The 71,394-nt window shown below is 39.4% G+C and overlaps 5 protein-coding genes and 2 long non-coding RNA genes across 8 annotated transcripts in view; 5 read left to right on the top strand and 2 right to left on the bottom strand.

The window, feature by feature from the left end:
- The first annotated feature begins 1,394 nt into the window (after positions 1–1,394).
- On the top strand, positions 1,395–5,548 carry LOC118565113. Its single transcript, XR_004932198.1, has 3 exons — positions 1,395–1,416; positions 2,930–3,004; positions 5,475–5,548. It is a non-coding gene; the product is annotated as an uncharacterized LOC118565113 (long non-coding RNA).
- A 2,804-nt stretch (positions 5,549–8,352) lies between these two features.
- Positions 8,353–19,225, top strand: LOC118564762 (GTPase IMAP family member 2-like). The gene is made up of 7 exons (XM_036143680.1): positions 8,353–8,400; positions 8,687–9,286; positions 10,181–10,231; positions 12,388–12,486; positions 14,752–14,865; positions 18,225–18,344; positions 19,209–19,225. Coding segments are annotated over exons 1-7 (1,002 nt in total). The 5' UTR covers positions 8,353–8,399.
- Positions 19,226–20,948: 1,723 nt separating this feature from the next.
- On the top strand, positions 20,949–25,421 carry LOC118565104 (GTPase IMAP family member 4-like). The gene is made up of 2 exons (XM_036144780.1): positions 20,949–21,001; positions 23,490–25,421. The coding sequence occupies exons 1-2, from the start codon at positions 20,986–20,988 to the stop codon at positions 24,842–24,844; spliced, it is 1,371 nt and encodes a 456-aa protein (XP_036000673.1). The 5' UTR covers positions 20,949–20,985; the 3' UTR covers positions 24,845–25,421.
- A 3,670-nt stretch (positions 25,422–29,091) lies between these two features.
- On the bottom strand, positions 29,092–30,032 carry LOC118565108. Its single transcript, XR_004932189.1, has 3 exons — positions 29,990–30,032; positions 29,547–29,821; positions 29,092–29,238 (listed from the first exon to the last, which is right to left on the bottom strand). It is a non-coding gene; the product is annotated as an uncharacterized LOC118565108 (long non-coding RNA).
- A 3,887-nt stretch (positions 30,033–33,919) lies between these two features.
- LOC118564761 (phospholipase A and acyltransferase 3-like) lies at positions 33,920–35,976 on the top strand. Its single transcript, XM_036143678.1, has 4 exons — positions 33,920–33,958; positions 34,573–34,684; positions 34,760–35,019; positions 35,810–35,976. The coding sequence occupies exons 1-4, from the start codon at positions 33,920–33,922 to the stop codon at positions 35,906–35,908; spliced, it is 510 nt and encodes a 169-aa protein (XP_035999571.1). The 3' UTR covers positions 35,909–35,976.
- Positions 35,977–40,880: 4,904 nt separating this feature from the next.
- Positions 40,881–51,684, top strand: LOC110367451 (stress response protein NST1). 2 transcript variants are annotated; one of them, XM_036144781.1, is made up of 5 exons: positions 40,881–40,921; positions 43,571–43,713; positions 43,892–43,949; positions 46,022–46,081; positions 49,957–51,684. In XM_036144781.1, exons 3-5 carry the CDS (start codon positions 43,931–43,933, stop codon positions 51,210–51,212), a joined length of 1,335 nt encoding a protein of 444 aa, XP_036000674.1. In that variant the 5' UTR covers positions 40,881–40,921; positions 43,571–43,713; positions 43,892–43,930; the 3' UTR covers positions 51,213–51,684. The 2 variants fall into 2 exon arrangements, with proteins under 2 accessions (XP_036000674.1, XP_036000675.1); XM_036144782.1 differs by lacking the exon at positions 40,881–40,921 and having other exon boundaries at positions 40,928–43,713.
- A 7,134-nt stretch (positions 51,685–58,818) lies between these two features.
- Positions 58,819–71,394, bottom strand: part of LOC105921431 (actin, cytoplasmic 3-like) — a 12,855-nt gene continuing 279 nt past the window's right edge. Inside the window, exons 2-8 of the mRNA XM_036144794.1 lie at positions 71,312–71,394; positions 70,862–70,972; positions 70,671–70,755; positions 70,428–70,589; positions 70,150–70,341; positions 69,789–69,970; positions 58,819–58,977 (exon numbers count right to left, since the gene is read on the bottom strand). The exon at positions 71,312–71,394 is cut by the window's right edge and continues 46 nt beyond it. Coding sequence (XP_036000687.1) covers positions 58,834–58,977; positions 69,789–69,970; positions 70,150–70,341; positions 70,428–70,589; positions 70,671–70,755; positions 70,862–70,972; positions 71,312–71,394 — 959 coding nt within the window. The 3' untranslated portion in view covers positions 58,819–58,833. The remainder of the gene's footprint in view (positions 58,978–69,788; positions 69,971–70,149; positions 70,342–70,427; positions 70,590–70,670; positions 70,756–70,861; positions 70,973–71,311) is intronic.

Here is a 71,394-nt window from a genome sequence, read left to right as displayed (position 1 = left end):
TTAATAATCAAACTCCATCATATATCAGAGCTCTGATTACCCCGTATGTTCCTAACAGAGCACTTCACTCTCAGACTGCAGGTCTGCTGCTGGTTCCTAGAGTCTCTAAAAGTAGAATGGGAGGCAGATCCTTTAGCTATCAGGCTCCTCTCCTGTGGAACCAACTCCCAGTTTTGGTCCGTGAGGCAGACACCCTATCTATTTTTAAGACTAATGTTAAAACTTTCCTTTTTGACAAAGCTTATAGTTAGAGTGGCTCATACCCTGAGCTATCTCTATAGTTGTGCTGTGATAGGCCTAGGCTGCTGGAGGACATCAGGGTCTAATTTTCTCACTCTACTGATTTCTACTGTTCTTCAGTCTACTGTTCTCCAGTTTTGCATTGTATTACATTGAAATGACTGTCGTCATTTCAGCTTTTAACTTTTTGCTCTCTCTCTTTTTCTTCATAGTAGGTACACCTGGTCTGGCGTTCTGTTAACTGTGACATCATCCAGAGAAGACGGCTCACCCGCTATTACCATCTAATGTAGAACAGATTACTAGATCAATGTGTGCTTCTGTGCTTGTTTGTCTGTCTTGTTGTGTCTCTGTTCTGTCTTCTGTAACCCCAGTCGGTCGAGGCAGATGACCGTTCATACTGAGCCCGGTTCTGCCGGAGGTTTTTCCTTCCCGTTAATGGGTGGTTTTTCTTCCCACTGTCGCTTCATGCTTGCTCAGTATGAGGGATTGCAGCAAAGCCATGTACAATGCAGACGACTCTCCCTGTGGCTCTACGGTTCCCCAGGAGTGACTGCTGCTTGTCGGGACTTTGATGCAATCAACTGGTTTCCTTATATAGGACATTTTTGACCAATCTGTATAATCTGACCCAATCTGTATAATATGATTGAACTTGACTTTGTAAAGTGCCTTGAGATGACATGTTTCATGATTTGGCGCTATATAAATAAAATTGAATTTCTAAACTTATGATGTTAAAATTGCACAATTCAGCACAATTTTCATATTGTGCTGAATGATCAATCCTCTGATCATCAGGTTTGAGGAAGACAAACAAACCTTTTAAAAAACTGACATCCTGCCAGCTTCTGGAAGTGTACTGATGCAACCTTAATTTAGTATTAGGATGAGCAGCTCCTTTGCTCCTTCTGTGTTAAATTGTGGTTGCACTTTTTTCTGCTTTTTATTGATAATCTTTCAGCAGTGGGATAAAACAGAACACTGGATGTTTTCTCCAGAAAATACAACAAATATTGAAAAAAAATTGTCTTGGAGGCGTCCTTTCAGTTAAACATTGACTCGACTCATTGTCCTTCCCGCCCTGTTGACAGATGGAGGACGATTTAATTGCACTGAGGAGAGACTCATTCACTAACAGGCAGAAAAAAACACACCAACTAACTCACATGTAAGGTAGGGAAACTTAACTATAATTTTGTAAAATATTAAGAAAATACAATGAAAAATCCTAACGTCTAGTTGTATTAACATTTTTGTGTTAAATTGTGTTCCTACATTTATCGGCAGTTTGCTCTAATTTAAAAACGGTTGTTTTTGCATTTTAATTTTGGCTCTTTTAATGTTTGAATAAATTACTGTTGCTCTTAATTTACTTTAACTGATGAAATGAAAGCTTTAAAAAAATAAATCTTTCTTTCAGTCTCTGAACTCTAAGGTTGAAAGTTTGGATGATTGCAGCAACAGTCAGATCAATAAAAAATATTGTAAAGATGAAAGATAACTTTGTGTTGAACTTTTAGTGGCTTAATTTCTGATTATAATTTATCTTTAAATATTTTAAACACATCCTGAACTTAGATCATTTAAACTGAGGAGAAAAGAAGTAGAGATTTTTTTTATATTCAGGTATTGTTTAATTCTCTGTGGTTTAGATGATAGAGTTTATTGCCAGTTAGGAGCCTCAATGCTCCAGCTAACCGATATAATATAGTCTTTAAAGATTTGTAGAATATGGTTCCTGATGACACATTAACTTGGTAATCTTGAACGTTCGCTGTTATACTTCCTCAAAAGAGCAATAGATCATTGGCTTATTGACTGCTGTTTTATTTCTATTTATATTGTGTTTTAAAATAATTCAGCTGCCAGTGGATCCTTTTTTAAAGCTCTTTCAGTAGAATTGGAAGTTTGCTTGTTTGATTTCTATGCTCAAAGTTCTCCAAGCGTTACTTCTGCATGTTGAATTTGACCCTTAATTCAATGATAGAAACCAGCAACAAAAACAGAAACCAAAAAGTTTAAATCCTGAGGAAGAGTGATGGTGGAGCCAGCTGAGTGTAATCAGAGCTATGCAGGGGGGTTGAGCTAGAGTCTGGAGCTGAGAAACTGGGGGGAGGAAACTAATCAACACAGAGGGAACTGAGATAAACATAAAAGAGATTAAAAATGTTACATAAAAAATATAACATTTAAACTGTTTTGATTGAACAGATAATAGAAATAACAGATAATAGAAATGAGAAACTCAACACAGAGGATCAATATCTATCTATCTATCTATCTATCTATCTATCTATCTATCTATCTATCTATCTATCTATCTATCTATCTATCTATCTATCTATCTATCTATCTATCTATCTATATATATATATATATATATATATATATATATATATATATATATATATAACAGACCCAGTTTTTAAAGTACCAGAAACAACTCAGCAGCTCCTATAAAAAGATCCAACCTACAGGTGCCAGTAAAGCAGACTTTAGACCTGCTGCTTTACTGCTGTTTCCTCATTAGATAAACACATGTTCGTGCAGAACGTAGAGTTAGATTTACTCTCACATTTCAGCAGCAGGAGAATTTGTTTAAAAAATCTTTAACCTGAGATTTTAATTTATAAATACAGTCTTACCTTTAATACATTTTCTAAACTTAACTGGGTTTGATTTTTAGATTCTGGACCTTTCAGCATAAACTTTCAGCAGAGAGATAACACAGAAAACTTCAAGCCTTCTCCCGAAACACAAAGTAAGGTTTTATTAATGTTGCCAAATATGATAAGCAGCTTTATTCACCAAGTTTGTGAACACAAACAAGGAATTTAACTTTGGTATCATTTTGCTCTGAATGTATTTAAATTTAACATTTAAATTTGACAGGAAATAAAGGAATATATTTAATTATTTATCTCAAATTAAATAAAAAAAAAATAATTTTTGTATTATTTGTGTAATATTAAAGCTTTGTAGGAAAGGTAAGATCCTCCACTATTATTTGAGTAGTAAATTGACAGGGATTAATGTCAATAATGTCTTCTAGATGATTTTATTCAGGTGTGTAGTTCAGGTGAACCATAAGCACAGTGAAAGGCAAACCGAAGCATGCAGATAAACACGAGGTGAATAAAATTATCAACAAAAATAGAAATAAGAGACTGAAGAGTAGGACAATATTACAGCATAAGAGGTATATGTCTGCTTACGTATTAAAAAACAGCATAGAAACTACAAGAATGTAAAAAGAGAAAACCGCATTATGTACTGAACAAAAGCCCCTAACTTTCTAAGATGTCCGGGAGGTAGCACTGGTTCTGAACGGCTACTCCTGGTAAATAAATGGTAAATGGACGGAACTTATATAGTGCCTTTCCAGTCACACTGACCACTCAAAGCGCTGTACACTATAGCCACATTCACCCAATCGCAATCATTAACACGCACACATTTATACACCGATACGCAGCTCGGTAGGCAACTTGGGGTTAAGTGCCTTGCCCAAGGGCACATCGACATGTGACAAGGGGAAGCTGGAATCGATCCCACAAACTTCCAGTTGCAAGATGACTACTCAGGACTCACGCAGGGCATGGGCTGATGGGGAAGTTGTAGTCAGTTCAGAGGCCATGATCAGTGAGACAGTCTACGAGACAGAGGTGTCCAGAATGACTCGGCAAAGGGCGAGTCTGGGATCATAGCAACAGAATCTGTAACGAGGGGCACACACTGAGCAGAGGTTTTCAAGCAGGTGCAGACATGGGTCAAATCGGACATTCAGGCATGGGTGGTACATGAGAGACAGGAGAATCTAGGCAGGGGCAGAGACAGGCAGGCTGGGTTAAAAAGCAAGGCAGGAGGTTGATGTCCAGAATGCAGAATCCAACTGGAGAATCCGATAAGGGCAAGGTAGGCAGGAGAAGACAGGAATGAGACAGGTCGAGATCAGGGAGTCAGACAGGAACGTTGGATGGTTTACTCACACGAAGGCTTTCAAGAATCTGGCAGTTACACACTGGGAGAACCAGGAATTTATAGTGCTCCTCCCAGGTGCAGCGACTCCTGTGAGCTGCTGTAGGTGTAACTACTCAGATCTGATTACTTGTACAGCACAGGGAGCAGGTAGTGACGTAGACAAGGGATTTTCAGGCAGGATCAGACAGGAATCATTACAGTGAATTTGTGCCTCAGACATTTTTTGTATTCTAGCTGTTCTGGTCAGAACAAAGTCTATAGATGAGTACATCAATTGTCTGCTCATCAAATTCTCCATTTAGAATATTTTTTTATGTGCTTGCATATGTAAACTCATGATATGATCTAGGGTTGAATATCTAATAAATCTGAATCTCTGGATGGGCATTGGCTTGTTTTGTCTGTTCGTTTCTTCAGCAAAGCTCTTCTACATCAGGGCAGCAGCAAGACCGGGTAAATACCTCTTGTTGCACTAAACGTTTTACTCCATCATGATTCACTCAAATCGGGGACATTTCCGGGGACAGCTTTTGCCGGAGACAGGCCATCCTAAACGGGTTCTGTTCCCAGAAATAGGGGACATCTGGTAACATCTGGGGCGGAGTTCCCAAGTGTGATATTACACACTTGGGAAGAACTTGCAAGACGTCTTATAAACAGATGCGCCTTATGGTCCGAAAAATACGAGGATGGTAATGGTGATGCCATCATATGTTTTAATTCCAAATGTAACTTTGTTGAATAATAAAATGTAACATTTAAAATATATACAATTTTTATTCATCATCTCAATGCACATTTCCAATTTTATTGAAATGATCACATAGACAAATATATTTAGGAATGAATTTTGTTATGGTTTGTGTCATTGTTAGCATTCTATAGCATAAATGCTATTCATAAAACATTTTTCATAACCTGTTCAAAGGAGGGAAACTAAAGAGTTAAAGTATGAAGCAGATAGGAGGGAAGAGAAGGGAGCAATGGAAGGAGAAAGAAGGAGAAAGAATGATGTATCAATCATGTCTTGAAATGGTAAATATTATTTTCTATTAGTAACAGAATGTTATGGGTGGGGCCCGATATCTTGTCCTTACCCCCAGACCAGATTGTCAGCATCACTTCCACTGATTCACTATTATTATTTATGTCTGTGAATGAGAACAATCAATAGTGTTATGTAGAACAACACTTTCTGTCAGTAGATTTCTAACATTTTCTGAAACGCCTTCATATGTTTGTCTTTTTAGGGGGACGGCTTCTGATCTTGGTTTCTAACACTGTATCACCATGGCTTCTTCATCATATTGTGAGTCAACTTAAAGCTTTTAGATTTTATTAAAACAAGTATTATTCTAATTATTCTTCTATGAGTAGTTTTCAACAATTCTGTCTCTTATTCACAGTCTCCTAGATTTTTGCTGTCTGAACAATTTAAATGACACCAAATCTCGAAGCTACCTTTACAGTCAGTTTCTGTTGATTTTGATACAACAAGGAATTGTGACCCACAACATGTTTTTTAATGTGTGCTCATACCTTTGCCTGTACCTGTACCCTTTACTACATTATACAATTTTAGATGGATGACAACACACTGGTTTTAACGTGACCCTGGCTGGTGATAAAAGATAATCAGTTTATTTGTTTTATGGTAAATCATTTCTAAAACCAAACTTTGCCCTGCAGGTTTAATATAAAACCAATATATCTAAACTACAGGCTGTAATACAATAAAACCAGGGAAATTGGAATGAAGATGTGTTTTGGACCAACGTGTCTTTATAAAATGTGAAGACATTATGGTATAGAGTTAGAATGTGTTTTTGCAGGCTAAACGGAGTCTGCGTGTCTTTTGAGGTACTACAACTTTTATATGTGAGGTGGTTTTCTTGCCAAACAGTATTTTACAGCTATGAGGATCTTACTTTGGAGACATGGTAGAACACAGACAACCATACAATTGACATACGTAAAAATATCAAAATAAAACCTGTTTATTCATATAGAGCCTACACATGTCATCTCAAGACTTTATAAAGTCAGCTTCCATCAGATCCTCCAGGTTGGTCAGAAAGTTTCCTCTCTAAGGAAACTCAGCAGGTTGCATCAAGTCTCTCCAAGCAGCATTTCCTCCTGAAAGAGCGTAGAGCCACAGTGGACAGTCGTCTGCATTGTTGATGGCTTTGCAGCAATCCCTCATACTGAGCATGCATGAAGCGACAGTGGAGAGGAAAACTCCCCTTTAACAGGGAGGAGAACCTCCAGCAGAACCAGTACCAGGCTCAGTGTGAACGCTCAGAGACATATTAGGAGCACAGAAGCACAGATAAACTGTCTGACTAAGCAGTTTACATTTTTCAAGATTTTGGTCCAATGATGATAACTTCTGTCTTTTCTGAATTTAAAAGCAGAACATTTAGATTCATCCATGTTTACATGTTTTGAAAACATGGATGTAGTGTATCTAACGGGTAAGATTAATCATGATTTATATAACTGAGTGTCATCAGCATAACAGTGAAAATTAATCCCATGCTGTCTGATAATTTTGCCAATCAGAAGAACATATATATAGTACAGAGAATTAGTCCAAGGACTGAACCTTGTGGTATTCCACAAGTGACCCAAGAGTTTGAGGAAGATTTATTATTAACATGAACGAACTGGAATCTGTCCAACAGATAAGATTTAAACCAGCCTAATGCTTTTCCCTTAATCCCTAGAGTATGCTCAAGTCTTTGTAGGAGAATATTGTGATCAACTGTGTCAAATGCAGCACTGAGATCTAACAGGACAAGTACAGACACAAGTCCATTATCTGAGGCCATGAGAATATCATTAGTGACCTTCACCAGAGCTGTTTCAGTGCTATGATGAGCTCTGAAGCTTGACTGAAACTCTTCAAGTAGGTCATTACTTTGTAAATGTTCACATAGTTGATTAGCAACTACTTTCTCAAGAATTTTCGGTAGGAAAAGAATATTAGATATAGGTCTGTAATTTACTAACTCAACTTGATAAAGAGATGTTTCTTAAAGGTATACTATGCAACCGGGGTTGATTTTCCAGCGCGGCTCCCCCCAGAGGGCGAAAGTAAAAGTGCACTGTCATAAAGATGCTCAGCTGTTCTGGTTTCTCCGTCAAGCCAGGCGCGGTTGTTTTGAGCTTAGCAGACAGGCGAACGCAACGAAAAGTCGAAAAAACGGCAGTACAAACAATGACTAACACAGTGAAGGTATGAACATCAGGGTTTCCCGCAGCGCTATCTTGGCGAGGCGGCCGCCGCGTAACTCACGCTACCGCTTTACCAACATAAAAAAAAAAAAAAATAATAATAATAATAATAATAATAATAATAATAATAATAAAAAACTCGATATGTTTGCATGTTTATTTGACGTTAACACGCGGTTCTTTGTTGTTGCTTTCGCACGTGCATATAGTGAATGGCAGGGCAAAAACACATGGAGTTCTCGCCGTAAAGCAAGACCGACTCTCGCGGTCTTGCACCAGACTTCTGAGCCTGTGTGTGCGGGCCGAGAGCTCTTGCAATTGCAAGTACGGTATTTCCCCCACAGACCACCAGGGCGGCCGAGAAAACCTTTGTTCGACCTGAAATGACTAATTTAATCATCCAAAACGGTATGGAACACATTAATTAACTGAAAAATGTTGCATAGTATGCCTTTAAGTAAAGGTGTTATAACAGCTACTTCAAGTCTACAAGTCTGTGGTACATATCCATATTGCATATATAAATATTTTGTATGGAATAAACAAATACAAATTGTATTAAGATAAAGGAAAATATAAATCTGAACAATGTTTGAAGGAAGACCAATGTGGTAGATATTTATATATACCTTATTCCGGGTTGGTATAATTTGTGTAAATATATATATAAACATGTGTATATACACATATTCATAGTCAGTTATTAGGGTGAATAACTAAAATAGCTTTAGTTGGACTCATAAACTCCCTTCTCTGAACTCAACACCAAAAATACAAACTTTTTAACCATTTCTTTAGTCTAATAAGTTATTGCTCACTTGTCCACCTTGACATCTAATCTTTGTCTTTTATTTGCCCTGTCAATTATTTATTTTATCTCCACAGCCTCAACATCTTCGCTGTGTCGAAGTAGCAGCGTTGTCTTTCGTCCACCTGGAAGTAAGATTGGCAACAAATTTTGGCTTTTTTTGCAGGATAAAAGTTACAAATATTGAGAGTTTGAGGACAAAAAGATTGAAACAGGTCTCACATTGTTGAGACCATATTTACATACATTATCATCTGTAAATACTGTGAATATCCTATAAAACATACCTCTAATAAACCACACTGTTTATGCTGCATGCATTTACTGCTCATTGTGGTTAGATGCTAAACTGCATTTAGTGCCTCTGTACCTGCACATATGTAATGTTGATCTAAACTTTAGCTTTTTTCATTTCAGTGTCTGAGTTGAGGCTCATTCTGCTCGGCAGCAGCTGGTCTGACAAGAGTTCAGTCGCAAACTTCTTACTAGAGAAAAATGCTTTCAACAAAAATGAAGAATCAAACACCTCCATCAAAGTGTCTGGAATGATTAAGACAACAAAAGCAGTTGTGATAAACACCCCGGACCTGCTTCGCCAAAGCATCTCTGAACCCAGACTCAGAGAACACGTAGAACATTGTGTGGGTCTCTCAGCTCCAGGACCTCACGTGTTCCTGTTGGTGGTCGAGCAGAATATCAGTGACCAACAAAAGAAGAGGCTTTATAGGATTCTTGATCTCTTCAGTAATGACTCTTTTAAGCATTCGCTGGTTCTGATCTCGACACCTGGATGGGAAACATCAGGTTCAAATTACCCGTTTCACCAGCGGCCTCTGCAGGACCTGATCAGGATGTGTGGAGACAACTCAATCAGGCTGCAACAAGACCCTAACGAGCTGCTGTGGAACCTGAGTCACATGTTAAGAAATAACTGTGGGGACCATGTTGTCTGTGGCGGTCCAAGCCTCAAACCCATTAAAAGAGATTCTTTACCTTTGGATTCATCTCAAGGACCTGGTATGTACGAACAATAGTTTTATTGATAATCCTAAAAACAAAGACAAGACCCCAAATTTGCAATAGTTTGTGATAGTTATCTGAAATAATGGATCTATCATTTATTACAACTATTCATTTTTTTATTTTTTACTTTTCCATTTTAATGGTTAATGTCATACAGAAATGTGGATGAAAATCAGCCAAGCAGAAAACTTACATACAGCAAAGATGTGTTGACTGAAACTTGAGTGTTTAAACATCTGAGCAGGAAAGAGCTGAGCTCTGGAAAGTCTTGTAGGCTGTACAGAAGATCCCAGATGGACCTCAGCAGCCCGTCCAGACTGTAGAACCCTAACCACAGTAACTTCATCCTCTGTTTGGTTAAAAGCTCCAAATAAATTAGAGGCACACGACAGCAAACGACCCACCTAATCCAGAACAGTGACAGTTGGGTCATTGATTTGATTCTGACTTGGACTGGACCCAGAAGGATGGATCTCCATGTGCTTAGAGACAGCAGCTCTCCAGCCGCAGGTTGCTCAATGTCCAAAGACTCCTGGAGAAATGTTGAAACTTTTTCAGAAAACTAGTGAGTGAAAGTCTAGTTGCCAAAGATCAAAGCCTGTTTCCAATATTAAGCTAATGTTTTTTTTTTTTTTTTGACTAAGAAGTTGTACACAACGTTGACAAATGTAATAACGTGGAATGAAATCTGAACTGGTATCAGGCATCTGCAGGTGATGAATCTGGTAGTTTATCCATCAATGAAATACAAAACCTACGTGTACATTTTACACAAATGATGATGTATATTCAGCTTGGTGGATTTAGTGTATTTAAAACTGTATTACTTTAACTGAACTAGAGGCGGGTCACAACTAACAGAACTTTGCTGTGTTTTTGTTGTGGAAGATGATGTCAGAACCGAGCAGCACAGTAGCCTTGACTTCCTTCCTCCACATTGTGAGTTGAACAGTTGATTATTTTTGCTTATTTCCATTTCAGTCTCATCATATTTGACATTCTGAATATCCGGGTTTCCTTATCGGTAAATACACAGAAAATAACAAATTAATTTCATCCATGCTTAAGGAGGTACTTCAGAAGATTCAGAGACTGAAAAAAATCTGTTTAGATTTTCGTTTGATCAATAGAAATTGCTTTTCATGAAAAAAATTAAATAATTTTTTTTTTGATTAGAAAACATTTAAATCAAAGTTAATTAATAATCTAATAAACCAAATCATGTGTTAAGAATAGCTCTCTCTACTTTTTTGTACCATCCAGTCTTTTCTGTACCGTCTGCTCAGAAATCTTTCAGAAATCAAAACTAAGTTGAACTGATGAAAAGTGACAGCATCACTCCTAAATAAAGGCTTTTAAATACTTAACGAGAAGAGAGACATTTGGTCTGACGATTTGTCTTGATAGAACGTTTTTCACTGGGTATCTGACAATTGTTGTCTGATTGCTCAGGATTTTTATAGCCGTGGTTAAGATGATACTAACTCTACTGGTCACTCTTTACTGGGAGCTCCCAGATGCTAAATTTTGGAGCGTGTACTGTACTTACTTTTACTTGAATATATAAATCAGACAGAGCAGACAGGTGGGCTTTTTTCTAGCCATCTTTGAAAGTGGGTCAGAAACAGCCACGTCTTTTCTCCCAAATCTCTCTAAGGAGGACGCTTTGATGTTTATTAAACAGGTCCCCAAATCTTTTTTTCACAAATACTGTTGGTTTTACAGCACTTTAAGCACACAAGATGCCAGAGAGACATGAATGGAGAGAGACATGACATCCCAGATGTGCTCAGTGGGATTCAGGTCTGGGTAATGGGGGGCTGGTTCATAGCATCAATGCCTTCGTCTGGCAGGAACTGCTGACACACTCCAGCCACATGAGGTCTACCATGTCTTGCAATAGGAGGAACCCATCTCTGCACCTAATGGCAGTCAGACTACCTTTGGTGAGCACATGGGGGCTGTGTGACCCCCAAAGAAATGCCCCTCCACACCATTACTAACCCACATCCCAACCAATCATGTTGGAGGATGCTGCAGACAGCAGGACGTTCTCCATGGCATTTCCAGACTCTGTCATGTCTCACATGTGCTCAGTGAGAACCTGCTTTCATCTGTGAAGAGCTCAGGGTGCCAGTGGAGAATCTGCCATTGTTGGAGTTCTCTGGCAAATGCCAAACGTCCTGCAAGGTGTTGGACTGTAAGCATAAACCCCACCTGTGGACATCAGCTCTCATACCACCGTCATGGAGTCTGTTTCTGATCGTCTGAGCAGACACATGCACATTTGTGACTGCTGGAGGTCATTCTGCAGGGTTCTGGTAGCGCTCCTCTTGTTCCCGCTTGCTCAAAGGCAGAGGTAGCGGTCCTGCTGCAGGGTTGTTGCCCTCCTACGGCCTCCTCCACGTCTCCTGATGTACTGGCCTGTCTCCTGGTAGTGCCTCCATGCTCTGGCAAACCTTCTTGCCACAGCTGCCATTGATGCTCCATCCTGGATGAGCTGCACTACCTGAGCCAACTGTGTGAGTTGTAGACTCTGTCTCATGCTAACAGTAGAGAGAAAACACCACCAACATTCAAAAGTGACTAAAACATCAGCCAGAAAGCAGAGGAACTGATAAGTTGTCTGTGGTCACCACCTGCAGAACCACTCCAAAAAAGTTAAAAAAAACAAAACAACTGGACTTTTTAACTTTTTAACAACATTTAAACTTTTTTGGTATGACCATGACCTGGATGACTGAGAATCTTCACCACCTGCAGAACCACTTCTTTATTGGGGGGGGGGGGGGGTATTCTAACTCCCTCTACCTTCCACCTGTTGTGTATTCCATTTGAAATTGATTGTCAATCAGTGTTGCTCCTTAAGTTGTCAGTTTTATTTCACAGAGATGTGATTGACTTGAAGTTACATTGTGTTGTTTAAGTGATCCCTTTATTTTTTAAGTAGTGTGTATAAATCTTTAGTGTATCCTCAATGCTTTTCAAACAAACAGGGCAGATTCCTTTATTAAACTGCCCTGTGATTGGATGTAGTCTAATCTGTATGACATGAATATTCTGACTCCATCTAAAGACAGTTTGTGGTCCTGTAGTCCCTCAGCAGACGCAGCCACCAGCCCTACCTGCTTTTACGGAAACTAAGGATCCAGAGCCAAGTGGAGGAGTTAAAGCCATTGTGTCAAGGATGCAAGGTAAGATTTCTGGATGAGGTGAATATTGTGATTATGTCATGAATTGTGCCTGTCTGCCTTCTGCCACACCCATCTGCTCCACTGCAATCAGTTTTATGGCATGCACATGCTTCCTGTGCTACTTTAGTTATAAAGCACCAATTCACAACACATGTCATCTCAAGGCACTTTAAACAGTCAATTCCGTCAAATCATCCAGACGATTGGTCAAAAGGTTTTCAATCTAAGGAAACCCAGTAGATTGCATCGAGTCATGGACTATCAGGCTTCTGATCTCTGCCCAAATCAACAAGCTTTTCTTATTTTCCCATCATCTGCTGCCAGGATTCTTGCGTTGAAACCCTTCTCCATTGTCTGGTTGAATTTTGGGTACTCAGTTTTCTTTACCAGAGAAATAAAGTATATTATTATTTTATGGTGAAATTGCAGAGCAGTGCAATGATCAGGTTTTATTAAGAAATATGAACAGAATTAACAATGTTGGCCCACAGACCAGGCAGCAAAATGTGGCAACGGAGGAAATAAAGTCCAAAGCAGAAACCAGCAAAGAACTTAAGAAGTGCTGTGGGAAGAGTGTGTGTGTGTGTGTGTGGGGGGGGGGGTGTCCAGAAAATGCAGGCCTTCTTAATCATTCTAAATGTGACAACAGAAAGTTTATTAATAGTTGTTAATATTATATATCATATAGTTGTTAATATTCTATGTTTAAAAAAAATGTGGTGATATTGAAACCTACTAGTTGCTATATGTTGTAAATGAACCCATATATATGTTATGCATTTAAAAAAAAGGTTCTGGGTAATCTTCAGAATGACAGCTATAATTTACATTTTTGGGATGGGGGGGCTGAATTTCTTTCTTTCTTCAAAGGGCCTCAGAAAACATTTGAGATTCAGTGGGATATGTGGAGCAGCTGAGAAGGAAGGGTAAGCAGGGAGTCTGTAGCTGGATTCAAACTGACAACCACAATGGACGTGGGTTGGATCTGTTCCTGCATCCAGACAGCTCCACCCCCCTCCCTTTATTTTGAAATGCACCAGATCGACTTTATCCTTCCTGTCTGACTCTCCGTCTGGCTCATCTGATTTCTAGAAATTGACGCGTTTTACTCCATCATCTGTGGAAAATAGATAAAAACCATGGAGGAGGGTTCTCCATCATTGTGATGGAGGAGCCGTCACGAGCCAGGACATGGTTATAAGTCCGCATCAGCATGCAAGCACGCCTGCACACACATACACCATCTCTAACTTACTTTTTGTTGCAGCTAAACTGATGTGGTTCATTGTGGGTGCACACACGGTGTTCCTGCTTCAGTTAGCATTCATTCTAACCTTTTTTCAGTTTCAAACATTCTCCCGGTTCTGTTTTCAAGCAGGCTTGTTTCTGGACTGTGGTGCGCTGGGAGGAAGTCACATGATGACGTGATGTCATCAGAAGTACTGAGTGTTTTGTTAAATTAAGTACTGTATTTTTGATTGTAAGTTTATTTTTTTTCCTCATTATTATCATTATTTTGTATACTTTAATTTATTTGGGTTAGAAGTAATTGCTTAGATGTTCTTGAGGAATATCAATCAAAAACTGAGATGAACAGTAATCATGCTAAAATTAACAAGGAAAACAAAATAAAAGAAAACCAGACCTAAACACAAACTAAAAAAATCAAAACCCAAATACATCAGGATCGTAATAAAATTAAGTTAAATATCCAACAGGCCATTTTACAGATCTAATACCTAAATTATACATGTTGACCCATCCACTTTATGGTGCTGGTCAGTTAGTTCATTGTTTTGCTATTTCTTATTCTGGTACTTGAAATATCAGGAACCCACTGCCTGCCTCTGAGGATATGAATAAATCCCCCTGCTGTGGTTAAGAAGACTGGTTATTAAATATTACAGGATCACCTGGAGCACACTGGGGAAAACTGTAATGAGAGAATATGCTAAAATACTAAATTACAATAAAAAAACATGATAAATTGTTATAAAGAAGCTGAAGATCAAACCAGGTTTTTTATTCATTTCTGGCTTTTCTTTCAGTGCAGGAAGCATCTTTTCCTAATGACCGTCCTGCCTCTGGAAGATCACTGTGGTGTTGTGTGAATGATTCAGTTGACCTCTTTCAATGTGTTTGATGTTGTCTTTAATGAAGCATTATGGTTCATAGAGTATAGACGTCTTACCACTGTAGTTTATATTCTTGGGTGAATTATCCACCTACAGTAGCGCCACCTAAAGCCCTTCTGTGTTTTTGCAGCCCGTCAGCAGCAGCAGCAGCAGCAGCAGCAGCCACAAGTCAAGGTTTATTACCAGTTTAAAATTAAACGAAAACCAATCAGCAGCCAGAAACCCTTCATGTCAATGTGGGAAGGTAAGATGTTTTTTTTTTGTTTTTGTTTTTTTGGAAGAGTCTCTGGGGGTAACAAGATGATAGAGGGGTGGGAGATAAAGATTTTAAAGATATCAGTTTGGTCCAAAGTCCCGACTAGTTGTGCCGTCAGAACCAGATGTGTCGTTGTGGAAGCTACAGTTCTGACATCTATCAACAGGATTCACCAAACTTCATTTACCTTCTACTCCCTGATATTATGTCTAATTTTTTTTAAATAATGTTGTATGGTAAACAGCTGAGAGTGAGTATAATGAAAATTATCCATCCATCCATCCATCCATCTTCTTCCGTTTATCCGGGGTCGGGTCGCGGGGGTAGCAGCTTCAGTAGGGAGGCCCAGACGTCCCTCTCCTCAGCCACTTGGCCCAGCTCCTCCAGGGGAATCCCAAGGCGTTACCAGGCCAGCAGAGAGACATAGTCCCTCCAGCGTGTCCTGGGTCTCCCTCTGGGCCTCCTCCCGGTGGGACGTGCCCGGAACACCTCACCAGGGAGGCGTCCAGGAGGCATCCTAACCAGATGCCCGAGCCACCTCAACTGGCTCCTCTCGACGTGGAGGAGCAGCGGCTCTACTCTGAGTCCTCCCCAGATGACTGAGCTCCTCACCCTATCTCTAAGGGAGAGCCCAGACACACTACGGAGAAAACTCATTTCAGCCGCTTGTATCCGGGATCTTGTTCTTTCGGTCACGACCCAAAGCTCGTGACCATAGATGAGGGTAGGAACGTAGATCGAACGGTAAATCGAGAGCTTCGCCTTTTGGCTCAGCTCTCTGTTCACCACAACGGATCGGCAGCAGACGCTGCACCAATCCACCTGTCGATCTCCCGCTCCATCTTCCCCTCATTCGTAATAAAAGACCCCAAGATACTTGAATTCCCCCATAATGAAAATTAACCTTTATTTTAAAAAAAATCATTTATTTAAATTAGTGTGATGTACTACAAAGCCCCCTGAGCAGGCATGTCCAAAGTGCGGCCCGGGGGCCATTCCGATTCTGGGTGCCCCCCTCAACTGTATTTCAAGAAAGATTTGGCAAAATTATTGCAGAAACATTAAAATCCTACAATTGAAAATGTTAAGTATAACACAAAGTATTCATCTATTAATAAACAAACATTTTACATTCTCTTTAATTTCATAGTAACATACTGTATGTCCAATAATATTTAATTACTGAAATTTACTCTTTGTTGCATTAAACTGTGCTTTGAATTTAATTATTAAAATTGGCTAGTCACAGAAAATGTTTTCAAAGAGCAACCGACCCAAACACTATTCTTATATTACTAGACCAAAAAGAGTTCAGTTTATTATTGTTAACTAGTCAAATTAAATTATTCAAAATAATTTGTCTCTCTCCGAGGTCGGTCGTGTCTTTTCTCTCTCTGCAGCTTTTACCCCCCTCGCCTCCCCCTCTCCTGCTTTGCTATGTCTTGTCTTCTGAGCACTTTCTTCCTATCAACCGAACTCTGAAAAACATGGATCTGGTAAGCTGGTCTCTCAATACTATTGATACATTTTTTTCGACGGGTAGGCAACGGAAGGGGGACCCGTCCGGTCCTGATTTGACTTGTTTTGTGAGATACACCCTAAATTCCTGGAGGAAAACGGTGTGTCTTTCGACCTTGTCATTCCTGGACGTTTGAAATTTTCACATTGGATTAAGGATACTGGGATCTCTACTTATTGTTTTTTGTGGATTTTTGAAGTATCGGCAAATACAGCGGATGTCGGAGAGATTTGGCCTTGATCAGGCTGCCGGCTGCATCACTATGGCTGTGAACGGACAAACCTGCCACGTAAATGGAGCAAAGCCGAAAAGCTGCCTGTGTTGGAACACAGACTGACTTTGGTGGTTGAACTCAAGGGGAGATGGGATAAAATCTGGATGTGAAGCGCGAAAAAGCCCAATAATTTGGAAAATTGGATTTATGTGGAGCCAGCAAAAGACTTAAAAGCTGACAGAAAAGGCAGTGCAGCTTGTCTTATAACAAATAACATATTTGGATTCCCTCCCTATCTACTCCTGGATTGTTATGGCGGAGAGTGCTCAGAAAAGCCCCCGGCTACCCCCCTCCCCCGCTGACACCTGAGGATGCTTCTCTGAACTGTGGGCCGGCTGATAACATCAAGGACAATGGCCTCTGGAGAGTGTTCACGGAGATAAAACACTTTCGCCCATACACACACGCATAACTGATACTCATAAAACTGATGAATTACACACACGCGACAGGTCTCAAATGTTTACCTTCTGCATACATGTTGTCTTGTGTTATTTGTGCTTTTCGTGCTATGAGGGTTTTTTTGTGTCGGTTGTTTGTGTCTTTATTGGTGAGAGCATAAATAGGCAAACATCTGTCTCTATTTTTCTCCCCCCCCTCTTTCCCCCATGTTGTTGCACTTCCTTCGACAGTTCAAGGGCAGCGCCTCGTGAACTCCGTGTAGGCGGGGTTCGGGCTGTTTGGAGGAATGCGGCCTTGACGGCTGCGCTATTTAGCAGCGGCTGACTGGCTGCGTTCCTTGGCAACGCAAGGCTTCAGTCAATCGTTCCCCCCAAAATGTTTGTTTATGTGATGGACGGTTGTACTGGAACTGACTTTTCGATTGCAATGCAAATTGTAACTGACAATAAAATTTGATTGATTGATTGAATTTCCAGCCTGGATGAATGCAACAAATGAGCTAAACCCTTTTTTAGTTTTGTATGTACAATCATTTCCACATTCATTTCCTACAGAAAACTGACTAATGTATTTATTTAAAATTAGCATATTTTGTAGAGCAGGTAAAAAAGTTAATGATTGGTTTGGTTTAAAAACAAATGTGTTAATTTTTTGGCCCTGGAGTTCCTTTGACTTGAGAATTTTGGCCCATGTATAAAAAGTTTTGGACACCCCTGATCTAGAGGACATGGGATTTGTGCTCTCTCACAATAACTACGACTATCAAAGTCTTTCTGTTACAATATAAGGTTTGATTTAAAAGTGCAAATACCTTTAAAGAGCATCAGTGAAAACACATTTATATATTCTTAACTGTTTGATGCAGAAAACTGATCCATTAAAACTGTTAAATAACTTTATCTATTAGTTAAAATAACAAAAAAAAAAATAGCCCAAATAGTTTGAAGAGGTTATTTCTTTCTTTAGTTCTTCTTGGAACTGTGTTGGTAGAAAACTGGAGTGTGAATTGATGACCAGGATAAGATTAAAAAAATATATTTAGATGTTGACCAACATGTTTTTTTTTCTGACTGGAAGCAATGTAGCCTTTTATTTTGGTAAAAATGTGACTAAAACAGTAGCGCCACCTAAAGCCCTTCTGTGTTCTTGCAGCCCAGCAGCAGCAGCAGCACCAGCAGCAGCAGCAGCAGCCACCAGTCCAGGGTTCCTTCCAGCAGAACAAGACACCAGAACCAATCAGCAGCAGGAAGCCTATATTGTCAATGTGGGACGGTAAGATTTTTGGATTTTTTTGTTGAAGAGTGTATGGGGATAACAGGATGATAGAGGGAGATAAATCTTTCTAAAGATATCAGTTTGGTCCAAAGTCCCGACAGATGTGTCGCTGTGGAAGCTACAGTTCTGAAATCTAACAGCAGGATTCACCCAGCTTCCTTTACCTTTTACTCCCTCATATTACCTCTAAAACATTTGTACATCATATTTGATGGTAAACAGCTGAGAACGAATATAATGAAAATTAAGCTTTATTTTCTAAAAAACAAAGATTTATCTAAATTAGTCTGAGATATCACAGAACCCCTAGATGACATAGGATTTTTAAATTTCATTTTGCATTCCCTCGCAATAACAAGACAGCTCATGCAGCTTATTGAAAGTAAAAGTTTTTCTGCTACACAACTGCCAATGAAAATGGCCCTTTATTAGCCAGAATACCAACACAAAAAAGACACAATCAAAACTGTCAGATGACTTTATTTATTAGCTAAAATAACTCAAAAATCTAGTCCAAATAGTTTGAACAGTTTTTTTTCTTTCTTTACTTCTTCTAGAAAGTTTATGTTTGTCTTAGAAGGAATGGAAACAGATGGAAAGTCCATGTTTAACCCATTTTACTTTTGCATTTTGCACATAAGCTTGTGGTACATTTGTATACTAAAGAAATTAAATAAAACTTCAGATATTTCACTAACTATATATTAACATACATGGACAAACCTTATACAACCTTATATTGTAGTAAAAAGACTTTCAGTATTCAATACGCTGCATGAACCGTCTACTAGGTTATTACAAAGGAACGCAATACTTTTGCAAGGAAGCACAAAATAAAATATAAATTCCCATGTCCTCTAGGTGGCTCCGTAGAGTAAAGGTCATGCTAACATCACTGCTCAGATTTTAACTGAGGGAACTCCTGGAGAACTCAGGGAACTGTGATACTGTCAGTTTTTTTATTATGAATGACTGAAACAGCAAACACAGAGGCAGATAGACAGTTTAAAGGCTTTATTGAGAGTGTGGAAGAAAGTAAGCAAGGAGGACAGGAAGAGCTTTAGTCCCTGACTGTAAAATAGATGACAGACAGAGATGAGCACCAACAGCAAGCAGGTAAGTGATGCAAGTATTTTGACGGCTGACTTCCAGAGAGCATGAGTGGTTTAGCCTGGTAACCTTACCTAAAAGCTTAATTCTCACAACTTTTGTGCATTTACAAACATACGAGACATGATACATGTTGACCCATCCACTTTATGGTGCTGGTCAGTTCATCGTTTTGCTGTTTCTTATTTTGAGATTGAAGTATCAGGAACCCACTGCCTGCCTCTGGTGATATGAATGCATAGTTAAAACAAGTTATTAATTGACACAACAGTCCCCTACGAGGCTTGATGTCATCGTTCTGCTTTTCATCTGCAACGTGTGAGTAAATCCCTCTGCTGGGGTTAAGAAGACTGGTTATTAAACATTACAGGACCACACTGGGGAAAACCATAATCAGAGAATATGCTAAAATACTAAACACAATAAAAAAACATAATAAGTTGTTATAAAGAAGCTGAAGATCAAACTAGGGTTTTTCTTCAGATCTGGCTTTTCTTACAGTTCATGTTTAATGACCGTCCTGCCTCTGGTAGATCACTGTGATGTTGTGTGAATGGATCAGTTGACCTCTTTGCATGTGTTGCTCTATCATGGAGTATTATGGTTCATAACTGGGTATAGACCTCTCAGCACTGTAATTTATGTTCTTGCGCGACCTGTCCATCATTATCGATCCGTAGACTCATGCATAGGTACCTTTTCTTCTATAAAGCCTTCCTTGGACTGTAACTGCCTTACTGCCCTCACACCTGTCACTTAAACAGTCCAGCTTTGATTTCAGAGCTTCTTCTCCTTCAGCGGTCCATCAGTACCATCAGAACTTGGGGGGAAAAAGTATTTTTCCTACTCTTCTCCATCAACATGGACCTCTCCACAGCAGGATCTGAAACTATCGGCTCTGTTTTTCTCTCTGGGACAACTTACATTTATTTTAAGACCAAAACAAAAGTCTTCTTATGCAGGTTATTGTTTTTAAATCATATTTCATGAGATTATTCAATTAAGTTGAATGTTTTAATTGCTTCATTTCTACTATTTAAAACTTTACTGTTTTTTGTTTGTTTTGCTTTAACAAAGATATCTCTTGAAAATAAGATCTTGGATCTCAATGAATATACCTGTATAAATTAAAATAAAATAAAACATAGGACTATTTTATACCATTGGTACAAAATTATTTGCTTACAGGTAGGAACTGTGTTGGTAGAAAACTGGAGTGTTAATTGGTGACCATGATTAGATTAAAAAATATATTTAGATGTTGACCAACGTGTTTTTTTTTTTTTTTACTGGGGTTATCTCCTGTATTTTAATCATATAAAGCACTTTGCATTGTCTCTGTTCTGAATTGTGCTATACAACTAAATTTGCCTTGCCTTGCCTAAAAATGTGACTAAAACAGTAGCGCCACCTAAAGCCTTTCTGTGTTCTTGCAGCCCATCAGCAGCAGCAGCAGCAGCAGCCACCAGTCCAGGGTTCCTTCCAGCAGAACAGGAAACCAGAACCAATCAGCAGCCGGAAACCCTTGATGTCAATGTGGGAAGGTTAGATTTTTGGATTTTTGTTGAAGAGTGTCTGGAGATAACAGGATGATAGAGGGAGATAAAGCTTTCTAAAGATATTAGTTTGGTCCAAAGTCCCGACAGATGTGTCGCTGTGGAAGCTACAGTTCTGATATCTAACAACAGGATTCACCCAGCTTCCTTCACCTTTTACTCCCTCGTATTACTTATGACCTAAAACATTTGTACATCATATTTGATGGTAAACAGCTGAGAACGAGTATAATAAAAATTAAGCTTTATTTAAAAAAAAAAAAAAAAGATTTATCTAAATTAGTGTGATGTATTATGGAGCCCCTAGAGGACATGGGATTTTTTTTATTTTATTTTGCATTAACTCGCAATAAGTAGACAGTTCATGCAGCTTATTGAAAGTAAAAGTTTTTCTGCTACAATATAAGGTTAAAAATAAAATTGCAAATATCTTTAAAGAGCATCAGTGAAAACACGTTTATATATTCTTAACTCTTTGGTGCAGAAAACAGATTGAAAATCGATCCATTAACTGCATGTTCATGTTTGTTTGTGTCAGGCTGAGATGGGACTGCACATAAAAACGGCCCTTTATTAGCCAGACTACCAACACAAAAAGGACACAATCAAAACTGTCAGATGACTTTATTTATTAGCTAAAATAACTCAAAAATAGTCCAAATAGTTTGAACAGGTTTTTTTCTTTCTTTACTTCTTCCAGAAAGTTTTTGTTTGTCTTGGAAGGAATGGAAACAGATGGAAAGTCCATGTTTAACCCATTTTACTTTTGCATTTTGCACATAAGCTTGTGGTACATTTGTATCCTAAAGGAATGAAATAAAACTTCAGATATTTCACTAACTATATATTAACACACATGAAAAAACCTTATACAACCTTATATTGTAGTAAAAAGACTTTAAGTATTCAATATGCTGCATGAATCGTCTACTAGGTTATTACAAAGTAACGCAATACTTTTGCGAAGAAGCACAAAATAAAATATAAATTCCCATGTCCTCTAGGTGGCTCCGTAGAGTAAAGGTCATGCTAACATCACTGCTCAGATTTTAACTGAGGGAACTCCTGGAGAACTCAGGGAACTGTGATACTGTTTTTTTTATTATGAATGACTGGAACAGCAAACACAGAGGCAGATAGATAGTTTAAAGGCTTTATTGAGAGTGTGGAAGAAAGTAAGCAAGGAGGACAGGAAGAGCTTTAGTCCCTGACTGTAAAGTAGAAGACAGACAGAGATCAGCACCGACAGCAAGCAGGTAAGTGATGCGTGTATTTTGACGGCTGACTTCCAGAGAGCATGAGTGGTTTAGCCTGGTAACCTTACCTAAAAGCTTAATTCTCACAACCTTTGTGCATTTACAAACATAAGAGAGTCCATCTTGGACTTCAACAGACATATATAAAGAGTAGATGCTTCATGAACCACTATTGGCTATTGGTGCTGTCATGCTGTGCAGCCGCCATCTTGGAGTGGTCGTCCACTCCACTCGGTGAAATATGTTTAACAGACACAGGTAGCATTTAATTACTTATAACTTGAGCTTGACATCAGTTAGGCAAATTAAAAAATAAAGATTGGTGATGGTTTTGTGGACTTTGTTGTTGAACGTTTGTTTTTATATAAGTCAAATAAAATATTACTTAAGGTTGTGAAGTCTACATTTTGCAATATATGGCCTTTCAGGTAGGCACACATGTCTCAGAAATTTACAGCAAATGTGTAGAAATTCTCTGGCATTATGATGAGAGGAATACAGAATAAGCAGAATGTTTTGAGAGAGGAACAGTATAATTCAGACAGCTGAAATATTAGATTTTCCAGTCGCAGCTGCTGAAGAACATCCCCACAGCAAGATGTTCCGCTGTGGGGATGGTGTTCTTGGAATGATGGGATGTATTGGGTATGGACTAGAAAGCATTTTCTTTGGTAATCAAAATGGTCAGTTTTAGTCTCATCTGACCAGAGCACCTCCCTCCATACATCTGGAGTGTTGCCCATGTGCCTTTTTATGTAAACTCAAAACATGCCCTCTTGTTTTTGTCACTGAGTAATGTTTTTTTTCTCTATGGAGCGCACAGCTAATTGTGGTCCTAAGGACAGATCCTCCAGTCTCTGCTGTGGACCTCTGCAGCTCCTTCAGGGTGACCTTTGACCTCTGTGCTGTCTCTCTGATTAATGCCTTCTTGGCCTGGTCTAGGAGTTTTGTGCAGCTCAGTCACATAAAATAAATAAATAGGTAAAAAACCAGGGGTGTGAATACTTTCGCAAAGCTCTGCATAACTCCACAATCAACCAAAGAAAATGAAGAAACAGAAACTGATAGCAACTGGAGAACCTGGGGAGAACCTGTTGTGGATTCGACTGGTTGAGCTTAGGCAAATAGAAAATAACTTTGCAGATAGAGTGTAAGTTTTATTTTGGTTTGTCGTTTCTGTTTCTCCAAATTTTTCTAATGTCCTGCATCTTACCCCACAGGTTACCAGGAGAATCCAAACGATATCAGGATTGTTCTGATCGGGAAGACTGGCAGTGGGAAGAGCTCATCAGGAAACACCATCCTGGGAAGAAAAACGTTTGAAGCCAAATTAAGCCAAAAATCTATCACTAAGCGATGCTTAAAGGAGAAGACTGAAGTAGACGGTCGTTCTGTGTTCGTGGTTGATACACCTGGTCTCTTTGACAACAGTCTGAGTCCTGCAGAGATTCAGGACGAGTTGGCGGGGTGTATTAACTATGTGGCTCCAGGACCACATGTCTTCCTGCTGGTGATACGGATCGGCAGATTCACATTAGAGGAGAGGGAGACCTTAGAAAATATCAAGAACATCTTTGGGAAGAATTCAGAAAAGTTCACCATCGTTCTTTTAACTGGAGGAGATATGTTGGAGAATGATGGCCTCACCATTGATGAGTACCTTGAAAATGAAAGTGAAGATTCTTTCAAGAAGCTAATCGCTGACTGTGGAGGAAGGTACCATGTGTTTAAAAATAATAACATAGAAAACCGTGCTCAGGTGAGAGAGCTGATCAGAAAGATCGACACCATGGTGAAAGAAAATGGAGGCAAATGCTTCACCAATGAGATGCTGCAGGAGGCAGAAACTGCAATAAAGAAGAAAATGGAGAATATTCTAAAAGACAAGGAAGGAGAAATGAAGAAGAAGGTGGAAGAACTTGAAAGGCAACATGCAGCAGAAAAAGAGGGCATGAGAAAAGAACTTCAAAAAGAAAGAGCAGAAATACAATTACAGAGTAAATCACTGCAGGAAATGGAAGATAAAATCAGGAGAGAAACTGAGCAGAGAAAGAAAGAGCAGGAATATAGGGAGGAAGAAGAGAGACAGAGGGAAAAGGAAGAAGAAATGGAAAAGCTGCAGTTGATGGACGAGCTGGTAGCTTTGGAGAAAATGATGAAATCAGGATTAACAGATAGAGTTGCTGAGCAATCCTTGGAGATAAAGAGACGAGAACTGGAGGAGAAACAGAGGCTGATGGAGAAGGAACAACGAGGGTGGTGGGAAAACAGACGCCGGGAAGAAAAACAGAGACGGCTGCAGGAGGACATGAGGATAAATAACCTTAAAGAAGAATATGAAAAGGAGAGAGAAAAATACGAAAACTCAAAAAAGATTGAGGAAAGAATTCTAAGAGAATTGCATGAAAAGGAGCTCAGAGAAATGGAGGAAAAATACCAGAAAAAAATGGAAGACATGAGAAGAAAATTCTTTGAAGAAGCCAGAAAACAAGCGGAGATGAGCGGAATCTTCAAGGCCTTCAGTCCTTTCCTACCAGTTATTAAACACTTGGAAAAAACATGCAAAATCACGTAATAATCCCCAGCTATGTTACCAAATATGTTAACATCACATAATTAAAACAGTAAAGAAACAGTCATACAATCTCGTAACTCTGAAAGTTTAGCATCATGTATCTTTCTATTACACAGAATAATTCATTATTTTCCAGTAAACATCTGTGACAGAAATCTTTGTAAAGTATGATCTGGTAGTTCAGTGACAGAGCAGGTCCACCATGGAGGCAATCCACCAGCAGTCCAAGGTTCAACGTCTGACCCCAGGCTATTCCCTGCAGGTCGTCCACCTGATGACTAAATACGTCTAGAAGCAGCGCAGTAAACCCGGTGGCACTAAACCTTTTTTAAATCAAGAAAAACTGACTAAGTAAACTGAATGATGGTTTAGTTTTTCATTATTGTATGTAACTAATTTCAAAATGTTTAAAATGTATGAAATTCAGTTTCTTCAAGGTGAATCCAAATGAAACTTCTTGTAGATAAAGTTTTATATTGTTGTGTTAAAAAAGCACATAAATTGACCTTAAACGCACGTTACTATGAAGCTCTTATCCTTTCATTTTTTAAACTGTAAAAAATGCGAATACGTGTGACTATATATCAAATTAAACATGCTCCTCAGTTAAAGTCTTTGAGGTGTGTCTTCTTTTTCCAGAAACTTCTCAACCATAAAGGTAACTTTCTTTTTAATTCCTTTTCTTTAAGACCATGAAAAAAGAGGTCCTGTTTATCTGTAATTTATCCTTGATGACATCGCAGTGATGAAACCTGTGTGATCGCCGCGTCAGTGAACAGCAGAGATGTTTCGGTCAACCAGCGGAAACAGAACCAATAATCAGACCCCATGGAGTCTGGTCCACTTGTTTAAAGTTTGACTGTGTCTTTCACCCTAATTTAAGCTTTTTCTGATTGTTCACAGTTTAATTCTAATTGTTAGTTATGAATGCGCCACAGTTAAAGGGGTGAGTAGAGAATAGTTCGGAGATAATAATTCAGCTTCTAACAGAAGTGGTGATGTGATTCTGACAATAAATAGATTTTACCGGATATGATTTTCATTTCATGAGTTGCAATTTAATCTGCTTGACTTTAAGAAAGATATAATTTTGATACATTTGGTTACTGATAAATGGAAAATGGTATTAATGAGAGTGATTTCTGTTGAATATTGATTAAAAAGTATTCAACTGCTATAGTAAGTGATCCACAGAGGTTTATTAATTTACCACATACTGATACAACCCATGCATGGTGTCTGGGCTATAACTTAAAACAATAAGTTAATTTAATTGTAAATTGAAAAAAGTCACCCTGTCAACCTATCTACTTTTAAAGGGAACAAATAATGCTTTTCAAATTCTTCCTTTTAATATTGAAATCAGTCAGCTGTCAGAACTGTAATGCTTTGGTCTGAATCCTTCGTTATTGTTGCCCCAAAGGCCCTTTTTCACCCCTATTGTGAGGTTCAATCTAGCTTGATTCTACTAGCTTAAAAGGAGGAGTCATATGTAAAATTCAACCAATCCAAACTCAATTTACAGGTGTGCCTGATGAAGAGGATTGATCATGAGTTATCACTGTGCAGCAGTGCACTGTGCAGGTAATGCGTTGCAATTGTGCGTGTCCGTTGCTAAGATTGTTTTTAGTGCACAGCAATTAAAGATAAACACAAAAAAATCTCAAATCTTGTAAATGGTGCCAAAATAAATATACCAATTTGTGCCAAAAGTGAAATCACCTACATATTTATTGATTCACTAAAACCTCCATAACGTTGGTCTTACCTCAGCTGCATAATTCTTTGCACATGTAATGTCGACAGTAGAATCTAGTTTTCTGAACAATTTATAACTTATATACTGAACAATTTATAGATGGTATAATGCAAAAAACTCCTCCGAGCATGCTCCGGCCCAAAACCCCAGTGACGTATTCCCCAGGACCAAAGCCTCCAAGGCCCCAATGCACACTGTGAATGAGTGTGGACATGGCTATGCTTTGGGCATACAAGGACTGCACAGTTCTCAAAAGCTGTCCAGTTACTTCATACTCCCGCACCCGCACTCCCACAAAGTACACAGTTGTAAGCTTTCTTCAGATCCACAAAAGACATGTAGAATGGAGAAGCATACTTATGGAGATAATTTCTTGACAAAACGTTGTAAGCAAAAAAAATGTGTTGCACACAAATAAAACTTGTTTTGCACACAAAAAGATATGTTTCACACACAAAAAATTGTTTTGCAAACTGTTCGCCAACCTTGCACTCAAAATATCATTTATAAGTTTTCCTCGGGTACAAAACGGTCTGTGCTCGTACAAAACTGGCTCTGCTCGCACAAAGCAGCCTCTGCTCGAGTACGAAACAATCCCACCACCGCTGCGGTAAATTTGTGCCAAAAGTCACGTGATGCATTAAGAGTTGTTGTTGTTGTTGTTCAGACTTCCCGACAGCAGGGGGCGCACCCGAAAGAAACTGAAACGCGCCGGTTTGGCTGAGGAAGAGAGACGTGACATCATAGCTCAGTGCAGCTAACAGCATTAGCACCCCACAGGTAACTTTCAAAGCTTTCCCGGTGAAAAAGTATCAGCTCACTTTGCAGATAGAACATGTAAGATTTCAGTTAAAGGTACTGCTGTGTTACAGTAAGGGACCATGTTACGTTTTAGAGCAAATTACATGAAAGCTAGCCTTAGGTTGAACGCCATGCTAAAACAACTTTTGCTTTGTAATGTAACCCCACTGGTTGGCTTCTCCCTTTACTTTGTTGTCAAATAAATAGTACCTGAGTGGATACCCAGATAAATGCATTGTTAACAGATTATGTGTTTTTATGTTGTTTTCAACTGACTGTCTATTGTTCTTATTGGTGTAAACCTAAATTGGTGTTTGGATATGATAATTTATCCTAAAACTGTTAAACCAATGCATGTATGCTTATGTGCAAAACGGATTCTTAAGCAATTTAAAATAATTGCAACGAGTGGATATTGATTATTTGAAAATTGGTAAGGAAATTAATTAAAAATTGCGTTTTCTAACTTAAATATGAATGTTACAAGTAAAGCATATAGCAGCAGATCTAGATTATATCTCACTACCTTTCTAACTCCTTAATTTCTTCAAAGTAAAAATGAGGTCATCTGTGCCCAATTGCAAATATGTGTTGTGCACTTAATAAAATTGGTTTGGCCATGGCAAAAACCACAGCTGGAATTGGCCACATGGGCAGATATTTTCTTAAAACGTTTGTTTTCCTCTTGGTAATTTTTTTTTTTTTCTTTAAGAGGAGTATTATCCTTTACATATCCATAACACATATCTGTTTTCCAGCATCCACTGATGAGGTGAAGGTCATCAAAGTTCTGGGCTGGATGGAAGGCTACCAGATCATCAACCTGCTTTGAGACACGCCGACTTCCATCACAAGACTACCAAGACTTGAACAATTCAAAATTTTATGTAATCTTTAAACATACGGCAGATGATTTGAGCTTGTTTAAAAATAACTTAATATGTAACCGTTTTAGTTCCCAGTATTAACTACTTTGATCACTAACTGTTGCAGCATGTCCTTCATAGCTCTTAGTGGAGCCGTTTAGGCTGGAAAAAAAAGGCCAGGTTTGAGGTTCTAAATTTCCTGACAGTCTTACATGCAGAAATTGTTTTTCATAGTCCTGTTTTTGGCTTCATCCATTTCATCAGCCAGTTTGTTTTATACAGCCCGCTTTATGGTAATACATGGATTGTTTACTGGGAAAAACCTGGAGAATTAATGGAGTTCTTTCAGTCTTGATTTCAACAATAAAAGCAATCCTTGTGGAAAGGTGTATTCACTTTGATTGATATTGGTAAGAATTGGAAATGAAGACTTTATGAAAGGGTATGTTTATTATGCAATGTGGAAAATAAAGGACTGTTTAATTTTCCCACACTGTTTGCATCCTCAGGTTTATTAACAGCTCCATGTGTCCTTTTTTCCAATAACCTCAGCATTTTCAAAATTTTTATACAGTACCATACACATTTACCATCATAATCCCAGCAGTTCTACACTTTTATTCAGTGAATGCACTAACTTAGTTACATTTCCCTGGCTAGATTTTACTACTTAAAAACCTTTTGCAACAATGGTAACCACAATAAGATTAAACCCGTAAAGTGTTGGTCATACTGGAGAGTAGCAACATATATATATATATATATATATATATATATATATATATATATATATATATTCTGAGCCGTGCGATTCAGATTCAGAATGTCCCAGTGCATCCATGGCTGCCCTCAGTGCTACCAAGTTGTTCAGGGCTCAACACATTGCCAGTTTCAGAAATAGTGACCCCACAGTGTGGGTCATCCAGCAGTCCACTGTTGTCCCAGTCAATATGAGGCAGGCAGAGTCCCTGCAAGAAAGATATATAGAGAATAAAAAAAGAGGCCGTGATTCTGTTGCTACAACTTACTGAATATAATTAAATTTATGAAGCTAAGGATGGAAAAGCAAATGACTCCAAAATCCATTAATTATTTTGAAGGATCATAATAAACAGATTTCAAAGAAACCAGTTTCAGTGCCACCTCTCTGATGTACTCAATGTTTTGTTGTATTGGAGTGATCAGATAAATGATCAGATAAATTCATTTCTGGTTTGAAATATACGCATTAATGTGAGAAACTGTATAATAGCCAGCACAAAAAAATCCTTCTTACCTCTGTGATTTCTGGTTCTACTACACCATGCTGGATGCTTCCCATCTTCCATAACTGACTGAGTGTTAGATTCCCCTCAGTTCTGAGTGAATGGTCATCTCAGCCACTGCTGATGGTGTGAAAACTTAGTTGTAGTCTTGGGACAAATAAATGGTGACAACAGAAGTTATCTAACATGTTTGACAGGTCAAGCGAATTGTTGTCCTCTCCTGAGTGCAGCACATTGTTGTGTATGTTAGTTCCTGCGCACCACACGTCTCCAAAGACGTTTAATTCTGAAAGGAGAGTAAAGATCAAATCATAGTCTAAATACATTATTTTTCAAAAGTCCGTTACACAGCATTTTTAGATCAGAGATAAAACTAAACAGGGCCTTTAACTAAAATCTTACATGATCTATCAGTGAGCTGTTACTTTTTCACCGGGAAAGTTTTGAAAGTTACCTGTGGGGTGCTGATGCTGTTAGCTGTGTTATCACGTCTCTCTTCCTCAGCCAAACCGGTGCGTTTCAGTTTTTTTGGGTGCGCCCCCTGCTGTCGGGAAGTCTGAACAACAACTCAATGCATCACGTGACTTTTGGCACAAATTTACCGCAGCGGTGGTGGGATTGTTTCGTACTCGAGCAGAGGCTGTTTTGTGCAAGCACAGACCGTTTTGTACTCGAGGAAAACTTATAAATGATATTTTGAGTGCAAGGTTGGCGAACAGTTTGCAAAACAATTTTTTGTGTGTGAAACATATCTTTTTGTGTGCAAAACAGGTTTTATTTGTGTGCAACACATTTTTTTGCTTACAACGTTTTGGCAGGAAATTATCTCCATACATACTCCTATGATCCTGTCTGTAATTCTGTGAGGGTTAAGATGTGATCCTCAAATCCTCCTGGATTTGAGGATCAGTCGGAGCCTCCTGTGCAACACTACAGTGTAAATTTTCCCAGGGTGGCTAAGAAGTGTGATCCCTCCATAATTGGAACACACCCTCCAGTCCCCTATCTTAAAAATTGGGACCACCACCCCTGCCTGACACCCAGTTGTGTTTCCCAGTTCTCCATTGAAGAGGCATGTTTATCGTGGCGCCCTGGCACTAATGGTGGTTCCTAGAGTCTCTAAAAGTAGAATGGGAGGCAGATCCTTTAGATATCAGGCTCCTCTCCTGTGGAACCAACTCCCAGTTTTGGTCCGTGAGGCAGACACCCCGTCTACTTTTAAGACTTGGCTTAAAACTTTCCTTTGTGACAAAGCTTCTAGTTAGAGTGGCTCATGTTACTCTGAGCTACCTCTATAGTTATGCTGCTATAGGCTTAGACTACTGGAGGACATCAGGGCCTATTTCTCTCACTCTGCTGAGTTCTCCTACTGCTCTCCAATCTGCATTGCTTGTTGTTATTTCAGCTTTTAACTGTCTCCCCAGGTCTGGCACCAAAAGGGCGACCTGGTCTCCCTAAACCAGGCGAGGAGCTCCTTTTGTAGTGGTCTGCCATTTGGTGTGATGATTTGCTGAGGTTGAATCCAATGTAAGCCAGACACGGAGCTGATGCTTGATGGTTTTATTAAAAAGATGATGGGTTATCTGGGCAGGCAAAAAACGATCCACAGAGGTACAGGACAGACATCCAGGGAAAAACAAAAAGCTGGGGCAGACTCAAAAAACAGGACAGATCAGGTCGGGCAACAGACAGGTAAAATAACAGAAATACTGAGGTTGAGTGATCTTACCATGAACATACGGGCAGAGATCAGAGGTGACGTTCTGGCACTGGAGACTGATCAGAACGGAGTTTAAATGGAGGTGAGAACAGGTGAAAACACTGGAAGTTAATTGCAGGCAGGGTGAAAACTGAACAAGTGTGCTGAATGGTAATTAGATCAGCTCCAGTGCCAGAAACGTTACATTTGGAAGAGATTTTTAGGGCTAAAAAAGTAGATTTTGCATGATATGGCCCCTTTAAAACTGCCCAATACACACAATAAATAAAAAAACATATGTATATTATATAATAATATATGCATATGACTAAACAATAGATGCTTAAAAACAGTAGATCTATATGGTATATCAGAAAGGAAAAAAATGCATGCACTGTTCTCAAAACTGAAAAAAACGAAAAATCCTTAAAACAACCATTTCTGGCAGGAGTAAAACCTTTTGTTTACTACTGCAAATGTGATGGAAACAGTAACCAACCTGACTGTATAATGCTTTTGGTATTTCTGTTAAACCGATGGGTGTGACAGTAATCTTTGCCAGAATCAAAAACAATGAAAACATGCCAGCTAACGCTTGTTTTCCATGTCACGCCCGTCCACCTCTTTCATAGAACGCAAAGAGCAAAACCACAACATTAGCTTCTGAGAAATGGAGTTCTTTTCTGGCCTGAATATAAGAGATCTGAAAAAATATACATTAAGCAAAAATTATTCTATTCATTTCACTCATTTATTCATGAAGTGCCTCAGAATATCCAAATAAGGCTTGAAAATAAAATCTTAAAAAGACTATAAATAGAAAGTAACAGATTTTTCAACACACGCACAAAACAGGTTGAGTTACTTTCTTTATTTGCTATCTTTAAATCACACCTCTTCAGTCTCATCACCTCAGAGCGCGTTTAAACCAGCAGGTGAGCAGACCTTATTTCTCATCAAACAGATTTAATTTAAAGCTGGTGGATTTAGAAAAGTTAGGGTTTTTTTTAGCTTCAGTGAAAATCTGACTGATTTGAAACAAACTCAAAGTTGCCACCATTATTTCTGTTTAATACCTTATATGAGGTGAAGTTGTCAGTATTTACAAAGCTCTCTGTGAGATTCTTTAAAAAATACTTTTCTTATGTTATTAAAATTAGACTTTTCTTCTGAGTTTGACGCCACGGATCATGGACTCTACAGAACCTGGTGAGTTTTATTCAGACTTCTGGGTTTCTTTTCTTTTTCTTATACCTAAGAAACGTTTTTTGTTCTTAAACAGAAACCAGCACAGTGATGTTTAAACAACCGCATCTTGGTATTTTTGAACACAAAAGGCTGTGTCTTCCTGTTCCAAACTGCTGCTTCTCAACATTCCTCAGTTCGGTACATAAAGAACACAGTGCACCTCCACTGTCCGTTTAATTATTTGGTACACTCCTTCATTCGCCTATTAACATGACTCATGACTCAGCCAATCACACGACAGCAGTTCAGTTAACTTAAAAGACAATTTGCTAAATTTGTTGATTTGGTGCAGAATGGGCTGACAGGTTCCAGTTTATAGAACGGAACCAACCAAGTTCTGCAGAACATCATGTCTGATCATTCAACATGTTGCGCCTTAAAGCACCAGAAGACCACAGGATAAAAACAACAGCAGAACATTTTCTGGTCCACTGAGTCTCACTGTCAGCTACAGCATTTAGACAGTCGAGTCAGAATTTGGTGGAAACAACATGAATTGTTTCAACAATACAGACTTCAGCTGTTGTTGGTGTCATGAAGTGGGGCTAATATCTTTAAACTTTAGGCCTCTTACTGCTAACCAAGCAACACTTTATGACCACGGTGGACCCATCTTCTGATGGATACCTCCAGCAGGACAAAGCTGGAACTAGTTTCTCTAGTTCTCTGGACTCTCGTTAAGTCCACGGTCACTAGATCTTTGTCCAACAGAGCAGCGTTGGATCAGTTAGAATAGGAGGTACCAGCTACCAAATCTGCAGGAAGTGTGATGAAATCATGTCAATAAGAACCAAAACGTCTCTGACACCTCGATGAGTCTGTGCCATGCAGATAAATCAGTTCTGAAGGTAAAAATGGGCTGGAACCCAGTACTGACAAGGTGCACGTAGTATTTTTGTTCTCTCTCATGATGAGTTTACATCTCAGATAACTCTGTCTGAGAATCTTTTAAAGCTGACTCAGTTTTTTAATTAGTTCAGGTACTTTGCCACAATCCACAGCTTCTTCATACAAACACCTGCAATTTTCCTTTGCAATCAGTTAATTAACTCAACACAGGTCTGTCTCACATTTCCCCAAATATATTTTAAATTTGATTTTTTTCTAAATGTTTACGTGTTGGATTTTTCTGCTATCTTCGCCTCCTTTGAGCAGCTATGAAGAACTAAAACTAACAAAATGATTTAAACCAGTTTCAACTCAGTTTTCTTAGGTTTCCAAAGCATTAAAAACAGGAGCAGTGAGTTTATCCAGAAGATCCTTTATAAGAACATAGAACAGCTTAATGTTGTTAGTTTTACTGGGTTTACCACAATGCATACTGAATATTAACATTTTATATAAAAATATTCTGATTGTTCTACAGGAGCATCTGAAAAGGAACCGATCACCGACATGGTGAGAAGAGTTATTCTGTTTTTGTTTTCTCAGTTTATCATGTATTTCTACTCTGTAAACCTGCAGCTTCCGGTTAAGGTAAATAGTAATAGTATAAATCTGCCACTTTAAAAGACGACCTTCAGTCTTAACAACATGTAGACGTGTTTAAATGTTTAATGAAGGATCTGACTTTAAATGGACTCGATCCCAGGATGAGTCCGACAGAAACTCATACTTCTTGGTCAGAATCACCTGCTGTTCTGATGGTTTTCAGGCTTTGTCAGTAGGAGCAGAGACAGATCTGAAGGATTATCGGGTATGAGAGTCGATTTTAACCAGAACATTAATGTGACTTAAAGGGGAGCTGGAAGGTTTCTGCCTGACATCGACATTCTAAAACATTCCTGGTTCTTTGTTGGTCTTCCAATAATTAAATTTTATTCACCTCTTATTGCTGCAAGAAAAAGCATAAGATTTTCACTGTCATGGAAACTTTTATTCTTTGAATTTAGACAAATGTCAAAACTTACATCATTCATTTGTTATTAATTTCCTTCTAGTCTGAAGGAAGAAAGAATGAAAACTGTAAAAGCATGAAACTGTGGAGGAGCAAAACCACCAGAAAACTTAAAGATAAAAGAGGAAACGATAATGTTAGAATAAGACGGATGATTCTTTTAACTTCGTACTTTTGTTTGTTTAAATCTTAGAACGGAGACGAACCCAAGCCTGGAGATTTAATTGAGGTCTTCCGTAACGTCTATGAGCACTGGGCTGTGTACGTTGGCGACGGCTACGTTGTTCATCTTCTGGGACCAGATGGTGAGTCCACTACAAACCGACGTTACGGCACAGAACAGAAACCAGTTTGTTTAAAGGCCACATTCTTCCTTGAAGGAAGTCTGTCGTCCTCCAGCACCATCAACCTCCCCATTGGGAAGAACAACGTCCTGAAGCAGAAGCTGCTGGAGGTGGTGAGCTCTGACGAGTGGGTGATCAACAACCTCCATGACGAGGAAATGCAACCTCGGCCGGCTGAGGTCATCGTGAGGGAGGCCGACAAGCTCGTCGGTTCGAGTCGATCCTACAACGTCGTCGAATACAACTGTGAACACTTTGCGACTGAACTGCGCTACGGCAACGCTGAGTCCCAGCAGGCAGGTCAAACACGTTGGAGACCAGAACAGGAGACCTGTGGAAGACAGGTTCATGTGTTAAAGATCGGGGCTTTTTTTTCAGCAACTGAGATAAGATAGGCTAAGATAGGCTTTATTGATCTCACATTGGAGAAATTCACATGTCACATCGGCTGAGTAATCAGTAGTCATAGGAAAGACAAGTCAAGTAGGACGAGGTGCATCAAATATATACACAGTATGTCCTCGTTATACAATGGATCAAAAGGAGTAGGTAAGAAAAAGCAAAAAGAAAGAAAAAATACAAAAAGAAATAAGGCAGAGGATGTCTTCTTTACATTCACTGTGGCTTATACGCGTGTGTATTGACATATATGCGGGTGTGGTAGCAGCAGAACTAGCTTCCTAGAACAAGGAGAGAAGAGTTAGGCTGAAAACTCTCTAATGCTCTCCAACAAACCTCCTAGACCTTCATAGAACAGCTGCAGTTAGACTGAGGTCAAATTAAACTGGACTCTGCTAATTAATGACTTCTGAAAGTTATTAGTTTTATTATGCTTTATTTAGGGTTACTAGAGTAAAGGAGGCTGAACACAGAGGTCCACCTCACTTTCCAGATTTCTTATTTCTTAAATATCTTAATAATCTTTTCCTTCCACTTCACAACCCTGAGTTACTCTGTATTGGGCTAACAACACTAGAATAAAGGAAAGTTTGTCATCATAATGCGTTTAAATGTGAAACAGCAGGGTGTAAAACATTTACACTGCAAGTATAAAACCTGGATTGATCTGTTTCTCCTCCTTTCCAGGTAGAAGACGCTCTGAAGATCGGACTTGGTGTGACCGGAGCTTCATTAGCTCTGGGAGTCGTGATCCTGGCTTTGATTGTTTGGAAGACAAGGGAGTAATTGAGTAACTGATAGTGAAAGAATAGATTTTAAATGATTTAGACAATTTTTTTTAGTTATTTATTTTAACAAACTGACATTTGACTTGATCAAACACAACTGTTATATTTGAAAACAAGTACATTAAATATGAAACATTTTCAGTCATCTTCTTGTTTGATTGTAATGACTGACACGTTCTCTTTGTATTTATTATGTCGGACTTTTTGCCGTTAGTGGCCTTTAGTTGATTTTATACGACTGAAAACAGTGACAGAGAAATGAGAAGACAAATCATAAATGACCTGGGGCCTAGAGTCAAGTCAAGGACAGCAGTGCTGAGGATTGACAGCATCTCTGCCAGAATGTTCTACCTCTGAGCCACACAGTGTTCCCAATCCTGCACTTCATGAATTACTCTCTCCAGGAGTTGGGTGTGATTAACCTTTTTCTTTTTAAAGCTGGCAGAGGAGACACAGTCGGGCCGACAAACCGGCCTAAAATGCCTCCTCCCTGCTATTAAACCATAGATCAGCCCTTGCAATTACCTGGTCTTAATCATCACTCACTCATCCTGTGGACTTATTCTGAAAATAATGCCCATGAAAATATTCAGAGATGGCAACAGTGTAGTGATGCACAATATTAAAAATTTCAACCGATTTCGATAACCGATAATTTTCTGCTTTTCATGGCCGATAAGTTCATATTCAATATAGTTTTAGCATAATCTGCAGCTTGTGCTATGATAAATTATTTAGCTGCTCTGGCTTATCTATAACAGCAAACAAAAGGTTTTGGCTCTTCAAATGTTTATTTATTCATACAATCACACAAAAAAGTTGTAATTTGCTTTTAATAAAAAAAGACACAAATTAATTTAGAATACAAAGAGCATCCCTTAAAAATTACTGAACAGATCTATGGCTTAACGGCAAAGGCATTTGTGAAGTAAAAAAATAAAGTGCACCGTCAAAAATAACCACAGCAAAGGTCAAAGAAAAAAGTGCAACTTCTTGAAAAGGAAACCCTGGTTCCATTGTCAAGCTGAGGGGTAGGGATAAGCAAAACAACTCTGTGACCTTCGAGATAATACTAAGCAGTCTACACAGTACAGTAGTGCGTAAGCACTCCAGATGGCTGAATAGAGTTCATAACAGTTTCAAACATATTTATAAAAACAGTTATTATCGTCACAATATATTTCTTTGCTTTCTGTAGGTCTTCTGCAACGATAGGAGAGAAAGAGAAAATCATACACACATAGTAAAATAAATGGTAACCACTGGTCTATATATTCCGGTAAATATATGATTAAAACAATAAAACAAACACAGTAATCAGAGATATCAGACACATGAAATACACTTGAAATACACTTTAATATCTGAATAACTAAAACCTTAAAACCTCTTAGTAGTAAAGACTAAATATATGATTATTGCAGCCAACATAGTAAATACAATAAAACATGTAGAAAATTATAAAAATTATTCTATCATCTGCCTGAATAAAATTCCACCACATTTAATTAATTTATCGGCTATTTTTATCGGAAGAATTTACTTATCGGGCCGATATAAAATTCCCCCAAACCGGACGATATTTTATCGGTCCGATATATATTGTGCATCCCTTCTACAGAGGATATAAAGAATGTACCTAGCCCTGGTGAACTGCCAGGTCTTTGTGATGGTCATGATTTGTGGGTTAAGTGTTGGACCAAAACACAGACAGGAAGTCATGAGCAGCCTGACCATTAGAAGGATTTACTGATAACACATGAAGAAATGTAAAACCAGACACAAGGCCAACAGGACAGAGAACCAGTGAGGACGGGCATGGTAAAATCCAGCGAGGAACAACAACCAACTGATAGCTTATCGGCTGAGAGTGGTAAAAATATACATTTTTATTTGTTGTTGCAAAATATATGCAATGAAATGTGTCTTCAGTATTCAACCCATACCTCTGGGCGGCACCAGGAAGCCTTCAGGGGCCTAGCGCTTAGACAGCAGGCCCTTGTGTCCTTGGTAGCCTGCAAGTTCCTCGGTTTGAAGCCTACAGAGTGCCACTCTGGGTCCCTGAGCAAGACCCTTAGCTCCAGACTGATCCCCGGGGCCCCCCAGTGTGTGAACCGCACATTCCACTGCATTCGTTCAGAAGTATGATTATTGATTTCAGTGAGAACAACAATGTAATATCAATTTAAACATTTGCAGTTGGCAGACATGCATACAAGGTCAATAATTTGTTTATATATATATATATATATATATATATATATATATATATATATATATATATATATATATATATATAAATTTGATCATTATTGAATAATGAATTTATTTCAGTAACTCCATCACTAAGTGAAACATGTGTAGATTAAAAGTAGATGGATGTTTTCAAGCCTTTTCTTCTCACAACGAATGAAAACACCCGAGGGTGAAAAACCAAGATATCATTGTGACCTTCAGATTTAACTAATGAAACAATGTCTAATGGATCTCTCCAACAGAAGGAAAAGCCACCTTCCTCAGTGCCTTAATTACGTAACTTGTATAATTGGCATAAAGGCGCCCCCTAGCGGGCTCGTTGAATAAAACTTTAAATTCTTTGGTTTCAACCAGTAGGACACCAAGCAGCTGACGGTGAATTTGGTTCATGTTGATCTTTTTCTGGTTCAATTCGCATGCAACTTCTACTATCGTTTTCTACTTTCACTGTTTTAGGGCAATAAGTTTAAATAAGCAAAAGAAAAACCATTTTGAACATTTAGACCCAGAACTGCAGAACATTATTGTTTAACCCGTTTGTCCTCCTTATGCTTATTACATGGACTTTGTTTCCTTTTACAATCATCCCCTCTTCTGATTGGTTGATTTCTGTCAGGCTACACTGGGTTTGAGTTGAAGACAAGAGGAGGAGGAGACATCTTCTTGTTTTAGGACAGACAAGTAATACTTGTTAATGTGTGAGTCAGTGCAGGATTTATATCTGTGTCTCTGTTTACAGCTGGCAGAAATGCATACATGATCAATAATTTTGATAATTCTAAGCATACAATATATATATACATATCTATTCAATAAAATTAATTATTGAAAGTAACTCCATCACTAAGTGAAACATTAGTAGACGGATGTTTTCAAGCTCTTACTTCTGTTAAATGAAAACACAACATTTAAGATTAGAATATTCTGTCATACAAATGAGAAAAAAAAATGTAAGACAGAAATGTGGGCTTCCTCAAAAATGTAATACCTTCTTAAAGATTATTGATTAAAGATAGTTTTAACCTGACGAATGGGCCTCATTAGATTGCAAATTCGGATTTATTGAAAATTACTGTAAAACCCATAAAACGTTTAATCAAACATTTATTCTGTTGAACTTAATTGAATTGTACTGATCCGGTGACAGCAGCGCAATGAGAGCAGCGTTAGCTCATCATGACAAAAGTTAAATATCATCAGCGAGGAATAAAAACAAGACAGCCAAGAGTTTATTTCTGTTGTAGTTGATATCTGACTCAATCCTCTTTAAAGTCACAGTCTTTTCTCCTTATTTGTTTTACTTGGTGTTACAACCCAACTTGTCTAGGTGGAACTAACATTTAGAGCCAACACGGAAAGGTTATGTAGAAATGTAAGGATTTATTGCTCAGTTGGCTTTAGAACAGGAGTGATGGAAACAATAAGTACACTTTCAAAGGACAGGACGTGATCTAATTACCCTGAAATGACTTAAGGCCATAATAACTGACGTGTTGATGTTGGAAACAGCATCAACACTGAAACAAACCAAAAGGGCAAAGGCAAAATAACATCAAACTAGTGACACAACCAGCAATTAACGGATCAACAGTGTTACAGCTAAAATGTCCAATCCACAACGAGGATGATGGCAGCAGGAAGTGACTGGAGGCAAAACAGGAAGAACTTCAGGAGGTCTGAAAACTCCCACAGTGGCACCAGCTTGCAGAAAACTGGAACTGCACCTGCAAACATTTGAAAAAGGAAAACCAAGACAGCTAAAGGCCACTGGCCATAACACTTGGTTTCTTAATTTTTTTGAAACACTGGAGTCTGGAGAGCTCTTTACTTATCTTTCACATATCTCAAAAGTGGTATTTCTTTTTTCATGGTACTGAATATATCTGCATTCATCAGTTTCAAATTCTGATCTTTGTATGATTTTAAATTTTTTCAACTCCATTCTATTCTGTTAACTGAATCTCTAAAAGCAGAATTTACAGAACATGTTAAAAGCCTCTTATAGAGAAGTGCCATGCTTATTCATGCCAGGGTTCAGATCAACCAGTATAATAGTTTAAGTTAGTATTAAATCCAAACAGAGCTTTTCTAGTAACTGATGAAACGTGGTTTGGTCTGCCGCCATTTAAACGCCCTGCACTAAATAACGTCAACCATCATGGATTCTAAATCATTGGTCTCCATATCTAACCCAAAATTAGAATTAATGTGTAACCTAATGTATCCTTCTCAGTCACAATCTTTTTAATGTTCTAATTACGGAGTCAGTCATAGAAATGTCCATCAGACTTTTGATAATGAGGAACAAATTAGTAACATATATATGCATGTACACTACATTTTCTTTAGAAAAGGAATGTGTTAATGTGTAGATCTAAATGTAAAGAGATTTTCACACATTTCATTAAAACAAAGTTTTTATTTAATTTCATGTCTTAATCAGAAGCCCGTGAAAGCACCTGAGGGTGAAAAACCATCAATCAAAAACAGTCTGGAGGAAATTTGTGACTTTCAGATTCATAAAAAAAAATAAACGATAGAAAATGTCTGATGAATCCCTTAGTAATGCAGCTGCCACTGGCACAAACTGAGCCTGCTGTTCTCCAGTAATCAAATCAACAGAAGAAAAGCCATCCTTCTCAGTGTCTTAATTACGTAACTTGTACAATTTGCTTACAGGCGCCCCCTAGCGGGCTTGGTGAATAAAGATGGAATTACTTTCGGTATTAATCAGTCGAACGTCAAGCAGCTGAAGGTGAGTTTGGTTCATGTCGATGTTTCTCTAGTTTAATACAGAAAGATGGTCAAAGTCTCCGGATTTTGTCAGAGAGGATTTGTAGAAAACTGAATCAGATTGTTGTGATTCTGCAGGTGATTTTTAAAGCACATCCATTAAATTAACGGACGTGTTAAACGTGAACTGCGTGGAAACATAAAGCAATAAAACTCCGCAGTCGAGGCGTGAATGTGAAAAAAAAAAAAAAAAAAAAACACGTCTGGTGAACTTAACAGAGAAATTATTTCTCAAAGATTCAATGATAATGATTAGAATGTATTTGGGTCTGGATTCTGAAATTGAACTTAACAGGAGTTTAACATTAACGAGGAACAAGGAGGGCAGCAGATGTTTTTATTCTCATGCAACTCGTACTATGGTTTTCTGGTTTCTGCTGTTTTGGGGCAATAAGTTTAAATAAACAACAGAAAAAAAAATCTGAACATTTAGACCCAAAACTGCAGAACGTTATTATTTAACGTTCTCGTTTTCCTGCTTATTACATGGACTTTCTTTTACAACCACCCCCTCTCCTGATTGGTTGATTTCTCTCAGGCTACACTGTTTTTCATTTGAAGAGGAGGAGGAGGAGACAGTTTCCTTATCTTGTTTTAGGGCAGTCTAAAGTATAACTTGTTAATATGTGAGTTAATGCAGGAGTTATACCTGTCTCTCTCTCTCTGTTTTCGTCAATGTATTTTTTATTTATGTTGTGTCCCTCATGTCAAATCTGTATGAATCTAAAAAACACAACTGAAACGATCTTAGTTTTACATTACAGACTGACACTTTTAATGCTTTGTGCAGGACTTTACTTTATGTTGTTCATTTACTTCTTCTACTTCACTTTTTTATTTGCGTAATATTTCCCTAATTTTTATCGAGAAACACCCATAGAAATAATATTAAACAACAATAACATAAAACTTCAATGTAATCCATTATACATATTACTAATAATAGTAATTTTACTCATTTTATTTCTGTTTTTTCACAGTTACCCTAAAAGGCTTAAAACCGAAAATTAGAAATCTCTTTTAGGGTTTTGGTCACATGTTGTTTATGCTAAATACATCAGTTAGAGAAGACATTATTATCAAGTAATATTATTATTATGTGTTTTTATCATACAACCAGATTAGATTCAGACAATTTACTGTGTTCTTCAGCTAAATTCAATGCAGTCTGCCCAGTTTTCACCTCTGCTTATATGAACCAGGTTTAGTTCAGCTTTAAAACCCTTCTCAAAGGATCTCTAATGGTGTTCTTGGTAAGAGAAGCATCTGATCTCTAGAGTTTACTGTAAATACTTGTAGACTTCTCAGAGCACATTTTCATTATAAGTCACATTCAAGCTCTGCTCTGCGACAGCAATCAGTAAACTTTATGGGCTTCAGTTTCCTGCCTTACAGAACTTTGACCTGTTACACACATACACCACCTTGGCTGTATTCAGACCAGAACAGGTATGAGGAGAATTAGCGGCACTCGTGCTATACAAAAACAATAGAAAAACTAAAGATATCAGAAAATATCCTTTTTGAAGCATCACATGAGTCACCAGTGAACTGGAAGAAACTCCAGCAGAGTGGAGAAATTCTCCCAGACCTGTTTAGGGTAAAATGTGGATGTAAAGTTTCCTGCAGATCAGGGGAAATGATCTCTGATCTCTAGAGTTTACTGTAAATACTCGTAGACTTCTCAGAGCACATTTTCATTATAAGTCACATTCAAGCTCTGCTCTGCGATAGCAATCAATAAACTTTATGGCCTTCAGTTTCCTGCCTTACAGAACTTTGACCTGTGGTCTAAAATAGCTGAGAAAACCCTACCCATCCACAGACTGCACGGCAGCTATGCAGTGATAACCAATCCAGTCTTCCACCGAGACCGGGTTGGAGACTATCCCAGGCCCAGTCCAGGCTAACACTGAAGCTAACCGCTAAACTAACAGGATAAAAGCTGGGTTCTGTTTTCCAGCTGCTGGTGTGGATCAGAGATCAGATGATCATGGTGTGTTTATTACTATTTTAAAACAGTGGTAATAAACTAAGACAGGGACTGTTACAGCTACTCTTGCATCAAAAATAACTTCCTAAAAATCAAAAATTGCCAGAGTAGTCTTTAGGAGTTTTTTTCGACTCACTAATCACAGCAGGAGGCTGGCTGACAAGGAGGAGGGTCTAAGCAAAACCAATACATAAACAAATAAACAGTAGCTCTACCATTCACACAACCTTATATCTGTAACATCAACACATCAGCAAAAAAACAAATTTGTCTCATTCTTAATAGGCTCCAACAGGGACGGTAGAGCAGCTGCTTGCAGGGTAAAATGTTCTCATTGATGAGGCTGAATTGTCTCCGTGCACTATGATCCTCACAAAACACATAATTACAATTAAACGTGATTAACGTGCAAAGATGTTCTCGATGCAGTAATTAGGTGGCTCCATGGAAAAGTGGACTGGTTCTTTGATAGAACCAGGTTAGAACTGGCTCTAGCACCAGTCCTGGTTAAGAACCAGAACCTTTTTGGAGGAAAAGTCCTCAATGAAACACAACTGGATGGAAATGAGAGACCGATCTCCTGCTTCTGGACTTTTTCTGTGCTCATTCTCTCCTCAGGAGCTGCTGACCTCTAGCTGCTGAAAACAGGGACCTTCTGCTGGGAGCTGCAGGCAAACTGGGAATGACAGCAGACAGCAAGGAAATAATGAACAAATTAGGACTTTTCTTCTGCAGCATCAGCTGAATAAACAGGAAACTAGGTGAGGATCTCCTGTGCAGGTCGGTGATGAGAGCTAACTGACAGAACCAGAACCAATCAGAAATAAACACTTGTTTTCTGCTGCTTCGAAGTCATTTTTTCAATACCAGCACTGAAATATATGATCACTGAGATTTGTCCTGGAGGTAAAATTATTTTTTTTTTTACATTTTTCCAAGCTCAAAGTTAGCCAGTGGTGACCAAAGCCAGGAGACAGCATGGCAGCTGCAGAGCGTGGTGAGTAAAGCCTCTTTCTCCACTGGTACTTGGTATTGTGGAATGTGGAAACACCATTAAATAAAACAGAATCAGGATTCTTTTTATTGTCATTGTGCTAGAAAGGACAACAAAATTTAAAGAAAAAAATGGCAGTGCAATAAATAATAATAAATAAGTATATCTAAAATGTACTAGAAACACAGAAACAACTTGGTTAAATGAATACATGATGATCAGGGTTTGGATGAAATTGTGCTTTTCAGTTCTTGGGTAGAAACTGTTTTTTAGTCTGTTAGTTCCTGCTTTATTGCCCTGAAAGAGGTGATGGCCGGAGTGGAACGGGTCTCTGATGATGCTGTGGGCTCTCCCGAGGCAGTGGGTCCTGCATATCTCCCTCAGAGATGGAAGAGAGCAGCCAGTGAGTCTCTGGTCAGTGTTTATGACCCTCTGGAGCAGCTGGATAACCCCAGCTGGATGCCATAGCCCAGCATCAATAACACAAAGCAGAGATAGAAGGACACCAAGAGCTCAGTTCTCAGGTTGTTCTTCCTGAGGATCCTCAGGAAGTCTCTGCTGTGCCTTCTTCAGGACTGAAGTGGAGTTGACTTTCCAGGTCAGGTCCTCAAAGATGTAGGTGCCTGGGAACCTTAAACGTGGCACAGTCTCCACCCTGTTTATAATAACAGACTCAATATCTAAAGTTGACGATCAGTTCCTTTGACATTGAGGTTTTCTAAAGGAGGTTGTTGGTGGTGGACCACACAGACAGTCTTTAACTACACTTGTATTATAAAGAAATACTGATTTAATTCCGATTTAGACAGAATCATATGCATAGTGCCAATAAATCCTTCCCAGTGTTTCTGCATCGGGTCGGGGAGTTCTGGGAAATTTATCCTCACCAAATTAGAGATGAACATTTCTGAACTCAAATTTCATTGGACATTATGTTAAAGTCCAAAATAATGCATACATTTTTATTGCAGAAAAACAAACAAAAACAAACATGCATTTCTCTTACTTCAGGTCACAACCTGGCCAGATTCAGAGGAACCGGTTTAATAGACCCAGAATTATATACTGTCGTGCTCTTCTGGTTTAATCTGCTGCATTTGAGCAGAACTTTATGTTGATGGTGTTACAGTTCAATAATCGAGCGACCAAACAGACGGACCGACACTGCTTGTATAGAATAAATTTGGACCAAACAAATGTACTAAATTATGTCCTTATGTTGGTCCTCATAAAATACCTTCTTGAATGTTGAGATTTTCTTGATGACTGTTCTGTTACAGGTGGCTTTAAGTATTAAAGTCCATCCATCCATCTTCTTCCTTTTATCCGGGGTCGGGTCGCGGGGGTAGCAGCTTCAGTAGGGAGGCCCAGACCTTCCTCTCCCCAGCCACTTGGGCCAGCTCCTCAGGAGGAATCCCAAGGCGTTCCCAGGCCAGCAGAGAGACATAGTCCCTCCAGCGTGTCCTGGGTCTCCCCCTGGGCCTCCTCGCGGTGGGACGTGCCCGGAACACCTCACCAGGGAGGCGTCCAGGAGGCATCCTGACCAGATGCCCGAGCCACCTCAACTGGCTCCCCTCGACGTGGAGGAGCAGCGGCTTTACTCTGAGTCCCCTCCAGATGAGAGCCCAGACACTCCACGAAGAAAACTCATTTCAGCCGCTTGTATCCGGGATCTCGTTCTTTCGATCAGGACCCAAATCTCATGACCATAGATGAGGGTAGGAACGTAGATCGACTGGTAAATCGAGAGCTTCGCCTTTTGGCTCAGCTCTCTCTTCACCACAACGGATCGGTACAGCGCCTGTTCCATCTTTCCCTCATTCGTGAACAAGACCAAAGATACTTAAACTCCTCCCCGACCCGCAGAAGGCACTCTACCCTTTTCATGGCTCTCAAAGTATTAAAAGTATCTGACTGTATTTAGTATACCAAGTTGATTTATCTTTTTATTTTAATACTTAATACGAAGTGTCAGTCCTGCATGTTCTGCTTCATTTGATCAGTTTTGTTATTTACAGTAACAATAATGTTATTCAAGTGTGGTCACTTTAACTCAGTGGTTTTTACTTCTGCAGGGACAAATGATGGCAGCTCAATGAAGCGCTGCGGGAGCAACGAAATTATTCGTCCAGACAGTAAGTACAACTGAACTGAGACTAAATGTTGGCTTTAGTGTGTGTGTGTGTGTGTGTGTGTGTGTGTGTGTGTGTGTGTGTGTGTGTGTGTATCTGTGTGTGTGTGTGTGTGTCTGTGTGTGTGTTCAGGACCCAACCTGCAGTAATGTAGAATTCTTAGGGAAGGAGTCTAAACTATCCCCCAAAACCAAATGAATCAGCAAATATTGGATTAGTGGTAATTATGGAGTGGTGGCCTAGTGGTCAGAGAACAGAGCGCTCGCGTCTTGCAGTGGCTTCAAAGTTGCTGATCTGACTCTCACAGACTGCAACTCTGGGTCCCGGAGCAACACTTTTAGGAGGAAAAACACCGGGCACGTAACATAAACGTTGCGGTTTACGGGTGTGTTTTTAAAAACATAAATATACACCAGACGCTGCAATGTATGCTTCACAGCTGTATGATTCTGCGGAGAGAAGATATTTTGTTGTGGACAAATTATTAGTAATATATCCTATGTTTTGATCACCAAAAAGTCCCTATCTTGACCATAACTGATTAGAAATCACATATTTTAGTTTGTTTGCTTGTCACAACTACATCATCCATAGTGCTTTATTTTTAACAACTCTTATTTTGGGATACTTCCGCAAAAGAACTTTGACACAGGATGTTGTTTTCCCGTTTATTCCATGCCGAACAGGAGCGTATATGCATCTGAAATTAGAACTTCAATCTAATTTAGGCTCCACGTGGCGTAAATATGCTTGTGCGTGCGTATTATACATTTATTGACTGATTAAAAAGCTAACCTAAGCGTGGACCTGCGTTTGCTGCACTTACGCACCACAACGCGTCCGGTGTTTTTCCTCCTTTAGTCCCAGAATGCTCTCTTGGCGCCTTTAACCCATCCCTCACTGAGGGATGGGTTAAAGCGCCCGCTTCACAGCAGACGCCGCACCAATCCGCCTGTGCTCCATCTTCCCCTCATTCGTGAACAAGACCCCAAGATACTTGAACTTCTCCACTAGGGGCAGCACATCCTCCTCAACCCGGAGAAGGCACTCTACCCTTTTCCGGTTCAAGACCATGGTCTCGGATTTGGAGGCACTGATTTTCATCCCGGCCACTTCACACTCGGCTGCAAACCGCTCCAGTGAGAGTAGATGTAGATCACGCCCTGATGAAGCCAATAGGACCACGTCATCCGCAAATAGCAGAGACGCAATCCTAAGGCCACCAAAACGGATCCCCTCAACACCTTGGCTGCGCCTAGAAATTCTGTCTATAAAAGTTATGAACAGAATTGGTGACAAAGGGCAACCTTGGCGGAGTCCAACTCTCACCGGAAACGAGTCCGACTTACTGTCGGCAATGCGGACCAGACTCTGACACCGGTCGTACAGAGACCTGACAGCCCTTATTAAAGGGTCCGGTACTCCATACTCCCGGAGTACCCCCCACAGGATCCCTCGGGGGACACGGTTGAATGCCTTCTCCAGATCCACAAAGCACATGTAGACTGGTTGGGCAAACTCCCATAACCCCTCCAGGATCCTGCTGAGGGTGCAGAGCTGATCCAGTGTTCCACGGCCAGGACGAAAACCACACTGCTCTTCCTGAAACCGAGATTCGACTATCCGACGGACCCTCCTTTCCAGAACCCCTGAATAGACCTTACCAGGGAGGCTTAGGAGTGTGATTCGTCTGTAAACATTTGCTGTTTTGCATCAGTTAGGATCACCATCATAATTTATTTATGATAAATCTCAGAATAATGATGGAGATAATTATACCTCTTAGTACCGAATGATGAACCGGACTCCTGGAGGACGACAGCTCTCCTCCTGATATGTTGGCTTTTTTTTTTTTTATTCTAGGCATCACAGGAGAAAGCAGCGTGTTTGGGGAGTAGCATCCATAGCTGTGCTTCCTTTTTAATGGAATGATGTAAATTAACTAGGGCTGGGCAAGTTAACGCGTTAATTTCGCGTTAATTCATTAGACTATTAACGGCGATATTTATTTTATCGCGCATTAACGCATGTTGCTCACATGCTTTCAGTCAGTGTCAGTCAGCAGGCGCGCTGACTGCAGCCCGCTGTCACGGCAGCACTCTGGTGCTCCCCCTCCCCTCTCGTACATGGCTCAGCGGCGCCAGCCAATCAGCACGCAGGCTCAGCCTGGCCCGCCCACTCAGCTCTCACACAAACTTAATACACAAACAGCTGAGAGAGACCGCAGCAGCGAAAAAACATGAACAGAGGAAGTAGCACCGTTTGGCTTTATTTTAATACCGTAAATTAAATCAAGCTGTATGTTTTGTAAAAAGCCGGTTCATTTCAGTGGAAACACAACAAATTTATCTAAGCACGTGAAAAAACATGAAAACGTCGAGCCACAGAAACGGAGAGAGGAGACGAAACTTCTCTCACTGCCCCGACAGACCCACAGACGTCTCTGACTGAGGCGTTTCAGTCCTCCATGGAACATCCAGGTAGATCAGTGGATGGATGGATGGATGGATGGATGGATGGATGGATGGATGGATGGATGGATGGATGGATGGATGGATGGATGGATGGATGGATGGATGGATGGATGGATGGATGTTACTGGAGCCCACACATAACATGTCATTAAGACCTTGAAAGAACCCAGTACATATATTAAAATGTGTTATTTAAGATAAGATAACATTAGCTAATCCTTTTTTTATCCCACGACGGGGAAATTTATAGGATTAAAGCAACAGGCAGGTGCACACAACACAGACAAAATTACATAAGGATTGAAACATATAAGAGGTGGATTAGCGAAAAAACACTGAACATTATTATTATTATTATTATTATTATTATTATTATTAAATTGTAATAATAAAATAAAAACCACAAAACCCAAAATGTCAACAGTTTCATGATACATCAAGCTTAGGGACTGGCTAATATACAGCAGGTCAAAAAAGGCCATATTTTGGCTGCAGTGCTTGCTGTTCTCTTATAAAGAAAAGATCAACTAGTGCACTAAATTCAATAGATGGGTTGAAAATATCCAGTATAAAATAAGTGCTACAAATGTTACAACACTTTTGTTCATATGGCAGCAGAACATTAAAATAAAAGTGCTCTTTACACTACTTTTGAATTCATTCTTGGAGTTTGTAAATACAATGCGATTAATCGCGATTAATCGCGATTAATTAGGGCGATTAATTGCGATTAAATATTTTAATCGTTGCCCAGCCCTAAAATTAACCTATCAGATGCTTAGAAAACCACAAGATTATCATCTCGTGTTTCCAAAACTGTTTAAACCTACACCAGTCTTAGTTGATCTAAACTTCCAACTTGAAAAGAAGTGATAAAAATGTATATACATTATTTTGGTATTCAGCAAACATAAATTGGTGCGGTACTCCTAACTGACCTAAAACTGGAGAAGTCCTGATTGGAAGTGAGTCACTGGGGAAAATGTCTTTTGATACATGTATGTAAATATTTGTTTCAACTGATTGATGAGCAAGAGGGATTGCTGCAAGTCAATGACTCAATGCAATGGACAATGGATGATGACTTTACAGCAGAACCTCCTTGTTGACAAGCATGTAGCAACAGTGGACAGTAAATTGTATTAAGTTGTTAAGTTTGCAGCAATCCCTCATACTGAGCGTGCATGTGGTGGCAATGGAAGGATTAGTTTTAATTAGTCTTGATTGTACCTTAGTTTAATAAACTTACTAATTATATTTGGATTTGAGATCTGCATTGACGAAAAGATTCTGACTTCTGGAGGCGTTTGGATTTACTGACTTATCTTGAGTTTTTTTACTTTTGGGTAAAACTGGACACCAGCAACAGTTTTTTACACACACTTTTCCCATTTTTAATTCTAGTGTCGGAGCAGAACAATGGAGATGAGGATGGAAGTCTAACCATGACTGTAAAAGCTAAAGCCCCTTTAAACCTGCTTCTGTTTGGAAGAAAGGGAGCAGGGAAGACCTCAGCAGCCAAGGCCATCTTAGGTCAGACTGAGCTTCATTCAGCCTCCAAGATATCAGAGAGCGTTAAAAACCAGGGAGAGGTCAGCGGACGTTGGGTTTCTGTGGTGGAGCTGCCTGCCTTGTATGGAAGATCAGAGCAGGAAGTGATGGAGGAATCATTCAGGTGCGTCTCCCTCTGTGATCCTGAGGGGGTCCACGCCTTCATCCTGGTCCTACCTGTGGGTCCCCTCACTGATGAAGACAAGGGAGAGTTACAGACCATCCAGGACACGTTCAGCTCTGTGGTCAATGACTTCACCATGATTTTGTTCACTGTGGAGTCAGATCCTAAAGCTCCAGATGTGGTTAAAATTGTGGAAAAAGACAGAGACATCCAGGAGCTCATTAATAGCTGCGGGAGAAGATATGTTGTCGTCAACGTCAAAGACCAGCAGCAGGTCCCAGAACTCTTGGAGATGGTGGAAACGATAAGTGGACAAAGGTCTATATTCTTCTCAAAGGACATGTTTATCAGGGTCCTGATTGGGAGAAGTGTAAAACCTAAAACTGAACTCCAAGATGTGAAACATAAGATAGAAGAAGATCGTCAGTCAAGAGAACCACTCAGGAAAGAGATAGAAGTAAAGGACAAGAAAGAAGAGCAGCAGAAAAAACAAAGAGAAGAAATTAAAGCCCTGCAAGCTCAACTTGAACAGGAGAAAAAACAGAAAGTTCAGCTGCTGAAGGAAAAAGATGATTCCCTGGAGAAGGAGCGTGAGAAGAGAGAGAAAGAACATGAGGAAGACAAAAGAAAATGGAAAAAACTAAATGAGTCACAGTGGAAGCAAAAGTTTGATGCTTTGGAAAAACTAGCAAATTTTGAACGAGAGCAAAGAGAGGCGGCTGAGAAGAGGCTGGATCAGTGTACAGGAGAGAGGATCAGGGAGCGAAATGCTTGGGATAAAGAAAAGGACAAAATCTGGAAACAAACACATCAGGAACTGAAACAGAACCTGCAGGAAAAGAAGAAGGAGCTGGAGGACGAGAAGACGAGGTACAAAATGCTCCAAGAGGAGTTCTCCCGGAAAAGAAGGAAATGGAATTATGTGTTTGTTACTTTTTTGTTGTTATTATTTTTCGTTATCCTTGGATCAGTTAACACTCGATAGTTTTTAACACCGTGCAGAAGTGATACGGGCAGAACTGCCTGTACTAATAATGCATGAGTTAAAGTGTTAACATTAGATCCCATTTATAAGTGTTAAGGTGTGTAAATAGTGAATGAGACTTGAAAATGTATCAATGTGATTTTGTCAGTGAGTCTAAGCATTTCCAGGTGATGTGGGGTCTGCATCCTGAGCTGAGCAGGTTGGACGGTGTAATACCTACATTGGTCCACAGGGTGAAACGTAGTATTGTCACAATTTGGTTCCTCAGTACATTACAGTTCTATATAGGTGGAAATCCTTTATAGGACTCTTGTGGGGGTGGGAGGAGAAAGAGATGCAGAGTATCCATCCAAACCCCCCTTTCAAAAATATGTCTGTCCCGCCTCCACAAAATCATTGTAGACACAAATATCTTTAAAAAAAACACTGCTGTACATTAAAGGAGAAGTCCGGTCAAAATCAGAATTCAAACTGCTGAAAGTACTTTAAATATAAAATTATTACATACTGTTCAATAAATGATAAGATTTTAACTAAGAGTAATTTCATTTGAAGGTCCTTTTATAGGGGCAGCCATCTTGGTGAAGAACAGTACTGCCACCTCCCAGTTTGTGACGTCAGGTCGTGGGATTGGCTGTAGATCAAGCCCCAATTTAACCCCTAAACAAAGATAGATGTGGTATTAAGCATTTATTGTTTATAGTCATCAGTTATTGCAACAGTAAACTGCAGAAAATACGGCCAGATCAGCTCATTCTGAGTTTACTCTGCTCCTGTCAGGATGAGCTGAAGCGCGTTATGAGGGATATTTCATCGTCACTTAGTAGACCCGAAAAAAAATCGACTTCACTTTCAGAAACAAGCCCAAAAAACTGCAACCCGCAACTCATGAAATATACAAGCGACTTTAGAAAAAAATAAGACCAAAGCTGCATAAAATAAGTGGGCTTCACAACAGTGAGCACTCTTTCTAAGAGTGTCGTATCCCTCTGCCGCTCTGGTCGGGTAAACAAATGTTCCGGCAAATTCTACATTATAAAAAAGAAAAACATACCAAAAAGTCTCGCTCTCATGTCATCTTGAAGACATTCTTCTTCCAAATGTTGGCTACAGACGACGTGTTTTCTCTTTGGCCAGAAGCACGAAGGCAAATCCTCCCTCTTCAAGTTGGTAATCAAGCAAAACAGCCCATGGTGGATGATGAATCGCAAAGGTGAAAAAACAAATGTTTTTTCACCTTTTACCCGATGTATTGGAACATCCAACTGCCATGCACATGAGCTTTGTTGCTTCAACAATAGCTCTCGCGAATTTCAATGGTGAAGTCCTCTGGAAATCCGAAATAATTGTTTCTGATCGCAGCTGTGTACAACAGCTCCTATTGAATGAGCTTGTAATGCGCGGAGAACTGCCGTCAGGTGGCCATTACTGCCCATATTTGGGCAGTAATGGCCACCCCCATACATAGTGATCCAGACAACAATTTATGTTTTTTTCTTTTTCTTATTGATTAACGCTAAATTCATTACATAACCACAAACATATTAGTTTTAGGTATAGCTAATGATCCCCTGTTTTTTCTTTGTTGACCGGACTTCCCCTTTAAAATGAGTTTACTAATAAAAGATTCTGACACCCCTATTCCACAAAGTGGTTTGGTCCACATGTCGTCTCCAAGGGTCTTTGCTGTTCCATGTTTCAGAGACACATGAGAAAAGTGTAAAAGTCATTTATCAAATCACTTGTTCAATGAGCATAAAGATTATAACACATAAAGGGACATTTCTCCCACTTTATGCAAAACCTGCCTCTTTTTTATCAGCTTGATAGTTAAACAAATATCCTAATGTACAGGGTCAGAAATCTCATTTCATTTTTTTAGGTTTGTTCTTAGAGATCAAGTTTTTTAATTTAAGTGTGAAGTCAAAGCTTTGATTATGTTTTGTTTGGTAAAACTAGCTACTAGTGTCTCAGATGTTTAGTTTGACACATGTCTAATATCTTGTAATGATTGTTTCATTTTGATTGGTAAAGAAAAATGAAAAAACTTGATACACAACATTGTCGCCGTTTGGGGAAAAATTTGTGAGGAAAGCAGTGAATCTCTACAAGTTAGAGTTCTTCTAAGTTCTACATGGAGGTCCAGTTTGGTGAACGTTGACCAGGAACATCTAAAGATTCTGCAAAAGGCAGAGAGAGAATCCTCCTTCCCTGGATCAGGACGCTGAGCTGAACAGACCTTCTCTCTCTCTGTGAAGTTTCCTCTCCTTCACAGCAAACATGTCTGTGTGGAGGCACAGACATGTGGGACTCCAGTGGAGGTGAAGGACTCCTTCGATCAGGTCCTGGTTCTCATGAGGACTCGGTGGCGCTGCTTGTCTTCATGCGAAGCTGAGAGGAGTTTCAGTTCCTGGTTAAAGACTTGGATGTACGCTACGATGGCCCAGTATAGACTCTACAATGTAGAATTATGTAATGTCCATAAAGTGAAGCTGGACATAAACATGATCTAACAGGAGTTTGTCGGATCCAGTGTCACTAGAAGAAGTACATCTGGTTCTGTTGTTTAGAGAAGGTGAGTTTTTTTGTTGTTAGGTGGAAATGTTTTAGTGCAGTTAATAGAAACTGTATTTAAGTTTTTCACAGACAGAAAACATGCAGTAGATGAACTAATGAATGTTTGGTTAAAACATTTTATTCATAGACCTACTGTTCTAACTTCAATCTATAATTTCAAAGTGTTGTAGATTTATACATTTCCGAATTCTGGGGAAAAATTGCAATATCTTGTTGAAGTTTTAATTAATATATTAATAATAATATTTTTTTTGTTTTTTGACAGCAAATTAAATATATACTTCTGAAGAGGAGTTTGATTTCGTTGCATTTTTCTTGACGTTTTTTCCTTTATAGGGGGGGGGGCACAAATTTTGTATTTTATTTAGCCTCTATCCTTTAACAAAAAATATTAGTGTTTACCAACTAAACATTCATGTTGAAAAACAAATTAAAGCAATTCAAATGAATGCATAATTGTCAATGCAACATACAACCAAGAAGATAATTGAATAATTAATCCAATCAATTTCATTTAAATAGCTCAATAACCTCAATTATATCTATACCAAAAATAAAACATTAAGTGCACTTGAGTTTAAGCCAGTACTTAACATATTAAAACACTTATCCAAATACGCATGCATAAACTAAACGTTGAAAAATGTTGCACAACAATCATGTAACTACATTAACAAAAACAAGCCATTGTTTTAGCCCATAACAGGAATGGTTTCAAAAATAAAGCATCAAAAATAGCTCAATAGCTTAAGTCTTTCGATTAGTAACTATTTGGCTCATGAAATGACAAATAAGTCAAGTGCAAAACCAGTAAAGGAATTGTTTGGTCAGACTCCAAACACAAGCAGCTAGCTGAAATTAGCACTTAAAAATAAATGAAAATAATTGTAGGAGCAGAGAAACTCTTCTTCTTTCATGGGAACATATTAATTAAAACCCTGAGCCACATGGAGAGCTGGGTGAACCAAGTGAGAGGACCAGTTGGATGCAAAACATTCAAAAAGTCTAACAGAGGGATGGGAATTTAAAGGCTTTATTAAACACCTTAAAGAGAAATCAGACATTATCTCAGGAACTTGGCTGAAACCCAGGCTCGATTTAGTTATTAAAGGTTATGTTAGCTTAAAGGATGGAATGAAGGGATGCATAACATTTATTAAAGAAGGAATGAAAATGCAGATTATTACAGGCAAATACTGAAATATATAATGGTTGAAGTTTTGACTCAAGATGTAAAAACCTGTTTATTTTCTAAGCAGCCCCGTTATGTGTTCCCCTCTTTGAGATCTTATGAGAACAACTTGACTGAGTGGAATCGTGTGAATGTTGGCTCACCACAGTTTAAGCAGAGACCTGCAGCGTGTTAAGTTTTCCTCTTTATTGTGCAGCAAATGTGACTTAATGGTCCAGGCAAAGGAACATTTTTATGTATTTTTGTCCTCTTGCTAAAAGGACAGATCGGTACATATTCCATAGGAGATTAATTTATGAATGTATTCCATTTTGTTTTCCTCCAGCCACTGTGGCAGGTGGAAAAGATATTGTACCAGCAACTCTACCATTTTATCAGCCACTATTTTTTATTTTTTTCTATGACATTTGTCTCGGTTACTGACAGGGTTTAGTTTTGATCAGGCTTTTTTATGTTAGTTTTCAGCTCCTCCTCCTCCACTCCCTCTGCAATCAGTCACACCTGTTGGTCATTCCCTATATAAGCCTCCCTCTGGCCTCACTTCCCTGCTGGTCATTCATCAGACTCCATTCTCTCCTTGCCTGTCAACCTGGTTTGCTCTTATCTGCTAATGGATTATTCTGCCACCTCTGATTCTCAGTTAAGTCTCTGCCTGTTGCTGGATTTTTCCTGTCACCTCTCAGTTTCTAGATGCCTCTGCTGCCTTTTGGATTTACCTGCCGCATCTGTGCTTCACCTCCTGGACTTATAATGCCACCTCTCTGTTCCTAGCCTCTGCTAAATTGTTGGATTCACCTGCCTCTGCTGTGCTGCTAGCCGCTGGTCTCCTGCCTCCTCTGTATTACAGTGGCTTAACGATCAAGGACTTTTTCTCCGGGCCGTCAGCTCCTGCTCACAGCTACATCCCTGTTCCAGCCCTGTTCTGCTTCTCTGGTTTATCAGTCACTACTCATCCTTTACTCAATAAACTCTCAATAACGAGCTCCGTGTGTGGTGTGTATTCTGGGTTAATCGAAGACAAATCATGACAGTTACAAACACCCTCAGTACAATCGAATAATATGAATTGTGAGATTTATTGACATCTGGGGTCCGTTCTTCGTACGTTGCTTAAAACATCCGAGATCAAATGAGACATCCAAGATGATTTCATCTGGTTAATCCTGATCCGGCTAATTGGGTTCTTCGAACACACCTGTTGTTTATGATTAGTATGGCTGGATTGAGTTATCTGAGATAACTGCGCGTTCATGCGTTTGTTTAAAAGGGGAAATGTATCGATAGTAGAAACAATGATCAGCAGCGCTGCTATTGGCTGTTCAGCATGGCCAAAGAACGCCCACAGTTTTTCTCCCAAGCAGAAGAAAAGCTTTTAATGGAAGGTTATGCCGAATTTGAGTCATTAATTAAAACGACAGGGAACACCTCAAAGTCTGCTAATGCCAGGTGAGAGGGCTGCAAAAAGTAGCAGACAAATAAATGCATAAATAGTGTCCATGTTAGATGTTTCTATCACTTTCTACAGTATGTATTTTTCGTTTTAATAATTTCATATTTACTTTGTTTATTGCAGAGCCTCCACAGGACCCACTAGAACATGGGAACAAGTAAAAGTGAAACACAAGAATATTCTACAAAATGGTAGCCTTTAAGTATTATACCGTATTTTAAAAAGCAAATTCTTCCTCTTTTTTAAAAAACACTGTTAAATGATGTGTTTGTCTGTTTATAACAGCCACCAAGAAAAAGGCTGAAAAAAAAAAACAAGTTGTTTTTTACTTTTGTTGAATGAAGCATGTTTCACCCTTTTTCTTTCACAAAATGACACAGGGTGACATCCGGTCCCTATAAAAACGGCTTCTTCAACAACAACAAAAATAGTATTTTGACCTGAAAAAACACAAATTAAGAGGAGAAATTGAACTCCACAACTTTGAAAAGAGAAAAATTGCACTAGAGATTGAGTTGCTTCAAAAGGACGTTCAGAGTAAGTTCTAATACACCATTTGACAGTAGTATTGCTGACTTTACATAACTATATCTTATTGCAGGCAAAATATGACTTGCTGGTTTTTCTTTATAAAGAATTGTTTCAATAAAACGACAGGAACTAAGCATTATTTGTTTCGTCTTTTATTAAACATTAAAAAATGGTGTTCCACAATTCTGTCCCGTCCTCTGCCACTAGGCGGTCCAACTGCACTGGCTGTGTCACTACCCGATCCGTACCAGTAGCACGATCCGTACCATCAGCTCATTTGCGCATGCGCGAATAGAATAACTTCCGGTGGGAAATATATTGTTTTTCTTACTTTTTTATTATTTTTTAGTTTTTTCGAGGCAGGGGTTTATTTTTGTATATCTTGGTATTTGCGGCAATAATGCATATTCTAAAAAATAAACAACAGAAATACATAAAAAATACATTGTTTTTTTTGAATAGCAAAAATGTTTCCTAGTTGTGGTTAGGGAAATAAAAATATATAAACCATTTCTTAAAGTACATAAACCCCCAGCTATGAACGCGTTTAGGAGTATAGAAACGTATTTTACTTCAAATATTCTTCAGTTTTGTTTAATCATTTTTTCGATTTGCATATGTACTTGTGTATTTTGTACTTAATAAATGCATTTTAAAAAATATGCCTTGGCTTTGTTATGTGTTCTTTGTTCTATTCCCTGTTCGTATTTTGTAAAAAAAATAAATAAACAATACGGGCAATTTTATGACGGGGTCTTCTCTTGTTCATGATTTGTACACCAGAGGGCGCTAAACTCTTAATCGATAGTTTTAACTTTCTAATAAAACTAATTTTAGTTCAAGATTATTTGTATAACAAAATTCACCTTATAATTAAGGATGAAAATATTTTTTCCCAGTCCTGTTTTAACAAATAATAAAACTAATAGAGTGCATTCAGACAAAACGTTATGCAATGATATATTCCCGGACGTCTGAGCATATCCGATGATGACGTCAAGCAATACAATGGAGAATGTAAAACACATCAATTTCTTCCTGAAAAATCTCAAATATTTTCTATACAATATAGTTTAGCATTCTTTAATGATTTAAGTATATAAATAAGTATTTTCAGTACCGTAATTACATTATTTTTTGGCGACCAGGAAGTTATTCTGTTCGCGCGTGCGCAAATGAGCTGATGGTACAGATCGTGCTACCGGTACGGATCGGGTAGTGACAGGCTGGACAGACTTTCCTATCTCCTCCACTTATACTCCTGAGAAATGTTTTTGTCGTCTCCTGTCTTAACAGGAGCATGACCCCACATTTCAAGTGTCCACGTTTAGCTTTTCTTCTGTTACTAAATGCATTTAGAAGAGCCTAGCAGCAACTCAGGCACACTGCTGCCCCCAACAGGTCAGATAAACAGATTTGATGCTGTGTTTTCTGTTTGAATTGCAAACCTGCTACTTTGGCTAGTGCATTTGGCAATCTTACCCACCACTGCACACATTTACAGGCATTAGGTTAGTGGCTGGTGAGAATTTCCACTTTTGGGTACAGTCGATAAATCATTTTGCCTGGTGTAGTACTTCATTTTAAAGAGGTACTTTTTAATTTTGGTGTTGTTTTAAGTTGGTTGTTTATTTTTGGATTCGGTTGGATACCCTTTGTCATTTATCAAACCCAGGCACCTCTCCATTCTGATGCACACCCTTATCGAGTGGTGGTAAGGGTGCTACAATTGTTTAAAGATTGTGGACACTCCTGGAATAGCTTTGACCCACTCTGGCTCCCCCAAATAAAAAAGTCTAGCTCCGCCACTGCAGACAACCTCATTTGGATGAAGCAGCATGGTGACCAATGAGGGCAGGAAAAAATGTGTCCTAGAAGCACTTTCGATTGACAATAGATGAACCACATTCATTGTACTCCTGCTTGCTGATCCACATCTGCTGGAAGAAGGACAGGGAGGCCAGGATGGAGCCACCGATCCAGACAGAGTACTTCCTCTCAGGTGGAGCAATAACCTAGGGTTAAAGAAACCACAAGTTTAAGTGACAAAGGTTAACACTTTAAGGTAGATCATTGAAAACATTCAAGTTTAATCAATGTGAAATGTTCAAGGATAAAAATGTCAATTAGAAGATCAGTTCTGTCAAGCTCATTGAATCCCAATACCTCTGAGATTTGACATCAAGGTTGACACCTTCAACAGGCAGCAAGCTCAATGACTTTTACATGAGTTAATGGGCCTGGCCCAATTCAGGGGCGGCATCCTTTATACCGTCTTCATACAGCATTCACTCCTCCTGAAAGAGCGTAGAGCCACAGTGGACAGTCGTCTGCATTGTTGATGGCTTTGCAGCAATCCCTCATACTGAGCATGCATGAAGCGACAGTGGAGAGGAAAAGTCCCCTTTAACAGGGAGGAGAACCTCCAGCAGAACCAGAACCAGGCTCAGTGTGAACGCTCATCTGCCTCGACCCACTGGGGCTTAGAGAAGACAGAGCAGAGACACAGAAAGCACAGAAGCTCACATTGACCCAGGAGTACTTTCTATGTTAGATGGTAATAGTGGGTGTCTTCCCTGGATGATGTCACAGCTAACAGAACGCCAGACCAGGTGTACCTTCTATGAAGAGAAAAATGACAGAACAAAAAGTTAAAAGCTGAAATAACAACAAACAATGCAAATTGGAGAGCAGTAGGAGAACTCAGCAGAGCAAGAGAAATAGACCCTGATGTCCTCCAGCAGCCTAAGCCTATAGCCTATAGAAAATTAGAAGAGTAGAAGAGATTAGCCCGTGAATTTGGACCGTCTAGCCTCCACTGGCAATAAACAATCTTACCTTAGTTTACACCTGTTGCCTAGCAAAAGAGACAGTGTGAAGCAGCTGTGAAGCCACTGTAAATAACAGGATTTTTATTTTTCTGTTACATATTGATAGTAATAAAACAATTTCAGTCGCTCCACCTTTAGGAGTTATTGACAGCTCAGCTGGACTCTGCCCTCTGACTCTGCAGCGAACATTTCTGGATTAAAGTTCACTAGTGAACTCCACTCAGTTTTCTCCATTCGCACTGTGGATTTCTTCTTAAAACATTACAATCTTGGACAACCCTGAAGTAGTTTTCATATACAAGATTACTGCTTATTATTGAGTTGTCAAAAACACAAGAAATCATGACACATTCTGCTCTCTGCCCTGCAAAAGGCTCTCTCCTGCCTTCCATTTGTGTCAGAGATTTTACTTCATATAAAAGACAGCAAGTAGCTTCCAGTTCTGAAAACAAAGTAATTTTTTTCTGTGTAAAGCACAATTTTATCATAGAGTTCTCAGTCCAGTCCCTGTTATGAAGGCTTTGTCTTATCAGTTGTTTACAGAGTACAGGGAACCAGGCTGCTTAGCCCGTCTTTTACGGTTTTCAAATTTTAGGCATTTTTCAGACACATGAAAACCATTTCATACTTTTAAACATTAGATGCATTAATACTAACAACTCTGATAGATCATTTGATTTTTTATACAACTGATTTATTTCTAAAAGAAAAGAACATAATGAATCATAACAAATATTATTTCTAAGGCCTTTAGAATAACGAGGTTATATTTACTCTGCAGCAGCTGTCACAACAATTCTCACAATCTTTCATTCAAAATGTTGTATAATCTTTTAATTTTCATTCATTAATCAGCCAAATGTTTAAAGTAATTTTATGTTGATATAGAAATATAAAAGTAATAAAATGATTTGATGAGAAATACTATTTTCATAATTTATCAATAAAACTTTTAACAACTTAAATACTAACCCTGTAACTTTCTGAGCAAAGTTTAAATCAGTTTATTTAAAGAGAATAATAATATTGATTTAAACAAACATTTACATTAGATATCTGACTGAATTATTTCTTCTTTTAAAGCTATAGTTGGTAATCCAGTCCAGAAACACGTTTTATTGTACTGGGTAAAATCATCCTTTCTTCCTGAAAGTAATCAGTACGTTATGTATTCAAAAAAGGGAGGTTAAAAAATCAATCTCTGTGGGAGCTGTAAAGTATTATTGTGAGAACAGAAATTTGCGGGGTCCTTTCTGTTGATATCCCTCATAAATGAATAAAAACAGTGATGATTTTTGTTTATCAGGGCAAACTCGTAATTGGTGCGCATATACACCCTGTTTCATTCTCAAATAGCGCTCTGTTTCCTTGTGTTTCTGCTTTGCCCTTTTGTTTACGCTCGTCAAGATAGCATAATTTGGTCAATTTTATTCTGTTATTCGCAGGAACTTTCTTCTGTCTAGTGGTTAGATTTTTCCTGTTTGGCTCGTGAAATTCAGAACAGTGATCCGGGCGGGTCTGGCCATACTTCCTTTTTGAGGAATTTTCTGCAGTGCCGCATGGCATCGGTAATTCAAAGTGTGCTATACAAACAAAATGTATTAAAATCATTAACATTTGCTTTTAGTTTCCACTTGTTTTATTTTGTTTCAATTGTTCTACATTTTTACTTACTTTTATTCTGTTTTTTTATTTTCCCGTTTTGATCTTGTGAAGCTCTTTGAGTTGTCCATGCACTGAAATCTGCTGTATAAATATATTTCGTTGCCTTGCCTTAGTCGTTCTTTGTAGCTCCGCTTCTCTCACCATATACATTAAACATGGCTGAGTGTCACAAGAAGCAAACTGTGTACATGTATATGAGAAAAAGAGGAATACCTACGTATAAATAAATAAAACCAAAGTGGATTTGTTAGATTTTTTCCACATGATCCACATAAGCAGCATAAGAGCAAGGTAAGATGCTCTTGCACATATGCAGTTATTCATAAAAGGACTTGGGGAGATTTCTAGAAAAACTGCCGACCCTAGCTTTAACTCCAATAAAGCGGTGGGAGTTGGAAAACAATGTGTTGGGAGAGATCCATTCTCTCTCACCGTAGCGAGCCTCTACCGCCCGATCAGTTGAAAGCCAGCAGGGTGAGCTGGCTTTTAGTGCAGTGGCAGCGGATATGGATGAGCATGTCTGAGCAGTTTGAAATTAAGCAATACTGTATGTCAATACAGCAGATAGTTTGGGTTTACATAGCTAACTTCTTGCCCAAAAATGTTTTAAAAGTTATTTTTGTTTCACAGAAAATGATCCAATTTTATTCACAGTTTTCCACTCCTCCCCACATTGCTGTTTGCGTTCGAACTATTCTTTTTAACCCGCAATAAATCATGGGAAAAGAAGGTTACATTTGTCGGTCATATTGTGCAATCAAGCCAAGAGGAAAAATCAGACTAAGTTGCAAGCAAAGAAATCTGATACTTTTACAGGCACCAAGGAATAGCCCCTTCAGCAGGGTGCTGTCGCTATGAAGACAAGCTACACCAGACTGATCTTGCTTTTTGTCTGTGGACCCTCGAGGAGAGAGGAGTCCATGCTAGGGAGATCAGCCACGACGCGAGCCACATGGGGCTCAAAGACTCACAAGCATCTGCAGGGTCGACCAAGCTGAGTAAAGTCTGCTTTCTGTGAAACTAACATCATAATCAGATCAGAGGTGGTCTGACTTGTGAGCTGAGCCTCTATCCAACAGGAGTGCAGAGATCCCATGCTGTGGTCCCCGATTCCACATGCTGCAGCCCAACAGCGCTGAGTTTCCTACAGTCTAGGACCCGGTGTTGCTTTCTAACAGTCACATAGCCGTCTGTCCACTGCTGAGATAACCAGCTTTCCCTTGGAGTAAATCACTGGCAATTGGATGCCCATCGCCACAACCAGAAACAACGGGAGACGTTTGGCAGAGAAATAAGCAGGGAAAGGTTTTAATGGTTTAATTAATTGGTGATCACAGTGTTTTTAAAGCCTGACTGAACTAACAGTCATAACTCCCATTAGCATTTTGAAACCTAGCGTTGCTGATGTAGATTGAATGTGTTTTTATGGTTATAACAAGACCTCCAAACTTTTCTCAAAAGTTAAGAGTGAGATTTTGTTAATTTTCGGAGGTCGGGGCTCGGGGCGGAGCTGACTGGACCCTGGAAAAGCCGGTCCAGTCAACTCAGTCTCATTTTTATCCGACTAGACATGGAAGTAGACATGTATTACTTTTGTTAAAAAGTGCAAGAGAAGTGTTAACACGTCATTGTTCATTTGTTGGGTTAAAACAGAAAAGAACACACAACTCTTTAAATAATACTGAATAAAATAATAGTTTTAAGTTATTGACTGTATTATGACATTGTTACACATTAATCTGTGTTTGTTTATCAGTGTAGATCTATAACCTCATTGGTGAATCAGGCTGAGTTTCATCAAGCCTATATGGTCCAACATTTTCTCCTCAGCTGCAACACTTGAAGCACACAGAGGTTTACGCTGCGTCTTTACGCTGATCCAGCTGCAGATGTTTTCCCTCTTTTCAGCTCCATGCACTTCTAGCCTGTTACAGTTTAGAACCATCATCATCATCATTCACAGCGGCAGGTTTCTCGTCTCAGTCTCCACGCTGACCAGACAAATCTTCTCTATGGAGCGCAGGGCGAGCTGGTGCGTAATTACACAAGCTGAAGTTCTCTGAGCGCGTTTTGTTTGTGGTCAGAGCGACCAAAATACAGTAAAAGGCCTTTTAAATTAGTGCCGAATGTCGCTAGTATAATGCTATCAGCTTCCCAGATAACATACAGCATAACTATTGTTCGTTTAAGCTTAATGCTTCTTTCACTCTGCCATCGTTCGATAATGCTATGAACATTATTAGCCCATTAATATGGAACATTAGGGACGAGATGAGCGGCTGAGATCTCGTGAGAGCTGTGCGTAAGTAAAATGGAGGCGTTCATGTAATTCAAAATTAAACGCGCTAAGGTAAGAACGAACCAATAACTGAAAATAATATAAAGTAAAAGCCCAAATATTTACAACTGTCTCTTTTTTTTTTTACGAGGGAACAAACTGGAAGAAGAGACCTTGACGAGCCTGGAGTGCTACGTGGACGAGTGTTTTGATAGCATCGTGATGGGGAAGACCCAGAAGCCTACGGCTGCTAACACACCGTCACTTAAGCGCACCCGCTCTAATTCTACCAGCGCGTCATCTTCTACTCTGTCTCTCGACAGGAACTTCAGTGACATCTTGGAATCCATCGACAAGAAGCTTACCATCCTTGACGGGCGTCTCGCCTTGGTAGAAGTTCTTCATAAGGAGTTTCAGTCTCTGAGGGAGTCGGTGGAGTTTAGCCATGCCCAGCTAACAGCCATGGCCGCGGAGAATGATGCTCTAAGGGAGAAAGTTACGGAGCTCACTGAGGGAATGACCCAGCTGTCTGGCGAAAACAAAAAGATGAAGGAGTCCATTCTGGACATACAGTCGCGAAGTATGAGAGATATTCTCGTCTTTGCAGGTATCCCAGAGCAGCATGGGGAGGTAGCCGAAGTGACAATACGTGAGTTCATCCAGCAGAAGCTGAAAATTCCGGCGGATCAGGTAAAAAACATCACTTTTCATCGGGTCCACCGCCTCGGAGGTAAGAAACCCGACAAAACCCGCCCTCGTCCGATTGTTGCTAAATTTGAGCATTATAAACAAAAATAATTTGTTAGAAGTTGCGGCAGGGAACTGAGAGGGACAGACTTTAGTGTTAATGATCAGTTTCCTAAGGAAATCCTAGATTGCAGGAGAGTACTGTTCCCAATCAGGAAAAAATACATGATGGACGGCGTTAAAGCCACCATATCGGTAGACAGACTTTACATTAATGGACAGTTGTTCAGGGATCAGAAGATCACCCCTTGGCTTTATTAGTTACACCACAGGTGGATTTAAGGCACGTTTCACTGATTTATAAAAAAAATAAAATACTACTAATAATAATAATAATAAAATCAATCAATCAATCAATAAATAAATAAATAAAATAATAATAATAAATAAATAAACAAATAAGGTGCACAGATCGGTACACGGTGATAAATGAAATATACGCACAGCTTAAGAGCACGTTGGTATGGTTGTTCACGGTTGGGTACACGAGGCATGGGCTATGGTTTATCCTTTTTCACATTTTCTTACTCTTTGCACTTTTGTATTTCCTTGTGTTTTTCTATCTTATTTGTCTGCTTCTCTCCTGTTCATCAGACAATCACAAGCACATCATATGATGCTACCAGGGTCTATGTATGACTATTTTCTCGAGGGCATGCACCTTCTAACTTCTCACTCACACCTATGGCAAATGTAAAGTTTCTGACAAGGAATGTGCATGGGAATGGCACCAGAGAGAAAAATTGAAGTTCATTAACCAGCTTACTAGATTACAGGCAGATGTTGTCTTATTGCAAGAAACTCACAAATCAGCTACAAATGCAAGTGATCTTACTTCACCTGAGTTCCCTGATGTGTTTGCGGCCTGCTACAACTCTAGACAGAGAGGTGTAGCAATCTTAATCCACAAAAACGTTAGTTTTAAAATATTAGACAAAACTATAGATCCTGAAGGTAGATACATAATAATTAAAATAGCTATTCATAACCAGAAGCTATGTATTGTCAGTATACGGTCCAAATGTTGATGACCTCTCTTTTTTCCACCAATTCTTCCATGCACTTTCAAAACACGGGGATTGTTCACTAATTATAGGAGGTGACTTCAACTTTGGTTTAAATAACGATATAGACAGGTTGAATACAACAGGGAGTCAGCGCAGTTGGCAGTCAGTAAATGTAGTCAAACAATACATGAGCAATTTTGGTCTTTGCGATGCATGGCGATCTCTTCATCCTAATGGTAAGGAATATACTTTTTTCTCAAATGTTCACAATTTGTACTCTCGTTTGGACTACTTTCTAATAAGCAGCTCACTGCTGTCGGAAGTTTCAGAGACGGTAATTCATCCTATTGCCATCAGCGATCACGCTCCCGTTACTCTCACCTTAATTAATAAAAAATTAACCCCACAAAACAAAAGCTGGAGATTTAATACATCATTGCTTAACGATGAAGAATTTATAAAATTCATCAAAGAAGAGTGGGCTTCTTACTTGGAATACAATGATCAGCCAGGTACATCGGCATCGATATTGTGGGAAGCTGGAAAAGCAGTGATGAGAGGTAAAATAATTTCTTTCTCATCTCATAAAAAGAAAAAAGAAAACAAAAAGATTCAGGAATTAGAAGAAAACTTAAGTTACTAGAATCCTCTCAAGAAGAGGGAAAGTTAGGTAAAATCAGTGAAGTAAAATTAGAATTAAACCACTATATTGAAAAGCAAAACAGATTTCGAACACAAAGACTTTGAATAGAAACTTTTGAACATGGCAATAAGTCAGGAAGCTTCCTAGCTAATCAGCTTAAAATAAATAAGGAAAAACAACGATATTTGCAGTTACAGACTCAACTGGTAATACAGTAAGTGAACCGAAGTGTATAAATAACACCTTCCGCGATTTCTATAAATCCTTATACACTTCGCAGATAAATCCATCAGAGAAGGATATCAAGCAATTTCTAGATACAATTACACTTCCTAAATTATCAGACAGCTAAAGAATGACACTGGACTCTCTGCTGACAACATTTGAAATCCAGGAAGCTCTTAAAAGCATGCCTAATAAAAAGGCTCCAGGTCCAGATGGATTCCCTACTGAGTTTTACAAAGAGTTCTGGAATATTCTAGCCCCAACGTTTCACAGAATGTTGCAGGAAATACAGGAGAAAGGTAGATTTCCGGCTAATATGAATTCTGCCACCATCAGCCTACTGCTTAAGCCAGACAAAGATCTTATGTTGCCCACTAGTTATCGTCCCATATCCTTAATTAATGTGGATATTAAGATAATCTGTAAAGCTTTTGCAAAAAGATTAGACAAAGTAACTCCTCTCATAATCCATCCAGATCAAACTGGGTTCATCAGAGGAAGGCAGTCATCCACAAATACACGCAGATTACTTAATTTAATTGATTATTCCTACAGTAAAAACATTAAAAACAATATATTGTCTTTAGACGCAGAAAAAGCATTTGATAGAGTAAACTGGACATTTTTATTCGCTACTCTACATAAAGTCGGTTTTGGCAATTTTTTCATAAATTGGTTAAAAATCTTATACAGTTCTCCAACAGCCTGTGTCAGGACAAATAATCAAATATTATCCAGTTTTTGTCTACACAGGGGCACCAGGCAAGGATGCCCTCTTTCTCCATCACTTTTTGCCATCTTTATAGAACCTCTGGCTGCAAAAATCAGACAAACAAAAGCTGTAAAAGGTATAAAATGCATGAAAACAGAGCATAAGATTAGTCTTTACGCGGATGATGTATTACTTTATCTCCAGGATTCGAATACTTCTCTTTCACAAGTAATTAGACATTCTGGTGGGCTTGTGTCCGGCCCCCTGTCCTGGTCCGTGCAGTCTCCCAGTGCGGGTTTCTCCTGGGTGGTGGGGGTTGGGGTGGCTCATTTGGGGGTTGACTGGCCAGGGTCCCCTCTCTTAGTTATTTATGTGTTTATTTATTTATTTTTATTTATGTAATTTTTTTTTTGGGGGGGGGGGGGTTAAAGCCAGTAAGCTTGGTGGGTGGGCAAGGGGGGGTGGAGGTGTTGGTCCTGGTGGGTGGTTGGCTGGCGGGCCCTGCGGCCTCTCACTGGCCCCCGGGCTATGGTGGTGCCGCTGGCGGTGCCCCCTTCTCCAGGTGGGGCTGTCGGGGAGCGGGGGTGCTTATTGGAGTCAGTAGGGGAGCTGGCTCCCTGGGATGGCTCCCCAGTCCTTTGCTCCCCATCCCCGGACTCCTCCCTCTGCCTGCTCCATCATGCCACCATACAAGGGGTGGGGGGCAGGGGTGGCTAGGATAAGGTGGAGGAGGGAGGGGATTTATTAGGTATTTAGGGGGTGAGGGGGATTCTGGCTGGGTGGCCCGTGCGGGACGTGTCAGCCCCCCCCCCCCCTGTCTGGGGGGCCTGGGCCAGGGGGCGTCTGGTCTGTGGGCGGGGCACAGGCAGTCGTATAGTTGAATTATGGTGACCCCCCCACCTGGGATTGTTGGATGTGAGTGGTATGTGGGAATGTGTGTACAGCGTTTTTTTTTTTTTTTTTTTTTGTGGTAAGTCCCCCCACGTCCTGTCCCCATCCGCTGCGCTGGCGGGCGCCTTGGCCCTCTGGCGCGTTGGGGGCCCTCGGGTTTGGGGCGGGTTCCCAGGCGGGTGCCGGCCCATTCTCGGTGGCAGCCTCGCGGGGCCTGGCCCCCCGGGGGTCGGCCGGGGCCCCTGCCGCGGGGGCTGGGCGCCCCTGGGGCCTCTGGCCCTCAGGGCTCATGGCCGGGACCAGCTCAGCGCGGCTGGCTGCCGGCGGAGCCTACGGGCTCGTCCCCGCGGCTCTTCAGGGCGTCAGTATTGCGGTGGCTGGGGGATCTCCTCGGGGTCGTCGCTCGTTTTCCCTTGGGGGGTTGCAGATTTCCTGTGTTGGCCCCTCTTGGGCGCCTTGTCTTGGGGGCCCCTTTGAGAGTCCAGGGTTATGGATCCCCTGACCCCTGCCTCTGCGCTCGGGGAAGGTGGGCCTTTGGTTCTCCACAATCACTATCGAGCTATTTCCTTCTGGATAATTTTCACCTAATCTAGCGCACTCTCACAAAATCCCACAGGTGCAGGGTTCCAGTTATTAAGGGTTCCAGTTATTAAGAGTTCACTTATACACAGAAAGCCTGAAATGTATTTATTTATTTATTTTCTTTCTTCTTTCAAGTATCACTTTACACATGTCAGCTTAAATAATAATACATACGATTTAGCGATGGTATCAAAGTGTTACTCGATTGTATCTGTTGCTTTATGTCTGTTGGTTGTGCTGTTCTTTTTGTGTCTCTTTCCAGGTCATGGAGCAGACGGAGGACGTTTTATCATTATCTCCCTTTTATCTCTTCTTTCTTTCACCTCTTCTTTCTTTTTCTTTCTCTTCTTGTTCTTCCTTTACTCTCCTACTTTCCCATTGAAGTGTCCATATAATTTGAAATTCTGCCTGCAGGAATCACAATAAAGCTATGTACATGCATAAATTAAGCGGAGCACTATGGCGAAAGCTGTTAGCTTCACTTGTGAAAGCAAAATCTGTCGAGCTCTACTTGGCATTAAGACAACAATTCTTATTGCCACATTGCTAGACAGGACACTGGGAAAAAAATTTGGAACATTAATGTTGATTTAATGGTGTTTTGTACAATTTTAGGATTAACCTATTTAGCAACCGATCACTACAGCGACTCCTAGCATCTCAGAGGAAAAATCGCATTAATAAAATCAGGCGTCCAATAGTTACGGATTTTACCGAGCAAATCATTCTTAAAAATGTTATTTTGTCAAATAATGTTTTCTTAACTCAGTGAACCAGGATTCACTGAATCATTCTGAGGATGGTGTTCTTTTGTTTCTTTTGTGTGTAAATAGTTTGTTGGCTTATCTTAATTTTGCTTTGTACGTTTAGTTAAGCTTTACTAGCCTAGTAGAGGATTTTTTGATTGAAATTTGGTGTTAATTCAGATAAACAGCATTCTATAGTGATGTTGTATGGATGTTCATTTTATTTCTGTTAGTAAATTCTTGAACTTAAAGAGAAGTTGTCACTCCTTTATTCTATGTGTGTGCAGAGTTTGCTGTTAAAAGAATGCCAGTTCTCAAATCATTCCTTTCAACTATTGTCCTAATATAAGTTGTTTAACAGAAAGTTAGTGGGTAATAGTGGGTAATAGCACAACAGTTGGATATGAAGAAGTCTTTATATATATATATATATATATATATATATATATATATATATATATATATATATATATATATATATATATACTAAGTTTCATACCTTGATTTTCATGGTGGGTGGGGCCAGGGCTGTAATCTCCTTCTGCATGCGGTCAGCAATTCCAGGGTACATGGTGGTACCACCAGACAGGACAGTATTGGCATACAGGTCCTTACGGATGTCCACGTCACTCTTCATGATGCTGTTGTAAGTGGTTTCATGAACACCAGCAGACTTCATTTCTAAGGATGAGAGTTACATAGTTAAATAAAATTTATAAATCCAAGTTGTAACTGACACAACCAGGTTGAAAAAGAGCAATAGCTCATAATTGAGGGAATTTTTGCACAGTGTTGTTGACTTCAAAATGTAAAGTTTCATCCACATCTTAAACTGTTTTGATCCTTCACTCATTACAGACCAAGGAAACAAGGCTGGAACAGGGCCTCAGGACAGCGGAACCGCTCGTTGCCGATGGTGATGACCTGGCCATCAGGAAGCTCGTAGCTCTTCTCCAAGGATGAAGATGAAGCTGCTGTCTGCATTTCCTGCTCAAAGTCCAGAGCCACATAGCAGAGCTTCTCCTTGATGTCTCGCACAATTTCACACTCAGCTGGAATTAAAGGTTGAAAGCAATTTGGTACCAGAGAAGAGAATCCTGTCTCGCCTTAAAGGTTCAGTTCCATTCAACTTCTGTACCAGTGGTATTGAAGCTGTAGCCTCTCTCTGTGAGGATCTTCATCAGGTAATCGGTCAGATCTCTACCAGCCAGATCCAGACGGAGGATAGCGTGAGGCAGAGCATAGCCTTCGTAGATTGGGACAGTATGGCTTACACCATCACCAGAGTCCATCACGATACCTGAGAGAGATTATGGTACAACTCAGTGCACAAAGGGTCATCTCAGAGGCCAATGCCATTTTTTAAGGCATGTTTCCCAACCTGTGGTACGACAAGAGGTGTACAGTGACAGGACAGCCTGGATGGCCACATACATGGCAGGACAGTTGAAGGTCTCAAACATGATCTGCAACAAAGGAAGGACTCTTCCTCAATTCATCCCATTTACAGCAAGTCTTGAAATCAGCTAAATGTGTAGTTTTCCACGTAGGGTTCACCAAGTCAGAACTCACCTGAGTCATCATCTCCCTGTTAGCTTTGGGGTTGAGTGGCGCCTCTGTCAGCAGGACTGGATGTTCCTCAGGAGCAACACGGAGCTCGTTGTAGAAGGTGTGATGCCAGATCTTAAGATAATAGTTCAGGTAGACCACAAGGCATCATGATCAGATACATGATCAGATATACTTTGACTGAAGAAATTGTGTAAGCTATACAGCACCACTGGGAAAGTAATCCTGGCATATTGTTTCCATACACACTAACAGAGAGCACCCTCCAAGTTACAACCTAACCAAGTTTGCTTTGTTAAACCTCTTATACAAATAGTCTCATTGAGATAAGTTCTCATTTACAAGAGAGTAAATTGCTTGTACTTTAGAAAATACTGATATACTATAAAAGGTCTTACTGTCCATCCTGCTTCAGGCCTGCATTAATCAAAGGCAATCATAACATTGACTTACCTTCTCCATGTCATCCCAGTTGGTTACGATGCCCTGCTCAATGGGGTACTTCAGGGTTAAAATACCCCTCTTGGTCTGAGCCT

The sequence above is a fragment of the Fundulus heteroclitus genome, chromosome 12 (assembly GCF_011125445.2).
Source record: "Fundulus heteroclitus isolate FHET01 chromosome 12, MU-UCD_Fhet_4.1, whole genome shotgun sequence".
NCBI classification, from domain to species: Eukaryota; Metazoa; Chordata; class Actinopteri; order Cyprinodontiformes; family Fundulidae; genus Fundulus; species Fundulus heteroclitus.
This window is presented reverse-complemented; position numbering and strand designations above follow the sequence as displayed.

Bases quoted from the DNA above. Each gene is read 5' to 3' on its own strand.
- LOC118564762 (XM_036143680.1), top strand. The intron at 10,232-12,387 runs GTGAGTTGAACA...GTGGTCCTGTAG, and splicing joins TGACTTCCTTCCTCCACATT to TCCCTCAGCAGACGCAGCCA. The intron at 14,866-18,224 runs GTAAGATGTTTT...GTGTTCTTGCAG, and splicing joins CTTCATGTCAATGTGGGAAG to CCCAGCAGCAGCAGCAGCAC.
- LOC110367451 (XM_036144781.1), top strand. The intron at 46,082-49,956 runs GTAAGTACAACT...TTTTAATTCTAG, and splicing joins CGAAATTATTCGTCCAGACA to TGTCGGAGCAGAACAATGGA.
- LOC118564761 (XM_036143678.1), top strand. From the start codon at position 33,920: ATGTATTTCTACTCTGTAAACCTGCAGCTTCCGGTTAAG. The intron at 33,959-34,572 runs GTAAATAGTAAT...TTTAAATCTTAG, and splicing joins ACCTGCAGCTTCCGGTTAAG to AACGGAGACGAACCCAAGCC. The intron at 34,685-34,759 runs GTGAGTCCACTA...TCTTCCTTGAAG, and splicing joins TCATCTTCTGGGACCAGATG to GAAGTCTGTCGTCCTCCAGC.